Raw genomic sequence first — 72,089 nt, 5'->3', positions numbered from 1 at the left:
CACTTCCTCTACATTAGACTGGACACTCCTGGGAGGTTAATCTGGTCCATACCATTGGGCTCCCAGAGGGGGGGGGGGAACCATTGCACACAATAACACCAGACTGAGTCCTGTACTGACACATATTTACTTATGGATTTCACACGGAGGGTCAGGGCCATGGAAAAAATAAGTAATGGTGTCAGTAATTATAAATTTTCACATCTGACAAATTATCCACCAGTGAATTTAAAATAGACCCTGGGAAACAATATGCCCCGACCCTTACTCCTGTGTGAGTGCAGGAGGCCTCTGTAATGTAACACAAACTCTACTGCTGACATTGGTTTAATCCAAACAATATGTGTGGGGGAGGGGTTGAAAAAGAGGGAAACTGCATCTGCGTTACTATATCTATTTAAAGAACAGGGGGGGTCCCAACTAAGGGCAGAGACACACGGTCAGATTCAGGGAGATTAGTCGCCCGGTGACCAATCTCCTCTTCTTCAGGCGACTAATCTCCCCAAACTGCCTTCCCGCCGGCTAGAATCTAAATCACCGGTGTGATGGCAATCGGAGATCTTTGTTTTCCTAAGTCGCCCGAAGATTCCTCGTGAGACAACTTCAGACGAAAAATGAAGCGTTCTGATTGCCATCCCGCCAGCAATTTTAATTGAAGCCAGCAGGAAGGCAGTTTGGGGAGATTAGTTGCCCCGAAGAAGAGGAGATTTGCCACCGGGGCAACTAATCTCCCCAAACTGCCTTCCTGCTGACTAAAATGTAAACCACCGGCGGGATGGCACTCAGCACGATTCGTTTTCCGAAAGTGCCCATAACTTCAAAAAAGATTCGCCCTGACTTCAATGTAAGAATCGACTTTAAAAAAAGATTAGTCGTCCCGAAGAAGAGGAGATTTGTCACCAGGCGACTACTCCCCGAATCTGAACGTCTCTGCCCTTAAAGGGAAGAAAGTCACTTTATAAATTCATTTTAAGCTACGGTTGTCATAGGGGGAAATTCACTAATGGGTGAAAATTCGCCAGCGACGGCTTCTCAACACTTCGCCAGGTGCAACTTCGCACAGACAACACTAATTGACTAAGTTACGAAGTTTCGTCGCTGGCGCTGAGTGCTTGAGAAGCGTTAGATAAAGCGAGAAGTTAAAGTTGAATGGACGTATATGTTGCAGCAAATACATTACACTACACAAGTCCAGGGAACCTTAATAAAGACAATAGAGTTGTTATATTGTCCTACACATGAGCCCACTGTATAGTTTATGTGCCTTATGTTAGGAAATGTAGGGGGGGAGCCGGTTACCCCCAAAAAAATTTACAATCTTTTTTAGCCTATCACCCTGTAAAAAGGAAAAGACTTCAACTTTTTTGGACCAAGTCCTATCTACTCTATTGCACTTCCCTGGTCTGAGGTGGTGAAGGCAAGTCTGGCGAAAGAGGTAACGTTCAGTAAAAACAAAAACTTTGTGAATTTGCGTAGTAACGCTCTTTCGCCAGAGCGAAAATACGCCTGGCGTTAGAGTGTGAAGTTGCGTTAGAGTCTATCTCCTATGCTAGTGTAATTACGCCAGCGTTAGCCGCTTCTCCCTATAGTAAATTTCCCCCATAGAGTATTGAGCACAAGGAGATTATCCGTCTGTCTATTTGTGTCGGCTCATGTAAGTGGGAGCAGCCATGATTGCTCAGGGGAGGCAACTGAAGACAAGGCAGCGCCCTCCCATGAGCAGATTAACAAACAAAAACAGGGGGATGGTTGGGGTTTTTCTGAAGAACTTTTTGGATATTGATGATAACATTGGGGAAGGATGAAAGAGAAAATAATTGCATGGTTAAAGGGGTGTTAAGTTAATTTTTAGTATGTTATAGAATGGCCAATTCTAAGCAACTTTTCAATTGGTCTTTATTATTTTATTTTTTTATTTTTTAAATTATTTGCCTTCTTCTTCCGACTCTTTCCAGCTTTCAAATGGGGGTCACTGACCCCTTCTAAAAAACAAATGCTCTGTAAGGCTACAAATGTATTGTTATGGCTACTTTTTATTACTCGTCTTTCTATTTAGGTCTCTCCTATTCATGTTCCAGTCTCTTATTCCACTCAGAGCATAGTTGCTAGGGGAATTTGGACCCTAGCAACCAGACTGCTGAAATTGTAAACTGGAGAGCTGCTGAATAAAAAGCGAAATAACTCAAAAACCACAAATAATAAAAAATTGCAAATTGTCTCAGAATATCACTCTCTACATCATACTAACAGTTAACCCAAAGGTGAACAAACCCTTCAATGTTGTCGGTTTGCAGCACTGGGGTCCATGGTTCGAATCCAGCCAGGGCAGTATTTGGAAGAAGTTTGTATGGTCCCCTGTTTGGGGTCTCTCTCCCACTCTGAATACATACAGGCAGGTTCATTGGATCCTGTAAGGGTATCTAGTTGTCCATCTGTGCACTGGGGGCACCCAAAATGCTCCCTGTGGGGACAACCGCAACAGCCGCCGCTTCCTCTGGTCTGACGAAGCATCAAAACGCGCACTTGTCCTTTTATTTTTAGTGCCAGCGTGTGACTTCATTGCGTTCAGCACGAAATTCAAATATTTAAAGAGCCCTTAACAGGGCTGGACTTAGGGGTAGGCAGAAGAGGCAGCTGCCTAGGGTGCAAGATTAGGGGGTGCTGGGCAGCTACTTCTTCTGCCTAGCCCTAGACAGGACTCACCTGGAATTCAGCGTAGGCTATGCGCCCCGAACGATATTGCGCATACGCGTGTGATGGGGGAAGGGAGGGGTCGAGCTGGTAGCTGGGCTTCCTAGGGCGTCTGGCTTGCCTGGCCCACCTCTGGCCCTTGACCTACTGCTCGTTGCCAAACGTAGGTCTATTTTCATAGTTCCTGAATCTTGCCTGTCCCTGACCATTACTAGTCTGACGCCTGTTCTGACCTTTGCCCGTTTATTGACTATTCTCTTGGATTAGGATCTTGTACTTCGCTATTGTTGTGTTTGACCCGGCCTGTGACCTCGACTACTCTCTTGTCTCCTGATTTACTACTGCTCTGCCCCATTAATATTGTCTCAGCTTGTCTCACGGCCACTCTCCTTGTTCCCCGTTCCTCCTACTAAAGTTTGTTTCCCTTGTCTGCCCAGAACTCTCCCCTTGGTCCTCTCACTATAAGACCTGGTGGCATCTGAGTAGCGGAGACCTCCTCCCAAAGCGAAAGTTGGCCGTTTTAGACTGAAGTGTGAGCCGAGGCCGGGACCTTGGGGTTTGTTCTGGGTTTGGGATTCCTTGTGTAACAGCTCCTGTGGGTGTGATAGGGACTTTAGATTGTAAGCTCCACTGAATCAGGGGCGGATGGTGAATATTTCAGAGGTGTAGGAATAAATGGAGGGGGTGGGGCAGAGAATGGGTGATGTGCTAAGTGTCAGTTTCCTCTGGGACCACTTGGCTCAGTTCTGGTGGCACTAAGTTGAGACTAAGCTGAATGGAAGAAGTAAAGGAACGAGACATTTTAAGGGAAATTGTTGTTTTGTAAATGGTCAAAATTCCACTGTTTTTCAGGGATATATATATATATATACACACACACACAGGGTTCATTTGTTATGCAGCAAGGACCCCCGGATACAGCTGACTGCACTCTGGAGCAGGGCAACCTTGAAGCCAATGTGCAGGACTGATATTTTGGAAGAGGGATTTATCCAGACCCCAAGGCTCACAAGCATCCCGGGAATCTCACGTAGAGCAGATGGTGGAATGGGACTGTCAGATCATTCTTCAACTCTGGGCAGAAGACAATAAAAGGCCGACCCTCCTCCAGCTCCCAAAACCCTTCTGCACAGGCGCTGGCAGCTCTCCAGGAGCCTAAAGGGAAACTGCACCCACAGGGCAATTTGCTCCAATGTGAAAGAGGACTTTGCCGTATTCACAGATACATACATAAACGTTTCCATGCTGCGGGAGGGCTGCCAGAATCATCATTTATTTGCTGAAATGTACAGACCCCCCAAGTCCTGACCTTAAACAGCTCCATGGTACCTTAGTGTTTAAAGGAGAACTAAAGCCTAACTAAAGAATTAAGTAGAAATGTTGTACATGATGTTTTGTGCTTCTGTACCAGCCCAAGGCAACCACAGCCCTTTAGCAGTAAAGATCTGTGTCTCCAAAGATGCCCCAGTAGCTCCCCATCTTCTTTTCTGCTGATTCACTGCACATGCTCTGTGCTGCTGTCACTTACTGAGCTTAGGGACCCACTCACAATATACAGTACACATAGAATAGAAATGTCACAATATAAGGCTGATTAGTAATTAATACACATAATTACTACTTGGCAGCACAGAAACCAGTGCAATTAGCATCAGAATTGAATAATCAGCAAACCTGTAGCATCAGCTTATATTACAGCCAGGGAAGCTCATTTTCTGCTGGATAATTAGTGACGAGCCCTAAGCTTAGCTTCTCAACAGCCAATCAGAGCCCACTGAGCATGTGAGTGTCACAGACACTTTCCAAGATGGTGACCCCCTGTGACAAGTTTGAAGTCCTGGATCATTGCTGCTATTGACAAGCTCAAACTTTAGCCTCGTGCAATAAGTTCACTATATAAAATATGCCATTTTTAACCACATTCCTTTTTAGAGTTTAGTTCTCCTTTAAGGGGAGAGAACGGGTGCTGGATCCACAGCATGAGGTGGATCAGCTTGGAGGCCTGAGGTGGAGATGGGCCTCTAAAGAGGTCAGATAACCATTTCTGGGTGGTGTTCGGGTAACAAGGACCCCAACAATAAAGTGTCAGACTAGCATTCTGTGTCATTCTACCCCCCAGGGGTAAGGTAGGGGTAGTAGGAGAAAAAGTGGGGTAAGTAGGGGTTGTCTCAAGGTGACACCCACCATAAAGTTTATGGTTTAGAACCACTGGTTTCCATTTCTTTCCCCATTCTGCTTGTTACAAACGAGTGGGTCCCCCCGGGCTGAAATAACAAAGGATATTTAACTTGCTGTAGCCAAACTGTTGCCTAATGCCAGACTACTACTCCCAGAATCCCCTGCCAACCAAAGGCTGAATGATTACAATTCCAGGGATATGTGGTTTGTGTGTTGGTTATAAGTCTCAGAGGGTCTTTTTTCTCTCTCTTTTTTCCATCAGGGTTTCTGGCCCCGGCTCTGTGGAGGGATCTGTCCCGCCAGATGTGTTTAGATCAATAGGAGGGAGTTTATAACAGGATACAACTCCCTTGGGTGAGTAACAGTATTTCAAACCACAAGACTAATGAGACAGCCAGAAAGACAAATAAAGCTGAAATGGGAACATTTTGCTGTTGGTGACCTGAGAAAGCCATCTGGTGACCTCTACGGAGGCTCAGTAACCAGACTCTGCGGTGACACCGGCCTCTCCACCAATCAGAGGAGGCTCTGCGTGTGTCGCTGGGAGTTGTTTGTATAGGGTGGTTTTTATATTTAGGATGGAACAGGCAAATATATAAACTGAGATAGAGACGGGGAAGAACCCGGGGGAATAGGGGAGCCACAGGGGCCCCTTTGGTCAGCTGACCTGACTCATGGTGGAGCTTATTGGATAGTGACTGGGGTCTGTCTGGGGATGGGGCATAAATAGAGGCAGAATGTGTCTCGACCTTTATTTACCTACGTCATGACTCCCGGCATCCGCTAACCATAGACTGCTCCAGGAGGAACCATGGTATTTGCAATTTTGGAAATCAATTAGACAACTGGACGAGGTTTGTCCAACTAGGGGCCCGAATCGTTTCTTAAAGGGCCACATCTGTCCTGCCGGCCTCCAGGTCTAGTCAATAGGGATCCACCTTGTCTGGGGAGAGGGACCACACTGGTGCTCATTATTAGGGGAGTGACATTTTGTTCCTTTCCAACTAAATTGAATGAGCACAGTATGATTGGACTGAGCTCCACTTTGTCTTTATCAAAACATAGGAACCCGAAGAAAAGAGGGGTGCAGGGAGTCAGACTCCCGTTACCCTGAGCCTTGTTACTGTTTATAACATGAAGGGGAAACAGCAGCCTTCCAGCGGTGGATCCCAGGATTTATATGCACAGCCAATCACATCATTCCCCTCCTTTTCTTAAAGGAACAGTAACACCATAAAATGAAAGTATTTTAAAGGAAAGACTATAATGTTCTGTTGCCCTGCACTGTGTGTCCTCTGCTTGAATGGCTGCCCCCATGGCTACACAGCAGCTTGTTTATATAAACTATAGTAGTACTTATCTGTTATCTACTGTGTATCCTGTGCTTGAATGGCTGCCCCCATGGCTACACAGCAGCTTTTTTATATAAACTATAGTAGTATTTATCTGTTATCTACTGTGTATCCTGTGCTTGAATGGCTGCCCCATGGCTACAAAGCAGCTTGTTTATATAAACTATAGTAGTACTTATCTGTTATCTACTGTGTACCCTGTGCTTGAATGGCTGCCCCCATGGCTACACAGCAGCTTGTTTATATAAACTATAGTAGTACTTATCTGTTATCTACTGTGTATCCTGTGCTTGAATGGCTGCCCCATGGCTACAAAGCAGCTTGTTTATATAAACTATAGTAGTACTTATCTGTTATCTACTGTGTACCCTGTGCTTGAATGGCTGCCCCCATGGCTACACAGCAGCTTGTTTATATAAACTATAGTAGTACTTATCTGTTATCTACTGTGTATCCTGTGCTTGAATGGCTGCCCCCATGGCTACACAACAGCTTGTTTATATAAACTATAGTAGTACTTATCTGTTATCTACTGTGTATCCTGTGCTTGAATGGCTGCCTCCATGGCTACACAGCAGCTTGTTTATATAAACTATAGTAGTATTTATCTGTTATCTACTGTGTATCCTGTAGATACCACAGTACATTATATTTTCAGAAAGTGTTACACTTTCATTGTTATTGTTCCTTTAAGGAGCAGTCGGCAATAAATCTGCTTCCCCCCTTTATAACCCAATCCCATTTATTAGAGACAAGATACAGCTGGAGCTTCAATAAATTATGAGCCAATCAGCTTCTCAAATAGCAAAGCCCCCCTTTCAATTGGTTCACCTTGTGTAGGAGACATAAATCACATTTGGTCCTTCAATGTCACCGTCACCCGTCCCCACCCCCGACATCTATTCACTGTGGCTACTGAATTATCCTAATGGGCAATTCATCAAATTCCAGTAGACGCTAATGGGACCGTTCCCAGGGTGGAGCCTGAATTCTGCTGCGCAAACCGGGTTACGGTACTTTCCTGCGTCACTGTGGCCTCACTGCAGCCAATGAACTCAGGTCTCTTTATTCCTTTCTGTCCTCTCGGTCTGACTCTTGAAACAATGTAGCAGGAGTCAGTTCTTCTCTGGGTCTGTCAATTAGCTGCTAGGAATCAGAACCAGCAGTGCAGAAAAGGTAAAAGCCAGATAAATACTGTTTTCCTTATAAATTAATTAGTGAATCATATTTTTATCCCCCCCCATTTTGGGTAAAGTATATCAGATAATATCATATTGGTGTTTCTATTACGTCTGCCTGTGTATCAGTCCCCTACCTTTATCATCCCTGAGAGACATGGACACTCCCTTCCCAGAGACTATTATCCACTGTTACTATAGACACCATCTCTCCCTACTATACCTGCTATCCCACAGTCATACTCCCTTCCCAGAGACTATTATCCACTGTTACTATAGGCACCATCTCTCCCTACTATACCTGCTATCCCACAGTCACACTCCCTTCCCAGAGACTATTATCCACTGTTACTATAGACACCATCTCTCCCTACTATACCTGCTATCCCACAGTCATACTCCCTTCCCAGAGACTATTATCCACTGTTACTATAGGCACCATCTCTCCCTACTATACCTGCTATCCCACAGTCACACTCCCTTCCCAGAGACTATTATCCACTGTTACTATAGACACCATCTCTCCCTACTATACCTGCTATCCCACAGTCACACTCCCTTCCCAGAGACTATTATCCACTGTTACTATAGACACCATCTCTCCCTACTATACCTGCTATCCCACAGTCACACTCCCTTCCCAGAGACTATTATCCCACTGTTACTATAGGCACCATCTCTCCCTACTATACCTGCTATCCCACAGTCACACTCCCTTCCCAGAGACTATTATCCAGTTACTATAGACACCATCTCTCCCTACTATACCTGCTATCCCACAGTCACACTCCCTTCCCAGAGACTATTATCCAGTTACTATAGACACCATCTCTCCCTACTATACCTGCTATACCACAGTCACACTCCCTTCCCAGAGACTATTATCCACTGTTACTATAGACACCATCTCTCCTACTATACCTGCTATCCCACAGTCATACTCCCTTCCCAGAGACTATTATCCACTGTTACTATAGGCACCATCTCTCCCTACTATACCTGCTATCCCACAGTCACACTCCCTTCCCAGAGACTATTATCCACTGTTACTATAGACACCATCTCTCCCTACTATACCTGCTATCCCACAGTCACACTCCCTTCCCAGAGACTATTATCCACTGTTACTATAGGCACCATCTCTCCCTACTATACCTGCTATCCACAGTCACACTCCCTTCCCAGAGACTATTATCCACTGTTACTATAGACACCATCTCTCCCTACTATACCTGCTATCCCACAGTCACACTCCCTTCCCAGAGACTATTATCCCACTGTTACTATAGGCACCATCTCTCCCTACTATACCTGCTATCCCACAGTCACACTCCCTTCCCAGAGACTATTATCCAGTTACTATAGACACCATCTCTCCCTACTATACCTGCTATCCCACAGTCACACTCCCTTCCCAGAGACTATTATCCAGTTACTATAGACACCATCTCTCCCTACTATACCTGCTATCCCACAGTCACACTCCCTTCCCAGAGACTATTATCCACTGTTACTATAGACACCATCTCTCCTACTATACCTGCTATCCCACAGTCATACTCCCTTCCCAGAGACTATTATCCACTGTTACTATAGGCACCATCTCTCCCTACTATACCTGCTATACCACAGTTACAGGACCTTTTTATGGATCATCCCCTCCCTCAAAGGCAGCTTTGTTATAGTCAGCATCTGAAGACCTGTAGTTAGATGGGAGTAAAGCCCTGAGCCGGAGAGGACAGGGTATTTATAGGTACATTAGCTGGTCTGTTCTTGCACAGGCATTATTATTATTATGTATGAATCATACCTTGAGTTCATTGCAGTGAACCTCTCTGTGGATTTGGCGGGTGCAATGAGACAGACTATTGATGTTCGAGGGCGAGAGTGTTAAAGCTGCAGTACATGACATCACTGGCTATTTATAGGCTTGGAATTGGAAATGTCCCTGTACAGCAGTGCTGCATATAAAGGAACTAGGGGGGGGGGGCATCCTAACTGAAAAAAGGTGATTGGAAAAGATATAAATATATATACAAAAAGAAAATAGGCTTTGCTGCATCATTATCTTTAGAGCTGCAACCTATAGAAACCTATTTAAATTCTAGAAAAAATAGTGCATTATGGGTAAAACCAGCACGTTCGGTGAGGTTGCTTCTAACTTATTACTAATTACTAAGCCTTCTTGACTAATCCACATTTCTAATGGCCAAATAACCCTCCTCTTACACAAAGTGGAGGCTGAAATGTACTTTACTATGTACCAAGCTCTGAGGGGCTTGTGGTCTGGTGGAGCATCTGATAAACTGGCGTCTTCTACAACAAACATTAATCAGATCTGGTAACTTACCAAGTGCAACTCAGGGTTTTGTGGTTTATTTGCCTTCCAGCGAGTGAGCTGCACATCACGGGTTACACTTGCCTTGACTTTGTAATAACACAGGAATAATGTGATCAAAGGAGAAACGTTTCACCTGCTCTGCTACTGGAAAGCAATGTTAGAAAGTGGCTTATTCTAAATCTAAGGGATTCAAGCATTCGAGTCCTTTAACTTTGTGGGAAGCCTTTACTTACCTTTCATGATGGAAACAACGATTGTCCTACAATGGCCATCTAACTTTGTCTTCTTGTCCTACAGTGGCCATCTAACTTTGTCATCTTCTTGACTCACTGTGACAATCTCAAAATGTCATTATCGTGTCCTACAGTGGCCATCCAACTATGTCAACTTGTCCTACAATGGGCATCTAAATTTGTCTTCTTGTCCTACAATGGCCATCCAACTTTGTCTTCTTGTCCTACAGTGGCCATCTAACTTTGTCTTCTTGTCCTACAGTGGCCATCTAACTTTGTCATCTTCTTGACTCACTGTGACAATCTCAAGATGTCATTATCGTGTCCCACAGTGGCCATCCAACTATGTCAACTTGTCCTACAATGGGCATCTAAATTTGTCTTCTTGTCCTAGAGTGGCCATCTAACTCTGTCATCTTTTTGACTCACTGTGACAATCTGAAGATTTCATTATCTTGTCCTACAGTGGCCGTCCAACTTTGTCATCTTGTCCTACAGTGGCCATCTAACTTTGTCTTCTTGTCCTACAGTGGCCATCTAACTTTGTCTTCTTGTCCTACAGTGGCCATCTAACTTTGTCTTCTTGTCCTACAGTGGCCATCTAACTCTCTCAAGTATGGCATCTGCTGACACAACACTATTTCCTAGAGGTCGCATGGGATAAGCCCATCCGTGAAAGCCCAATCAGCATTATACTATTAGCTCTGTGCCCACGGGTGTTTCAAACTTCAGCTTCAGTGAATTGTTGTCTATTCCACTGGGCGGCAACACAACTGCTCATTGATTTTACTCTGCCCCGTGGGTCGTACTCGTAGGAGTGGACATCAACTCTGAACACAGAAAAACAACATTGTAAAGTACATTACAAACATCAGACCGACAAATAATCACACTCATAGGGGGTGGTTGATGAAATAGTTTGGAAGGATCAAAGAGCAGAGCGGGGCATGCTTTTAGGGTTCACAGAGGCCTATGGCTATGAGCAAATTTAGGGGACTGTTCCTGCTGAATTGTGCTTAGTACAGGGAATACCTATGCTGCCATAGTTTTATGGGATCTCTCTGTACAGACTATGAGCAAACTTAGGGACTGTTCCTGCTGAATTGTGCTTAGTACAGGGGAATACCTATGTTGCCATAGTTTTATGGGATATTTGTACACTGAGTTTATTTCAAGTGCAAGGGTCTTCTGTCGGTGTTATGTTTTCAATTTAAACAAATGGGAAGCAGCTTCTGGCAGAATTGGGTGTTCTTGCCCCCAGAGTTCTCCCTGGTGGTCCAAATTTACAATGTCCCAAAAGCCAAATAAGAAGAAACAATAAACAAATCATTATGAGTGATCAAGATACAAACGTCCTGCTGTATTTCCAAATGTAACATCAGACACTTGTTTAATTATTTTCATAAGCAATGGGGAGGGGCATGGCAGCCATGAGTGTGCAGCTGGCAGCCCAATACTAGTACAAATATCTCATGAACGTGCCCACCCAATGTTTGACTTCCATGGGCCTCCAAACTCTCCACCTCCAGGCTTGGCCTACACAGTTCCAGATGTTACTGGGCAGGTATCATGTCAGTAAGAGTGTGGGTGGGTTTGGAAGCGCATCCCATTAATCTTGTTCATAGCCTGTACAGATACCATAAAACTTTCCCCTGTACTAAGCACAATTCAGCAGGAACAGCCTGGATATAATATTTGCACTGGGCCCAGCATAGTTCATATAGTCTCTTGTAACACAAGAACACTTGGGAAACACTGTAGCTCAGTGTTAAGCTTCATTGTAAGGCTCGGCTTCTCCTAAAGGTGGCCATAGACGTTACAATTATGACCTTTCCTGGAAAAGATGTTTCCAGGAAAGATGGATCATGTCAATACACACGTGTAGAGCTGAATTGTCAGATATACAGAGAGAAACAAATAGAATTCTACCTGTATCCGATGATTCAGAACTAACAATGGGCGATAAAAATTTTCCAGACAGCCTAATCGACGAGCCGACCGATATCCAGGTCTTCTGTCGATATCATTTGACTCGTATCCCAATATACACGCACCGAATATCGTACGGTATAAAAAATTTGTACGATATCTGTGCGTCTATGGCCACCTTTAGCCTCATTCCCAACTGGGGTCTCTGCAAGAAGCTACGTTTTTCCTGTGACTTTAAGAAGTTTTGCCCACAATCCAAAAACAGTAAGGCTCCGGCTTTAGTGTAAATGCTGGGTGAATATGATAGGGGCTTAGAGTGCAAGCTCCACTGATACAGAGACTGCTGTATTTGCTGAACAAGTCCAGTAAAGTCCTCCACTCTGAGCTTCCACGGTCTCCGAGCCCCGTAACATAGAATCTGTAAGAAATACTATACATTCAACATATTTCCTCCCCTAATTAATGCTTAATATCTATTGGCACTATATAGTAATGAAAGAAAACAGAATGGGATCAATACGCTTCCTTGGGAATATCGGCTCCAACCTCATCCATTTACCAATCAACGGAATCACTTTGGGAAATCTCTTTTCTGAAACAAATGTCTAAGTACAGCTCTCATATTATATTGATGAAGAGCTAATGACTGCCCCACGTCTGATCAATCACATTGACTTGTGTCAAGCAAATTGCCCACCCTGAATAATTCATAACCCATTTGACTTGGGTCTCCATGTGACTAGTTATAGCGCTTTCCAATCACGTAGGTCGTAACCCAACACTGCACTTGTCTGTTAAGACTCACTTTACACCCAATCTTGACTAATATCCCATTACCAGTAATAATCTGATGATCTTCTCCGGCATGGGGCGGGTAGAGGGTAGTTTAGATTTGAGAATTTCCAAAATGAAAGCAACCACATCTCCAAAATATAATATCAGGGTATTTGATTTGCAGGGTGGACATCCCTTCCGCGTCTTGTTATTTTTTTACATTATCTTATAAACTATAAAGATGAAGGTTTGTCTGATATTCACTTCTGGCTTTGTTCGAACTTGGTATGACTAAATACAATACTCTTTACTTCTCCAACTATTGAAGCTTTCTTTCAGATGGTTACTATGAGGTGTCCTCCATTACCAGGAGATCCTTCAATCAGTATTACAGTAATTGGTTTAAACGATTGAAGGAGGTCTCTCTAAATGGCCAAACGTACTTGGCAAACATCTCAGGGTTTTAGTATGAAACTGCTCCTTTCTTTGCTGCTGCAACAACCCTTCTTCTGGAAAGTTCCCAATAAATGAATCATCAGACCTAACTTGCAATCGGCATTCCAAATCATCTCACAAGTATTTAATTGGGTTGGGGACGGGGCTCTGTGCAGACCAGCCAAGTTCTTCTACTTTCATCTCAACAACCTGACTCTGTCGAGACCTCATACAAGGGGGCATTATTATGCTGAAACAAAAAAAGGCTGTCTCCAAAATGTTGCCACAAAGTAGGAAGTGGCATATTGTCAAGAATGTCAATAATGTCAATTTGCTTTTACTAGATTCAAAGACCCTAGCCCAAACCATAATGAAGAGCCGCAGACCACTATTCCTCATCCACCAAATAGTAGAGATTCCGCATTCAGGTGTTCTTCTGGTACACAAAATACCCAGACTAGTCTGTTATACAGCCAGACACGATGGGAAGCCATTTCCACCGATCAAGAGTCCAGATGGCTTTACACCACTCCCACCAATGCACAGCATTGCATATGGCAGCTAGGCTTGTTTTCCGCTGCTCAGCAATACCAAGAAATAATAATCCAATAGCCAGCTCTTATTCTGATGTTGCTTCCAGAGTGAGTTTAGGAAGTGTTAAAACTGTAGATGTGAGTTTAGGAGGATTGTCCGGTTATTTTCAGTCATATCGTGAGTCGATTCTAGTTCTAAACTGAGCCAACTAGATTTGCGATTGAAAGGGAAGGCACAAGTGACAGTGAGAGATCGGCAGATTGATCAGTACGATGTCCTACACACAGAGCGTAGTGGTCGTAACTGCAAAGGGTCTCAGTTTATCCGTGTAATAAATGTATCAGAACATAATAATGTATTGGTAGGGTTGGCACCTTTTTTTGGTGAGAAAACGGTCAGGGGTCGGTCAATGGGAGGAGACGGGGTTATTTAACGTGACGATCACTGATGACGTGGCATTAGTGATGTGAGGCTCGGGATTTCCCCGGCAGCATCCGCACTTCCCGGTTCCTTTTATAGACCTGCCGATGACGTCACAAAAGGGGCAGGGCGAGCAGGTGCTGTGTCTATAAAAGACGAACCTGGAAGTCGGCATTTGACGGTGGCGGACGGAGAGAGCAGGAGAACAGCTCAACCTGCACCCGCCTGCCACCAGCGAAGAAGCGTGCGAGGCCGGCCCAGACCTGACCGACCCAGGGGTATCGGGCCGGCCCGGACATCACTAATGGCAATCATCAATTGGCTGATCGCCATGTCATTTACTTTAATGTCCTGTCTGGTTATCCTAATTTGGAAATCCAAAGAGTCCTGGTTGTCTGAGTGAAAAGCGGAAACAGGTTTCAACCCTGTGGTCCCCACTCCTAGATGCTACCATTGTGCCAATCATACCAGTCATCTCCATCATTAAGCAACAGACGGGAAGAAAAATCGACAGCATTTTGGGTGGACTGGCTTTTTTCAATATATTTATTTTTTATTATACATATTTGTTTTTTCTTTTTCTTGCTAGGACCACAACAAAAAAAACACTGGAAACTGGAGCAAAAAGAACCTGGGACATCCCTCTGCATGTAAACATCATTTTTGACTATACACCCCCCCCCATGAAACACCCACACAGTGACAAGAAGGAGACTTTAATCCGATTTTTTAGTGGAGTTTTATAACACTAAGATAAAAGGGTTGTTAACACGCATACAATAACAAATAGACAGGTGATGTGTATGAGCCATTATCCTGTACATGTAATCTGGTGAATATCCTCGGTGCATAGCATAACAGAGCCACTGCAGCACGGCACAATATATATATTTTTTTTAAGAAGGTTGAACCAGAATATAAGCTTTTTATTCGACCAATTAAAACATTTTTAACATTTACATTAGAGCGGGGTAAAGTGGGGGCGGGGCCATTAGCTCAGTAATAGTGCACAGTTTGACCCCCTACTGTTCTTGTGCAGGACACATATCATATTACTCAAAAAAATGTTTTTAAAAAAAGGGAGAAATAAAGGAAACGAGGCACTTTGTGGCAACCACAGGCATTATCAGACATATTGCACAAATTTCATTACAAAAGGAACCTCCTCGATGAACGGAAATGCATAAATCCGGGCACAGTGCCGCCCACAAACGGGACGTCATAGGTGAGCGAATTAAAAAAAAACAAGGAAAAGTGGAAATGTTGGATACCTGCTACAGAAATGCGTCAGGGGTGTGTGGAACAATCACTGTGGTGGCGTTACTATTGGGATGATTCTGACGGCACTAAAGCAGGACCTTATAAAAAGTCAACTTTGTTAAATTCTGGTTCTTACGCAACTGTCGGGACAATCGAGGCCCCGGAGTGCTAACAGAGCACATGGTTTCAGCGCCCGCCAGGCTGAATTAAACCCAGTCTATGAATAAGACAGATGTGGATGAGCGAATACGTTTCGAGAGCTGAATCAACTCCGTCACCATTATTCTTGCCAAAGTCTAAAAGGGATGGTAACTGAAGCAAATAAAAAGTCTATAATATGCAATACATATTCCATAAATATTTATATATATGGTATATTTTCTGCCCATTTCTAAACAGCACTAGAACATTTTTATAAGGCTTCTGAATTTCTTTGATCCGCTCAATTACATATTTTGGAGGGGGGGGAAAAAAGTGAAAAACTCACTCGGTTTTAATGTTTTGGGCATCCAACACTTTTCAGGAAATTAAAGTTTGTCCGGTGCAAATTAAAAGGTCGGGGGATTTACTCCTATTTTGCTTCAACGTGACTAGCAAAACGGACAAAGCTCCTGACACCTTTCATTGCGGTAACGGCTAAATGTACACGCTCACCACCACTTCGTTTTTCTTTGATCTACTCCTGGCATCTCCTACAAGCAGATGAAGAGCTGCACGTTCAAGTACAGAGTTGTAACTGTCAAACAAAAATGACCTGAATTCAACAATTTTACAGAAAACGTGAGAAATACCCTCCCCCCCCCCGATGGATTGATTGGTCAAAGCTCCACCAACAGCAGCCAATGATAGAATTCTGTGCCTTATGATTGGTTAACACTAAGTCATAGTGCAAGCTGTCTGTGCCGAGGCTTCACTCACTGGCTAAGGACAGTAAAGTAGTGATCTCAAGGCTACGCCCAGACTATAATCTCCCAGTATCGGCCATTTGTGGGATTTCATGTTGGGCTACTACCAGAGAGAGAACCGCAGGCCAGAGTTGACTGCAGTAAGGCAACAAATGGGCAGAAATATTTGATGATATACACCCCATTGTTTCAGAATGCTATAGCATTAATAGTGTGCAGCTAGATACAGCCCTGCCTCAACTACCAATCAGAAGTAAGGCTGCAAATGTTTGCTTTATCTCCATTACTCTCCAACGAGTGCTCAAATATCTTCCAGTCTTGAAATTGGGGAGCTGGATGGCATAAATCTCATGCCTTGCAGTATTCATGCTTGATCACTGAGACATTATCCTCCGACAGTATAGGACATTGAAATTTAAAGCCAAAAAAAAAAAGCTTGAGGTGGTCTCTCCAAATGTCTGGACAAAGTACTATCCTTGAGAAGGAAATGGCAGCTTAAATACATGATGTCCTCATTATAAAGTATTTTGTAACATTCATAAATAAAAAGTTTTTCATCACTAAAAAGCGATCAAGCAACATAGCTTTAGATCATGCAGGAGAAATGAATGAGCAGCAAAACAGCTGAGTGAAAAAGAAGAATTAGAAAGATACAAAGCCATTACAGCAGAGTTGAAAGTCCAAATTGGAGAAACATTCTTAAGACAAAAAACAATTGAAACAAATACTTAAGGACACAGCTATTAAAGATCTTACGAGAAATGGAGACGCAATAATTATAAGGACACCTAGCTTGGAAAGATGCTATTGAATCCAGGAATGCTGATGGAATAGTTGATATCGCTGTACACCTGAGAGCCCAAGTTGATCAGCTCACAGTAAGAATTAAGACAAGAATTAAAGAAATTAGGCAAACGACTCTAGAAAAAGTATATGAGAAGATTTCACACCTTGAAAATTAGATTCAAATATTGCGTCAATTGGAGGGAGTCAACATTATCTTCAAACCCATTAACCGACCAAAATGGATGTCTCCTACTAGCACAAGCCTTCTTCGTTCACTTAATGAATAGATCTTACATCTTTTGTTGGAAATAGAATCTGAAGAGAAGGGTGTTGTAAAATGTGAAGAGGAATATAAAAGAAAATTTGCAGTGATTCGTCATCAACATGGATGTGCTTTACAAGGAATAAAAGAGAAAGCAAGAATCTTGGCAAGAGGAATTAAAAACATTTAAGGAAGAGAATGCTAAACTGGAGAGCCGGAAAGCAATGTACATGGTGCAAATGAAAGAGTACTCAAGTTTGCTGAATGCTCTTGGATCCAGATGAAATGACAAAACTAGACAGAAGAACTCAAGGAAGTTGATTGTCCTCCGAGTAAATGAGAAGTCGCTCTATCTGAAACATTGTGTAATTTGGACATCTCAACTCAAAGATGAGATGTCCAAGTTACACAATGTTTCAGATAGAGCCAAAATGCAAGTTTCAGCATAGAAAGTCGTCAGCAATAAAGAGAGACGCAAGTGGAGTCTCTGAGAAAGCAAGTTTTGGATGATCAAGATCAGTCTGACGAAAAGGCATTCAATGCCAAATTACACCAACAAATTGTAGCTCTTCAGATCAGGGAGTCTACAGCAGTGGACAAGCTGGAAGCCGCTACAGCCAAACTACACAAAATGAATGAATTACAATGTATTGTATTGATGATAAAGAGCAAGCATTGTTTTATGCATGTATGGTAGGAAGAAACTGAGCCAAACTCTTCACTCTTTGAGTGGTGCCCCTCCATTGGCACAGCAGGAAAATTTCTCTAAAACAATGACGCAGCTGCAAAAGGGCAAGTTGACAGCAACTTAAGAGCTTGGAGAGGCAGATAATCTTTCAATGGAACTAGAGCTAACATAAAGGCTTAGAAGATCTAACCAGCACCTTGGAAGATGCCAGGAGTAGTGAGGAGCAACATTTTTCACCAAGTTTCTCCAATAGACTCCAATGGGTGAAAGAAATTATTGCATGTCCAAAAATATTTGACGCCCATTGACTTCAATGCATTTGGGCAAATTTTGGCGAAACTTAACGGGTCGGATTTGTCCATCGCTAGCCAGGGGTGCTCAAAAGGTTGGCACAGGAAGATGGAAGAATTGCTCTTGGATCTGAAACAGATTCGAGAACAAAGTCAAAAGAAGCAGAAGATCATTGCAAGAGAGCACAATCCTTCTACTGGAAGAACTTGTTCAGCAGGGCATGAAGAAAAGCAAATGACTCAGGATCAGAGAAAAGTTGTTCGAGCGACAGCTTGACATGTAGGAGCACCAGCAAAACAAAGTGCTAAGTGCAGCTCACAAGAGGCAAATCCTGACTCCAGTTTACCTAAACAACTTGAAATTGCCCTAAGAAACGCATCTTTGTATAAAGGATATTTGTGGCAACCCCCTCCCCAATCTAATTGTTTGCGTATGTGTGTATAGTGCCTGGGGGCCAACAGACATGCCGTCTTCCATAAGATACAACAGACTGTGACTACATCTTGGCACGTGCATGAATGGTGCTGTGATGGGTTTCCCATGGATCAGGTTCTCATGAAAGAATTGTCGTTTTCAAATTGCTCTCCACCAATCCAATCGACCATCTGAAGGTTGCTTCATGGGATTAGAGAAAGCAAAGCACATTGAACCAGGCTGTGCATCATCAGATAGGCTGTTTAGGTAAAGGACCATGAATGGTCTACAAAGGTCACTCCTAGACTTGCCAACTAGATACAAAGTAGCAAGAAACCATTCCCACACCCGCTCTAAAGAATAAGATGTCTTAAAGGGCCAATGGCAATATCCAGATGTCAGCGCTATGCTTATGCGACTGTTTATTTCTGTTCTCTGAATGGCAAAAGAATGGACAATACTGCCCAATACTCTCAGGTATCTGCCCATGGACAGATGCCATATGTGGCTATACATGTGTATGGTCACCTTTCTACTGTCCCCTTCATACAGACTGAACAAAGTGTTGAAGAGCTGCTGCAGCTCCTCTTCCTTTCTTCGAGTGCCGATGCACTGTACCCTTGATGCATGAGCAGACCGCAAAATGACTATCACATGATTAGTCAAATCAGCCTCTCCAGTCCCAGCATAATTGTCCAGATGATCAGACAAGGTTGATATCAGCCCTACCAAATGTGGGCATACCTAACCATCTTACAGATAACTCATGTGCTACAGCAGATCAAGCACAATGGATAGTATGGCCACCTTCACTCAACGTATGATTGGCCACACACATGACCGCGCAATTTTGTGTATTCATGCAAAATAAAGGGGAACAAAAAAGTAAGAATAATCATATTGTAACACTTGCAAAGGCATAAATCCCATTCCTTGGTAGAACATCTTCTCCTTTGTGGTTATATCCTATCTACAATGTTCTCTCAAATCGCTCATCTCAAGGCCGACCGCCAAGGAGAAAAACGGCCACTACTATGATCAAAGATTACGACAGTGCCTTAGCACCGATATCACTGGCACTTCATTTTTTTTTTTCGTTTAGTGTATCTTTATTAATGTTACAAAATATGCAAATAAGAGCAGTGTGTACGGCTAGAGGCAACCATCCAAATATCCTTCTATTGAAAAAAATACTTGTCTTTAGAGACCATTTCTAGAGCGTGTCCAGTCAACTTTCTATAGTATTGAATTCTGCATAGTCCGCTAGTAGGCCGTTAGTCCCAGCTATGATCCTTGGCTACGGATTAGAATTTTGACTATACGGAGCATCAGAGATGGGCAGCCTAAAAACAAGCGAAGATATACGAAGTGATGAGGCCGTCTTTTCTGCCATGAAAAAGTCACCCTTCAGTCCAACAACTGAAGAGACCTCTACAGTGTTGCCAATTCTAATGCCAAATCCAATTGGATACTATGGGGGGGAATTCACAAAAGTGTCGGTAAATAAGTAACCCAGAAGTGGCGGTCGACAAATTCATAAAATGTCGTATGAACGGCAAATTCACAAAGGCAGATGTTACCATCTTTGAATGTCTCGTAAGTCTGTCAATTTTCTAAAACGTCGTATATCTTTTCATCGTACAAACGACATTTACCAAGACTTTTTAAAAGACAATTTGACTGACATTTTCATTTTGGAGAGCCTAAAGTGTCTGAAAAATTATCGGCAAAAAAATGAGTTTACGAGTAATTCATAAAAATGTCGGGAAAAGTGGCGCAGAAAAAAACCACGCCCACTTTTAACACCACTAATTCAAAAGTGTCGTACATGTCGGAAAATTGGCGGAGAAATGCTCTGTGAATCTGTCGGCTGTTGCTACGACACTTTCTACGACATTTTTTCGTTCCCGACACTTTTGAGAATTCCGCCCTATGTCCGTTCTTACTTAATCCTAGCTATTTAAGTGAAAAAAAAAATTACAAGAAGTAGTATTCCGAATTGCGGGGGCAGGGGAAGTATTTGGCAAATTATCCAGAAGCCCCATTGCAATAAAAACATTATGTTTACCGAGTTGCCTTTAACTGGTCTGGGCGAGAAATGGAAAATCTACAGCTACTAATTGGCTTCAACTGCGAATAAACAAGAACACTGCCAGTTCAGATCTCTAATAGTTTAATAGCAAGCATACCATATAGAATATTTGGGACACTTTATATATTTGTTTGTTTTTTTTTTTTGTTTTTTTTAAATACACAACTTTTATATCTGTGCAGTGTTGGGAGGAAAAAAAAAAAAAAGTTTAAAGCAACACTGGCTCCTAAACCACGTGTATGTAAATTAAAAAAAAATATATATATGTATTTAAAAAAAAAAATTCAGACAGACATCGTAGGTACTAAACATTATTCAAGTAAAATTCCCTAACAGTTAATGACATTAAAAGTGTGCAAAACTGCAAAACGCATTTGTAATAGAATGTATACGACTAAAAATAAACCTGCTGACTTGTGACCGGAACCCAATTCATCGCGCCGGTTTGCCTTTTTTTTTTATAGATTAAATCGATAGAATCACATTGAAATATCCTGTGCATCATTTAAAAAAAAAAAATGGATGTTGAATGGAGAGAATAAGGGAAGGAAAAGGAAACTAAAAGTATTGACATATGTTGGAAATGAATGCAATAACTAGGTTAAGCGATGAGTGAATTATCACTCTCTGCACCAGATTGTACCACTGACCTTGGTTACGGGGGGAGATTGAGCAGCCATTAAGATGGAGGAATGGGGGGGGGGAAATGCAAATGTTTATTATTTTTCTTGAATACGTCTCAGGGTGCCTTGGAATCTATCCGGAAAAGTTGCGGTTTCTTGTGTTCCTGACTCTTTGCATATGGACGTTCCTGTACCTCGATGCTCAATCGCTTCCTATTAGCTGCCCTTTCTAGCACCATTTTGCTTTAATAATAAAAAATATATATATATATAAATGCACAAAAATGAAGCAGCGACAGGACAATTCCTTATTACGTTCAGGATGAATTTCTCATAGCATGCGAAAGAAAAGGCTGGAGATGCCACGCAGTGAATGCAGTTGCGTTACTACAAGCATTTCCATCTAACACATCGGTTTTTTTCCCCCCTACGCCAAAACCCTCTCGGCAAAACGTTGACCTATTGCCGCGCTACTTTCGGAGAGCCAGGTATTGCACAGGATTCATTTTTAGTTGGTGACACAACACAAAAATAAAGGCATGATTGCTAAGTATACAAATCTCCACTTTCAACAAAAAACCTGGAATAAAATGGGAAAGTGCCATCTTTATTTAGCCTAATTAAGATATACATGTCCTTAGACATGAAAAGGGTATATACATAACAATGCTACGTAACCTTTTTCGTTTAGATTTATGTCGTCTTAAATTTGTTTGTTTTTTTCTTGCTTCTCTTTTCGTTTTGGACAGTAGTGCCATTACACCTCGCTGGCAGAATATTGGTCAAGGAATAGATTGTGTCTGACACAACGTCACATGCCATTTAAAAAGGTCCTTTTTTCAGTTTATTCAAGTTTGCATTCGTCTGTGGTTTTCCCTCGATTTAAAAAAAAAAATGTAAAAAAAAAAAAAAAAAAACTGGGGAATAAAAGGAGAAAAAAAAAAAAAAAAAAAAACAACAAAAACCCTCTTCAGACTTTTGTAATTTGTGTGATCTGATCTTCATCAAAAGGTTCATTCTCTGGATCAGAGTCAGTGGTGTCAGAATATCGATAATGATCAGGTTCATTGTCACTAACATCCGGCGTTACGGAGGTCGAGCTGCTCGCTTCGGAGTTTGAAGATTCTTCTACGGTCTTGGTGAAAAATAGCTTCACCTGTGGTGGGAAAGAGAAAGAAGTGTCAGGGTTTCACGTCCGAATATTAGAACAAAGCTGGCTCGTTACATTTATCTCTGGATTCTGCAGGGGCGAGTTTTGCTCTGTGCGAGGAAGGGGCATATCCCCTATAAGTCTGTACGTGTGAGCAGTTCTGCTTAAGGGAGATCAGATGTGCGGAGTTTAGTCGCCCAGCGACAAACTCCTTTTCTTCGGGCAACTAATCTCCCCGAACTGCCTTCAAGCAGGCTAGAATGAAAATCGCCGGCGGGATGGCAATTGGAGCGCTTCGTTTTCTGAAGACGCCCGACGTTTCCATATGAGGCAACTTCGAAAAATGAAGCACTCTGATTGCCATACCGCCAGCGATTTTCATTCTAGCCGGCTTGAAGGCAGTTCGGCGAGATTAGTCGCCTGAAAAGATGAGATCTGTAGCCGGGTGACAAATCTCCCCAAATCTGACCGTGTGTCTCTGCCTTTAAGGAGAAGGAAAGGCACTTTCTAGTTGGGGGTGCCCAAACTTAGGCCACAGCCAATGATGATGTCCTTATCTGAATCCCCGGGCGGTGTCCTATCCACCAGGAAAACCTGCACCTGGCCCGGGGTGAAGTTCGTCTGTTATGTACCGAACGTATAGATGTAATCCAATCTTTCCTTATTCTGTTAAATATCCTGTTTTGTTCAGAACACTTCACAAGAAAAACGACTTCTGCTTTAATATTTTTTAATAGCCAGCACTTTCTCTCACAAAAAGTATAGCTTCTTCGTTGCTTACTCAACTTGCCGGGAAGTAATGTAAAAGTTCAACTCCTCGGTTTATTGCGTGCTCGCTTTATATTTTCATGAATATAACTCTGGGCCCCGGAGAGGCCCAGTTTCAAAGTACAAGGCATAAAAGTTTGGTAAAATACAATCAAACTAAGGGAAGTTTCCTCTTACATATTATATATTGCTGCCAAAGTAAAACTCAGATTCCTGTCTTTCCTTTAATTAAAGGACGCATATTAGACAGGCCCACTCGCTCCACCGCCTAACCCCTGTGCCTCTGCCATACACAGATCTGAAAATTTTTTTCTAAACTCCAAGATGGGCGGGGGAATCCGAGTCTGTGGCGCTGTTACCAGCCCTACTGACTAGTGTGACCACCTCATCGAAGGTGGCTCCTCATCAACGTCAGCCACACCATCTTCTCCTAAAAGAAATAACTAATTGCATACCTGTATTGAGTGATGAACGCAAATAGTGATATATAAGATAAAGTTGACTTTTGATGAAGAACATAAGAAGAAACGAATGGAAAATTTCCCAATAACATCATATTGTCTATATTGAATGTGAATACCCAGAAAATTCAGAGCGACCAGGCAATAAAATAGATATCCAAGATCTATAATTATTACCCATGCAGACCCAAAAGATCTGTGTCTATCTCGTGTGCCATCTTGGAGAGGAAATCCTTATCAACTTTTAGAGAAAAACAGGTAACAAATAAATCAGTAACAATCTGCTGAGATTGGCCCGCAAATGTATTGCAGTGGGATTATTTAGGGGGAAAAAAAAAGTGATGGTCGCGCTGTTGGGGGAACCCCCAACCCTTTTTTTTGTTGTCTGGGGATTGTATTTGAAAAAAAAAATTGATGTGGGAGGGGTTTCTGCGCCCCCACCAGGGGTATTAACCAATTTGTTAAATTTTAGTTTTTGTCATTTTAGTTGAATTGGCTTGGTTAAAAAAAGAAATTATTGTTTTTTTTTTATTTGTGTCCCCAAAGCCCAGAACTGTTGTTTAGATTATAAGATCTGGCGGGGGGGGAAAAGGGGGGGGCACCTTGCTTATAGAATTTTGTTAACCAAGATAATGTTTTTTGTTAGATTTTTCTTTCCCCCAGTTTAAACAACTGTAGCCACGAAACAAATATATTTGAACAAAGGATGATGAAGGGGTTAAAAGAACCAAGGGTTATGGTGGGGGGGTGGGGGGGGGGGGAAACCAGGTGTACAAAGGGTTTTTACTGGGTTTTTATTTAACGGTGGGACAGGAGGGAAAAAGAAGGGAAGGATTTTTTGTTTCCAAAATTTTTCCGCCAAAGGGGGGTAAGGGAAAATATTTGGATTATTCTTGGAATAAAAAATAAAAAGAAGCCTACTTTGTTTTTTTTTCTTGCGTTTCCAAACTTTATTGTGTGTTGTGACCTTAAGTGTTTTAGGGGGGTTCTGAAGCGGTAGATAGAAGTTTTTTTTTTTTCCGCAGGGGGGGGGCCCCCCTTTCTTGAAAAGCCCCAGATTCAAAAAGGTTTATAGGGGCCAAGATGGGGTGGATTTTGTTCAAACCGGATTTGGTTGGGGAACCCCCCCCCCCCACAAAACAAAAAGGGGGCTCTGTGTTAGGGTTGTTTTAGGGGGGGGGGGGGGACTGGATTTAATTACTTGTTTTTGGCTTAAAGACGCACTTTGTACAAGTTGTAGATATTGAATTAGAGTATAAGCGTTATTTTGTTCCATTTAAAATTGCGATGTCTGTATTTGTTACTTTTGTAAAGAAAGATTTAAGACCCCAAGAAAACTTGTTCATGAACCAGAGTGATTACAGTTTTTTTTCATAGTTATTTTATTTTTTATAAAAAGCAAAGCCAAAAAATTGTGGGGGGACCCACGCTGCTGGGCGGATTAATTAAATGGATAAAGTTAAAAAGAAACCACATGTTTTTTTGTTATTCTTTGTTCTCACATCTAATGTGTGATATTGTACAACATCACTTCAGCCAGTGGCTCATAGTAACACTGAGAGAGCGAAAAATGGCAGAGAGCTGAAATGAATCTGCGCAAAGGGCCATATAAAAAATATGGCACAGAAATTACTAACTCTACAGAGACAAACTCTAAATTGTTGTGTCTCCTTTATATATCATGGTGTTCCAAAAAGAGAGCTGCTAGGACAGGGCCAAGGTTGCAGTTGTATTAGACACCGCCGCATAAACGGTTTTACCGATTGATATCTGGCGATGAGTGCGGGCAGAATGGCGATCGGGCATGTTAGAAAATCCTGTCGGATTGCGGCTGCATCTTTTCGTTTATGTGGTCCTGCAATCCAACCTCCCGTTTTGCCTCGTTGGATCCTAGGGCCCACGATCGGATCAGCCCGATATTGCCCATCTCAATGTGGGCATATCGGGGAGAGATCCGCTCGTTTGGCGACATCGCCAAACTAGTGGCTCTCTCTGTCTATGGCCACCTTAAGGGTAAAATGCTCTTCGCCACAGAATATTAAAGGCATGTTTGTGAAAGGGCGATCAAATGTTTTCAAGTAGGGATGCAACGAATCCACTATTTGGGATTTGGCCGAATCCCCGGTGAAAGATTCGGCCCGAATACCGAACCGAATCCTGATTTGCATATCCAAATTAGGGGAAGGAAAGGAAAAAGTGGGGGAAAAAATCTTTTGTGACAAAGTCACATGATTTCCCTACCCGCCCCTAATTTACATATGCAAATTAGGATTCAGTTCAGTCAGGCACAAGGATTCGGCCGAATCCAATCCTGCTGAAATAGGCCAAATCCCGAACCGAATCCTAGATTCGCTGCATCCCTAGTTTCAAGCTCTAAAAATAAGCCGCCACTCATTAGGGAATACTGCGGGAAGCCGACTGAATGCCAATATGATATTTACTACCGGCCTCCAGCCAATGTAGGACACTGAGCAGGTAATCTGCCGGTGCAGCTTCTGCCAGCATGGAAGCCTCAATGTGATCAGCGGCACCACTATGTATTGCAGTTCAGTCAACTGCCAGAATGTTTGATTTCTGCAACTCCGCCATGCAACTAGTAAGGGGCCCATTTATCAAAAGACTGGAGAAAAATATATCAAAGTTAATGTTGCCAATAGCAACCAATCAGATCGTTGCTTTTGTTTCCTAAATAGTAGGCGACTGTCGAAAGCTAACCGCCGATTGGTTGCTACAGGCAACATCGCTCAGTAAATGTCAGCTGCTCCAGAGGGTTTCTCAAGTGTCAGCCCTTAGTTTCAACAATCATTTATGTCTTCCAGCTCACAAGGATATTAACACTTACTTTGAAGTTTGGGGAAAATAATCTGTTGGCTTTGTCTTTGTTAGCTTTGTCTAGGTCGTTTTTAGTTAAAGCGAGGGTGAGATATTCCTTGTCGTTATCTGAACGTTCTGTACTGTAGATGCCGTCAAGCTCCTGCTCCCCAACTAACGTTCCATTTTCTACTTTTTCTGAATACTCTTCCGGTCCTGGTATGAAGAATGTGTTTACCCAAAAATGGAACATCTTTTCCTAAAAAAGAAATGAATAAAAAGAATGAATATATAGTATGTATACACGTTATATACAAAGTCTTCCCAGTAATAGTCGTTTATTGTGCGTGTAGGACCCATGAATGGCATTTGACCTCTGTTTAAACGAAACACTAAAAGCTTTGTATTGTGAGTTCTCATCTATGCAGAGGAGGCCCTCCAGCACTGCAGGACCCTGAATGGACATTTCCAGAGATACAATGGAGCTTGTTTGTATGAAATCTATAAACATTAGAAACAAACAAGTGCAGAACAAATGGACAAAATAGATTTTTTTTTCTGGTTACTGATCCTTAAAAGAAAATACACTGGATTACTTTTAGTAAATCTGACTGACCATGGGCGGGACACAAAAGAATTTTAACATGTTGTAACTATGCAGAGGCAGGTGCACATCAGTTAATAGAGCTGCTCCAGCAGAATTCTGCCATGAAATCTGTTTCTCAAAAGAGCAAACAGATTTTTTTATATTTAATTTTGAAATCTGACATGGGGCTAGACATATTGTCAGTTTTCCAGTTGTCCCCAGTCATGTAACTTGTGCTCAGATGACCTTCAGTCTAGGGATGCACCGAATCCAGGATTTGGTTAGGGATTCGGCCTTTTTCAGCAGGATTCGGCCGAATCCTTCTGCCTGGCCGAACCAAATCCAAATTAGCATATGCAAATTAGGGGAGGGAAATCGCGGGACTTTTTTTCACAAAACAAGGAAGTAAAAAATGTTTTCCCCTTCCAACCCCTAATTTACATATGCAAATTAGGATTCGGATTTGGTTCGGTATTCGGCCGAATCTTCCGCGAAGGATTCGGTGGTTCGGCTGAATCCAAAAAAAACTGGATTCCGTGCATTCCTACTTCAGTCACTCTTTTCTGCAAGTTGGAGTGATATCACCCCCCCAGCAGCCTAACAACAGAACAATGGGAAGGTAACCAGATAGCAGCTCCCTAACACAAGATAACAGCTGCCTGGCAGATCTAAGAACAACACTCAATAGTAAAATCCAGGTCCCACTGAGACACATTCAGTTACATTGAGTAGGAGAAACAACAGCCTGCCAGAAAGCAGTTCCATCCTAAAGTGCTGGCTCTTTCTGAAATCACATGACCAGGCAAAATGACCTGAGATGCACCTACACACCAATATTACAACTAAATACACTTGTTGGTTCAGGAATGACATTTTATATTGTAGAGTGAATTATTTGCAGTGTAAACAGTGTCATTTAGAAATCAAAACTACATCATAAAAATCATGACAGAATCCTTTTAAAGGAAAAGTTAAAACTAAGTAAGCTTTAACAGAAAGGTCTATATAAATACACCAGTAACCACTCAAAGTAATGCTGCTCTGAGTCTTCTGTCAAAAGAAACACCACCTTTCTTTCCTTCTATTGTGTACTCATGGGCTTCTGTATAGACTTCCTGTTTTCAGCTTAAACCTCCAGGGCTAGGGCTTGAGCATGCTCAGTTTGCTCCTCTCCCTCCCCCCATTATCTGCTGTGATCTGAGCCCAGTGCTCAGTGAACAGGGAGAGACTCGGGCAGGAAGTGATGTCACACCAAGCTAATATGGCAGCTGCTACCCTAAACAGAAAGCTATTTTCTATATTTACTCAGGTATGGTAAAACATTCTACAGAATAAATATAGTTATAGCTTGCACTATTGTGGCTAATCTATTGGCAATAAAATGCCTCGGTAGCTTCCCTTCTCCTTTAACTTGTTTATGGGCCCTGTTTATAGATACTTAAAGGACAAGTCAACCTTACTGTTTGAGCCAGTAATAGAAAGTGGCAGACTCTTGAGATAATTTAAGGGGGTTGTTCACCTGTAAATTAACTGTTAGTATGATGTAGAGAGTGATATTCTGAGACCATTTGTAATTGCTTTTCATTTTTTATTATTTGTGGTTTTTGACTTATTTAGCTTTTTATTCAGCAGCTCTGACCTTTTTTGATAAAGGTATATTGGCAAGTTGCTTAGAATTATGTTTTCTATTACTAGGCAATTTTTAATGTTGGGCTTGACTTGCCCTTTAAGGCAGCCAATCACAGGACAACGGTCATGTATGTGCCGCCATAGCAACAATGTTTAGCCTAAAGTGCTGCCAAGAGGCCGCGATCTACACATAGTGATGAGCAAATTTTTAGACGAGAACAGGAAAGCGTCGCTCATCACGATCTACAGATAACGAAGACCATGTAACGGGCACCTTTCATGACTTCAAGTGGATTAATAAAAAATAAGCTACAATATTGCACACAAGGGAGTTGAACTTGGTATTAGTTCCCACAGTTCAGGGGTCGGCCTTAAACGAGTGCGTGTCTCCGTTTCACAGGTCGTGTGTAAATATTTAATTCATGTGCCAGAGCAGAAGTAGCGCTGATAAGGGCCGGCCATGTATAGTTAATTACAGCTTAACGTCATGCAAATCACTCGACAGATGCAAACGTTCACATCGTTATACGGACTGAACACACAATTAATAGCTGCACTGCCTCCATCCAGCTAATCAAAAATGAAAAACTGGAAAGCAGACTGTCCATAAGAAAAACGGCTTTATTTGCGGAAAAAAAAAGGGTTACAAAATCTAATCATTTGCCCTACGCGTTTCGACCGTGGAACGTCCTTCATTAGGGGCACAAAAATGAAACAAACAAATAAAAAAAAAGCTGGACGAACGTAATGCGAAGAACATTTTGATACTGGTCTTTCTCTGTGTTGCATTGTGACATCACTAGTAGGGATGGGCGACGTCAATGTTTATTGGTCACAGGCAGATCCATAGTAATCTCATTCTTTGGTTTGATGCACTATATTGCCTTTTATGTCACTTCTTCTCATATGCAATACACAGTGTGATGAAACGCTTTTGCGTTCCACAATATCCCTCGTAGTACTCGCACTAGACAGGAAGTAACAACGCTGTGGAACGCATTTGTGTTCCGAATTATCTCCCAGAATACACTGGTATGCCTGACGAGCTTACAGGAAGCGCTAATGATGTCATAATGCAACACAGAGAAAGACAGGCATAAAAACATTCACATTATGTTCGTTCTGCCATTTATTATTTGTAGGAATGCACCAAATCCAGGATTCGGTTGGGGATTCAGACTTTTTCAGCAGGATTCGGATCGGTATTTTGCCTTTTTCAGCAGGATTTTGGTTCGTGATTTGGCCTTTCAGTAGGATTTTGGTTGGGATTCTGCCTTTTTTCGGAAGGATTCTGTTCGGGATTGGGCTTTTTTCAGCAGGATTCGGATCGGGATTCTGCCTTTTTCAGCAGGATTTTGGTTCGTGATTTGGCCTTTCAGTAGGATTTTGGTTTAGGATTCGACCTTTTTCCGAAGGATTGGGCTTTTTTAAGCAGGATTCCGATCGGTATTTGGCCTTTTTCAGCAGGATTCGGCCGAATCCTTCTGCCCGGCTGAACCGAAAACGAATTTGCATATGCAAATTAGGATTGCGTTCGGTATTCGCCCGAATCTTTCGCAAAGGATTTGGGGGTTCGGCCGAATCCAAAATAGTGGACTCAGAGCATCCCTAATTATTTGTTTCATTTTCGTGCCCCTGATGAAGACCATTCCAAGTTCGAAATGCGTAGGGCAAACTATTTGATTTTTTTTTACCCCTTCTTTTTGGCAAATAAAAGTTTTTTCTTATGGAGAGTCTGCTATCCAGTTTTTCATTTTTGATTATACACATTTTTGGAGACTCCAGTTGGATTAGCACCTCACATTGTAATAGGGTGCGCAACTTCTAACCTGTTTTGTAGTTTTCTTGTATTATTCATCCAACTAATAATTATGCCTGGGTACCATACCCAAAGCTGCCATATTGCTTGGTGGCACAAAAAGTAAAAAAAAAAGGCCTGACACCATGAAAAAACACATTGTTTATCGGTATGTGAATATAATACCAGCATGTTTATAAAGACTAAAAACCCACACCGACCTTTTTCATGACTTTGTTCTGTTTGTGGAAAAATTCTACCTTGATGTCCCCGCAAACAGGCAAAGGCTGGGGGAAATCAAAATACATTAACTTCTCTGCTCGCTTGGGACCTGCCGTTGATGTGAAGATCTTGACTTTCAGCTGGTAAACCACAAACTGGGGATCTAGGAGAAAATAATAATGATATCTTAGATGGGATCAAGTACAAGTTACTGTTTTATTATTACACAGAAAAAGGAAATCATTTTAAAAAAAAATTAGAATTATTTGATTATAGTGGGAGACAAACTTTCCATAATTCAGAGCTTTCTGGATAACGAATTTTATACCTGTAGTAACAGGCAGGACACGCTGCAATACAAGCCCAGCTTATTTGGCTCCTGGTGAATAATGTGCAGCCTGTATTCTGTGTTAGGCTTTAGTTCTCCTTTACAAACAGAATGGATTTTTGTCCTAGTATAAGGTCATCACATTGACAGTAGAGATGCCCCAGTAGCTCCCCATCTTCTTTTCAGACCATTCAAAGCACAAACTATGGGCTGCTGTCACTTACTGAGCTTAGAGATCCCTAATATTTTCACAAAATTTGGCAGTTTAAAAATCGGCACACTAACAATAAGTCCCACAATACTGGATACTGACGGGGGAGGGTGATTATCTAGGGTAGTAGGTAGGGGTTTTTCTTTTTGTGGGGGTTTAGTTCTTTAAAGGAGAACTAAACCCTAAAAATTAATGTGGCTAAAAATGTCATGCTTTATATAGTGAACTTATTGCACGAGGCTAAAGTTTGAGCTTGTCAATAGCAGCAATGATCCAGGACTTCAAACTTGTCACAGGGGGTCACCATCTTGGAAAGTGTCTGTGACACTCACATGCTCAGTGGGCTCTGATTGGCTGTTGAGAAGCTAAGCTTAGGGCTCGTCACTAATTATCCAGCAGAAAATGAGCTTCCCTGGCTGTAATATAAGCTGATGCTACAGGTTTGCTGATTATTCAATTCTGATGCTAATTGCACTGGTTTCTGTGCTGCCATGTAGTAATTATGTGTATTAATTACTAATCAGCCTTATATTGTGACATTTCTATTCTATGTGTACTGTATATTGTGAGTGGCTCCCTAAGCTCAGTAAGTGACAGCAGCACAGAGCATGTGCAGTGAATCAGCAGAAAAGAAGATGGGGAGCTACTGGGGCATCTTTGGAGACACAGATCTTTACTGCTAAAGGGTTGTGGTTGCCTTGGGCTGGTACAGAAGCACAAAACATCATGTACAACAGGGATCCCCAACCTTTTGAACCTGTGAGCAACATTCAGACGTAAAAGGAGTTGGGGAGCAACACTAGCATGAAAATGTTCTTGGGGTGCCAAAGAAGTGCTGTGATTGGCCATTTAGTAGCCCCTATGAGGATTGTCAACCTACATTGAGACTCTGTTTGGCAGTACACCTGGTTTTTATACAACCAAAACTTGTCCCCAAGCCTGGAATTAAAAAATAAGCTCCTGCTTTGAGGCCACTGGGAGCAACATACAAGGGGTTGGAGAGCAACATGTTGCTCACGAGCTACTGGTTGGGGATCACTGATGTACAACATTTCTAGCTACTGCTTTAGTTAGGGTTTAGTTCTCCTTTAACGTGCTAAGCTTAGCTCAGGCCAGAACACACTGAGCATGTGACTGACAAGATCCAAAATGGGGGCTAATTTGAAGGCATTATTAGGGTTATAGGGCTGCTAAACCACTAGGCTAGTATCACTATATAAAATACAGGCTTTACAGACTGTTTTAGGCTTTGGTTCGCCTTTAACAATCTTATGAGAACAACTTAAAGGAAATGATTCAGCCGCCACTTGGTGAAGCTGCCAGTGAGAGAGAGAAGTATTTCTGGCAGTTTGGCAACAAAAATAGGTACAAATGTGCAGCTTTAGACTGGAGAGACTGGTTACAGCTTTTGTTAGGAGAAGGAGTGTTTTTTTGTTTACACAGGAACAAAGCCCCGTTTGAATTCTATTGACGTCCTGGAGTTTTATACGCGGCTTGCACCCCAGCAGAAAATAAAAACAGGTTTTACTATAAAGAGAGTCAGCAGATGCGAAGGGATCGGATGCCCAAGGAAAAGAATGGACATTTACATAATTAAAGGGCCCTGGACACCGGGTTAAATGGGTCGGGTTTTATTGCCTAGTTACCAAATCGACTGAATAATTGTCCTTGTTTACAAGCAGGAAAATCTCACCCACCTGCTTCTCTGGCCTTGATACATAATCAAATGGGACTGTCACAGCTCTAGCTGCATTCCACCAAGGAGATATATATATATATATATATATACACAGGTATGGGACCTGTTATCCAGAATGCTCGGCACCTGGGGCTTTATGGATAATGGATCTTTCTGTAATTTGGATCTTCATACCTTAACTCTACTAGAAAATCATATAAACATTAAATAAGCCCAATAGGCTGGTTTTGCCTCCAATAGGGATTAATTATTTCTTGGTTGGGATCAAGTACAAGCTACTGTTTTATTATTACAGAGAAAAAGGAAATCAATTTCTGAGCTTTATGGATATAAATATATAGAGATAAATATATATATATATACACACACACACAATATACAAAAGCCATAAATATCCTTTAACTGATATCCTTAATAAACGGCTCTTAGTGATGTCATCCATTATGATTTTTAAAAATCTGGATTATTTGGATAACATGGAGTCTATGGGAGACGGCCTTTCCATAATTCGGAGCTTTCTGGATTAGGAGTTTCCTGATAACGGATCCTATACAAATACATATATATATATATATATATATATATATATATATAATAAACAAAAGCCATGAATATCCTTTAAATGATATCCTTAAAGGTGTGGTTCACCTTTAAAGTAACTTTTAGTATGTTCTAGAGTGGCCAATTCTAAACAACTTTGCAATTGTTTTTCATTATTTTTTTTTTAGTTATTTGCCTTTTTGCCTGACTCTCTGCAGCTTTCAAATGGGCATCGCTGACCCCTTCTAAAAAGCAAATGCTCTGTAAAGCTACACATTAAGTGGCAGATTTATCAACGTTCGAGGTGAATTTTTGAAGTTAAAAACTCAGAATTCCAAGCTATTTTTTTGTGTACTTTCAATTCGAAATTCAACCCTTGATAAATAAGCACCTAATTTTTATTACTACTTTTTATTCCTCATCCTTCTATTCAGGCCTCTCCTTTTCATATTCAAGTCTCTTAATCAAATCAGTGCATGGTTGCTAGGGGAATTGGGACCCTAGCTACCAGATTGCTTAAAATGCTAATCGAAGAGCTGCTGAATAAAAAGCACAATCAAAAACCTTAAATAATAAAAAACAAAAAACAATTGCAAATTGTCTCAGAATATCCCTCTCTACATCATACTAACAGTTAACTCAAAGCCAAACAACCCCTTTAATAAACGGCTCTTAGTGATGTCATCAGTTATAAATGGAGCTGTCATTTCAGTCACGGCTCACTAAAACTTGTGTATTATAATAAAGTACCCCTTGTTAAAAAATATAAGGATAGTAGAAGTAACCTCGGAGGCTGAAGGAAATCCTCTGTGACTTATAATTAGGGATGCACCGAATCCACCATTTTGGATTCGCCCGAACCCCCAAATACTGAACCGAATTTGCATATGCAAATTAGGGGTGGGATGGGGAAACATTTTCTACTTCCTTGTTTTGTGACAAAAAGTCACGCAATTTCCCTTCCCATCCCTAATTTGCATATGCAAATTAGGATTTCGGTTCGGTCGGGCAGAAGGATTTGGCTGAATCTGAATCCTGCTGAAAAAGGCAGAATCCTGGTCGAATCCCGAACCAAATCTAATACTAATAATATCCTTATATTTTACAGTAGGGGGTACTTTATTCAATATAAATATATATATATATATATATATATATATCTATATATCTCTCTAGCTAATGGCATGTTTGGAAATCAGCACACAGATAAGAAGGTCAAAAGTCAGACATAACTGGAGATTCCAAACACTATATGAAAATAATCAGTTGTGCTTCTCTCTAGAGTAACTCAAGTCCCATCGCTACTATTCGTTGACTATGGGCCTCCACCCTTTTAATTCAAAGGTGCAAAGATTGGGCGGATAACAAGGTTGCACCCAGGAATCAGTTGACAGGTTAGCGGCTGTGTGAAGTGGCAGCTTAGGTGTCAAGCAGGTGTAGAGAAGAGCCCGAGGAGTGCGGTTACTCAGGAAGGGCGGGTGCAGCAAAGTAAGTGGAGCAAAGTCAGAATAAAACCACAGCAGCATGTGCACAATAAATACCGAGTGCAGCGGAGCCTTGTGGTGTTAGATAAAGGCAAAGTAAACAATCAGTTTACCGGAGCTCTTATTGAACACGTACAGATCTAATTGGGAATATTTGGGGACTATGGTTTAGTGAACTGCAATAAAAACTGAACAAGAAGAGAAAAGTATTATAGAGAGACAGCTGTGATGCCAAACCCACATTTTCTATCCGTTCCCCAATAAGATCATACCACAGCCTGGCCGTGTTACTCAATTTGCTTTACGAGACAGGACTATAGACAGAACTACTCACAGCTTGTGGGAAGAGGAGTAACTAGCAATCAGCAGACCCTGTGGGACCCAGTAAGGAAACCCATTCAGCTCCCTGACCGGTCTCAATAATTTCAGAAGATGGTCTCTGTAACGCTACGTCACACTACCTTCTTGGCTATAACACAACGGGAGGACTACGGGTGATAAGATTCTGTTTAGACAATCAATAACACAGAATTTTATAGTACAGGTATGGGACCGGTTATCCAAAATGCTTGAGACCTGCCATTTTCCGGATAACAGATCTTTCCGTAATTTGGATCTTCATACCTTAAGTCTACTACAAAATCATGTAAACATTAAATAAACCCAATAGGCTGGTTTTGCTTCCAATAAGGATTAATTATATCTTAGTTGGGATCAAGTACGAGCGACTGTTTTATTATTACACAGAAAAGGGAAATCATTTTAAAACATTTTGATTATTAGGATAAAATGGAGTCTATGGCCTTTCCGTAATTCTGAGATTTCTGGATAATGGGGTTCCAGATAACGGATCCCATACCTGTATCTCTTTATAGCAGTCTAAAGCAGTAGGCCAGCATACACATTACCTGTTAACTGCCAGTACCTCCTCCATTCTCATACCTCCCAACATTTTGGAAGTAAAAAGAGGGACAAAAATTTTTTTCCCGCACGTAGCGCAGCAATTTTTTTGACCACACCCTTTCTGTGGCCACACCCCCTAATTACCATGTTTGTTTTACAAAATTTGGCAGGTTATGAAAGTTTGAAAATATTTCTCCTTATCTAAACTGTGTTTTTGTGTCTCAAAATTGTTACAAAGTATCTTATTTGCACCTGTTAGCTGTTCTGGGCTCTCTGCTAAAAGCCAATTAAGTGAGAAACTTTGTTTCTTTTTCTGGCTGTTCAGTGCATAGAAAAGAGGGACTTTCCAGTACAAATGAGGGACTGTGGGTTGAGCTGTCAAAAGAGGGACTGTCCCTCTGAAAAAGGGACAGTTGGGAGGTATGCATTCTGGTTAATTATATACATTGATTTTGTACAGGTGTATTTAATGGCTCTAATTCATCTGCTAGGAAAGAAGCCCCCCTATAAGATATATTGGATCTAACTGTCAATAAATATCTGACACCCAACTGCTGCATGAAGACAGAATGAAGAGAAACAGATGCTGAGAGAGGGATAGTGGAGATAAACTTGATTATTTCAGAAACAATACAGAATATTTAATTGATTGTATTTAGAAAGTTTCTTAATTCAGGATGAGATGCTTATACTCAATTTTCATTTTCCCAATAGTTCTCCTTTAAACTGAAACCACATGGCCAATCTTGTTTTGGTTGCTGGGGTCAGTGACCCCGACGACCAGACCAGGAGGAGGCTAAAAGGATAGCCTACTACTTAAACAAACCGACAAATCTTTAACACACTAAAAGATTAGTTTAAGGTGTAACTTAAGTTTATAATTCATATAATTCATTTTTGTGCATTAGCCAGCGAGTAGGCAGAAAAGCAAGTGCCACATAGGAGAGTATTAATTTATAACATGAAACAATACTTACTGCATGTTGAGCCACTGAACATTGGAATTGTTTCAAACTCAATCTTGTGAAAGAGCAGGGGCACCGGTCTGTATTCCAGGCTATTTTTTAACAAGTAGCTATAGTAATATACATAGCGCCTTTGGCTGGGGATTGTGACTCCCTGGAAACAGAAAGAGAGGGCGTTAAATACTGAGCTCAGACATTCAAAACTTTCCTTAAAGGGAACCAGTCACCCAAAAAAATTATTCAAAATCACATTAGTCAAGCAAAATAAACTTATTACACTATATACCAGTAAATTATTTGAATCTTGTTTCCTTCAGTCTGGGAATTCATAATTATAACAAGCAGGCACTGGCAGGAGCCATTTTGGAGGACACTGTTATTAAGACAAGTCTTGTATCATCTCAGAATCTTTTTTGTGCACCAGAATGGGGGCCTGATGTCCATCCCCATGTCCTGGCTACACAATTAAATGGTAAAGAGAACTGGGGGAATGTGGGGAGAGCAGTGACATGTAGGAAGTGCTGAATGGAAAGTGAAAGTAATTGCCTAAGGCATAGAGGAGGGGGCAAACAATATTTGATTGACAGCTGAGATTTTCAAATGAGCTTACAACAGCTATGAATGCTTTAATAAAAAATAGAAATTGGATTTCATGTTTGATTTGAAAAGGACATTTATCATACAGCTGTTTGTGTCTGGGTGACAGGTCCACTTTAAACTGTTAAGCTTTTACAGCTCGAGGTCTGCTCACATGGCGAGGTCCTCAGAAGCGAGGGCAATTTAGCCATTAAAGTACTGGGCCAAATCAGGCTGGTCAGATTATTGGCCCAGAGGCCAAGGAATGTATCATTCAACAGGTTTACGGAAGGACTAGATTCCGATGCAACCTTTGCTGATGGGATTTCAAACCTGCTAAACAGGCTCATAATCAGGCGAATAAGCTGGTCAAGAGGGACTGAACTGTCAGCTTTTTAATCAGCCCATGTATGGGCACCATAAAGGGATTGTTCACCTTTAAATTAACTGTTAGTATAATGTAGAGAGGGATATTCTGAGACAATTTGCAATTGGTTTTCATTTTTTATTATTTGTGGTTTTTGACTTATTTAGCAGCTCTCCAGGTTGCAATTTCATCTGGTTGCTAGGGGCTAAATTACCATGACAACCATGCATTGATTAAAAGAAGAGACTGGAATATGAACAAGAGAGGGACAGACTAGTAGCAATTAGGGATGCACAGAATCCAGGATTCGGTTCGGCATTCAGCCTTTCTCAGCAGGATTCGGCAGAATCCTTCTGCCCAACTGAATCTTAATTTGCATGCATGGACGGGGAGGGAAATCGCGTGACTTTTTGTCACAAACAAGGAAGTAAAAAAAAAAAAAGTTTTCCCCTTCCCACCCCTAATTTGAATATGCAAATTAGGATTCTGATTTGGTTGCCATTCGGCCGAATCTTTTGCTAAAAAACTTACAAATAAATAAGACCAATTGAAAAGTTGCTAAGAATTGTCCATTTAATACTAAAAGTTAATTTGAAGGTGAACCACCCCTTTAACCCTTGCACAAGAATATTAATTTCTAATCTCCCCGTGACCCTAAAGCTTGATAATCTCCTGATCATGATCTCTGCTGGGTTTTAAAGAGGAATCATTCACAAAACCGTTATCAAGAGATTTTTATATCAGGGATTAGTATTTTCCACAAAACAGCTCTGTGTGGTCACAGCTTCAAGTTGAAACCTATAACCATTTTATTACTCCTGGATCCACATTTATCAAAGGTTGAACTTCGAATTCAAGTGAGCTTTTTTAAAACTCCATTAAATTCGAATATACTCAAAATTCGATTGGGGGGTTATTTAATAAAAAAAATCAAATATCCAAAACTGGCTTGAATTTTACCAACTCAAAAACTAGAAATCAAATTCGACTAAACTTGATTAGCGTTTTTTGAATGTCAGGAAGGCAGTAGCCTTCCTGACATTCAAAAAACTCTAATCGAGTTTAGTCGAATGACAATTGGAGTTTTCTAGTCGGTAAAATTTGTCCAAATTGGTCTCTGGACCTCTCCCACTGACTTATACATGAATTGGCAGGTTTTAGATGGTGAATAATCGAATTCGAATTTTTAAAGGGCCAGAGTATGATAAATCTTGTAATTCGAATTAAAACTCAAATCGGGTTTGGATAATTCACAATTTGAATTTGAGAGTTTTTTTTCGAAAATTCAAATTTTCAATTCGACCCTTAATAAATCTGCCCCCTGATGTAACTCCAGTATCCACTGGCCCAGAGCCAATCCTGCTGGCAACCGGTCAGTTTGTGTGAGAGATAAAAGTTCCCCTTTAGGAAATAAAACATTAACTGGACAGCGAGCAATATTTACTGGATGGACACCATACATAGAGTTCAGACATTTCATCTAGGCAGGCAATTAAAGGAATTGTTCATTGTAAAAATAAAAATTGGTAAATTAATAGACTGTGCAACATAAAAGATATTTCTAATATAGTTAGTTAGCCAAAAATGTAATGTATAAAGACTGGAGTGACTGGATGTGTAACATAATAGCCAGACCACTACTTCCTGCTTTTAAGCGCTCTTGGTTTCCACTGATTGGTTACCAGACAGGAACCAATCAGAGACTTGAGGGGGGCCACATGGGTCATAACGGTTGCTTTGAATCTGAGCTGAATGCTGAGGATCAATTGCAAACTCACTGAACAGTTATGTCCCATGTGGGCCCCCTTCAAGTCGCTGACTAACTCAGAGTTAGAGAGCTGAAAAGCAGGAAGTAGTGTTCTGGCAATTATGTTAGACATCCAGTCACTCCAGCCTTTATACATTACATTTTGGGCTAACTAACTATATTAGAAACATTTTTTATTTATCTATTTACCCAGTTTTTATTTTTACACTGAACTGTTCCTTTAAAGTGGTTGTAGATTAGCAAAACGTCAGGCAGACATACCTTTTTATCTCTGGTCCGTACTTCTCCATAAAAATCTAGGGCTTCTTGTGCTCTAGGAAATTTGCCTCTGTGTAGCAAATAGGCACAAATCATAACCCCCGTCCGGCCCTTGCCGGCTTTACAATGTATAGCTGCTACGTTCTCATTCTCACTTAACCACTGGTCAAGATCTTCACAGAAAGGTTTGATGAGCTCTAGCTGTGGTGGGTTGTGGTCTTCAAACGGATACTGTGCAACTGTGGATTAAAGACGTGGCAACTTCATTTTTTTACATTTATAAAACCCTAAAAGTGTGAAAAGCATGCATGTAAGATGACTGTAACTGAGAAAACAGGTTATGCCTATGTCCCAATTTAAAAGGCCACAATACAACTTAAAAGGGAACTATCGCGAAAATGAAAATTCAAGATAATTATCATACTGAAATAAGAAACTTTCTAATTACTATCAATTAAATATTCTGCATAGTTTGTGTAATAATCAGGTTTATTTTCACTATTCCTCTCTCAGCATCTGTTTCTCTTCATTCTGTCTTCATGCAGCAGTTGAGTTTTTTTGAAGAATGATCCAATATATCTTATAGAGGGGTTCCAGATGAATTAGAGCTCCGTGAAATAATTGATTCCAGTACAAACAAAATCTAACAAACTGCCTTTTGCACAAATCCTGCATGTAGAGAGACATGATGTCTGGTGAGTTTAATAGAGTGAGCTCTAATACATCGTCTAGGCAAAAGGAGCCCCCCTATAAGATATATTGGATCCAACATCTGACACCCAACTCCTGAATGAAGAAAGAATGAAGAGAAACAGATGCTGAGAGAGGGCTAGTGAAATGGTACAGAATATTTGATCGTATTTAGAAAGTTTCTTGTTTCATTATGATGAAGCTTATATTAAATTTTCATTTTCACGATAGTTCCTCTTTAAAAAAAAAAAGTTTCAATTGACTCCCTCCCCCCTATTTTAGGACTAGGAGTGAACATATAGACTGGCAGACCCAACGCCATTAGCGGTCTTGAAAGGGTATTATAACACAACAGGATAGTTACAGAATGCATAGTATTCTTGTGGTCAACCACTTTTACATTCACTGGCAACTTATACAGTCAGCGACCCCATCATCTGAAAGCTTAATCAATATGTATGTTATCAAAATCGCTAAAGTAAGGCTCCTGTCACTTGGTGGATACTTTTTCTCTTTTAAAGCGACACTGATTCCAGTTACAGTACACAGATACTGCAGACTGCACAGGAGCTGTGACAGACGGGAGGAATGGCCATGCTCACACAGCAATTCCTTCAGCCTCTTTAAATTCAAAAGACCCACAGAATAAAGAAGAAAAAAAAAGCTATTCTCCCCATCAAGTTGTGGAAGAGACAGCTACAAGCTAACTACCCCCCCCCCCCCGGGGAAATGCCCCATACTCCATACTTGCCCCTCGGAGCAGATTCTTCCAGCGAAGTTCCACGCATCCATCTTCCGCGTCCCCTGTAAGCTGACAATTCCGCACATGTGCATTTGTCGCAAACCGCTCCAACTGCGCATGCGCATATATATGGATCTCTCAGTCAGCTTACAGAGGAGCCGGAAGATGGACGCGTGGAACTCCGCTGGTAGAATCTGCGTCGAAGGGTAAGTATGGAGTATGGGGCATTACCCGGAGGGAAGGAGGGTCTTCCTGGGGTGGGGGGTTCGGGTATTTTCCCTACAGGTTGAATTCTCCTTTAAACATGCGAGCAGTAATATTTGAGATCTGAACTCACCTCTGCAGCTAAATTTGTTGGTATCATAATGTCTCTCCGCACACCTGCAAAGGCAAATGAATTTCAGTTAGAGTGGCGATGATTAGCTAATAAGAGGGGGGGGATATGAAAATATATAAGGCATAGTAACAACAAAAAAAACCCCCAAAACATGAACATAGAAAAGCTGTATAATAAAAGTCCTTTTAAAATCAAACATGAAATCCTAATTAGTTTTTTTTCATTAAAGTGTTCATAGCTGCTGTAAACATTTAAAAATCTGAGCTGTCAATCAAATATTGCCTGCCCCTCCTCTATGCCTTATGCAAGTTGGAGTGATCTCACCCCTGCCCATTTCCCCCCCAGCAGCCTAACAACAGAACAATGGGAAGGTAACCAGATAGCAGCTCCCTAACACAAGATAACAGCTGCCTGGTAGATCTAAGAACAACACTCAATAGTAAAATCCAGGTCCCACTGAGACACATTCAGTTACATTGAGTAGGAGAAACAACAGCCTGCCAGAAAGCAGTTCCATCCTAAAGTGCTGGCTCTTTCTGAAATCACATGACCAGGCAAAATGACCTGAGATGCACCTACACACCAATTACAACTAAATACACTTGCTGGTTCAGGAATGAAATTTTATATTGTAGAGTGAATTATTTGCAGTGTAAACAGTGTCATTTAGAAATAAAAACTACACCATAAAAATCATGACAGAATCCCTTTAATAAAATAAAGCCAAATCCAATGCGTTGCTTCTGCAACTTGCCCCATTTTGCCTCTGAGTGAGCCAGTCCTGTTTAGCCACGAGGGAGGCTTTGATCAAAACACATGTTGGATAAACAAAGTCAGTATTTTATAGTTGTGCCAACCAAAGGCAAATGTTTCACCTCAAGCATTGTGACACTTGCAACTCAAACATTCACATAAGCTGCACTAGGCACAACAACTTATGCCCCTATAACCACATGCAGGTATGGGACCCGTTATCCAGAATGCTTAGTACCTGGATAATGGGCCTTTCTGTAATTTGGATCTTCATACCTTCAATCTACTAGAAAATCATCTAAACATTAAAGGGGTGGTTCACCTTTAAGGTAACTTTTAGTATGTTATCTAATGCTGAATTCTAAGCAACTTTTCAATTGGTCTTGATTATTTATTTTTTATAGGTTTATAATTATTTGCCTTTGTCTTCTGACTCTTTGCAAAAAACAAATGTTCTGTAAGGCTACACATTTGTTATTGCTAATTTTTATTACTCATCTTTCTATTCAGGCCCTCTGCTATTCATCTTCCAGTGCCTTATTACGATTGATGCATGGTTGCTAGGCTAATTTGGACCCTAGCAACCAGAGTGCTTAAAATGCAAATTGAAGAGCTGTTGAATAAAAGCTAAATAACAATAAAAAATGAAAACCAATTTCCAAATATTGCTCTCTACATCATACAGAAAGTTATTTTAAAGGTGAACAATCCCTTTAAATAAACCTAACAGGCTGTTTTTTTCTTCCAATAAGGATTAATTATCTTAGTTGGGATCAAGTACAATCTACTGTTTAATTATTACACAGAAAAAGGAAATCATTTTTTAAAAATTTGAATTATTTGGTAGAGACGCACCGAATTCACTTTTTTGGATTCGGCCGAACTCCCGAATCCTTCGCAAAAGATTCGGACAAATACCGGAAACATTTTTTACTTCCTTGTTTTGTGACAAAAAGTCACGCAATTTCCCTCCCCATCCCTAATTTCCATATGCAAATTAGGATTTCAATTTCAATTTGGGCAGAAGGATTTGGCAGAATCCTGCTGAAAAAGGCCGAATCCCGTAACGAATCCTGGATTCGGCGCATCCCTATTATTTGGACAAAATGGAGTCATAATTCGTAACTTTCTGGATAACGGGTTTCAGGATAATGGATCCTATACCAGACAATAATGCAGTCTCTGCTTGCACCAGAACTAGATCAGGCGATTATTTCGCAGCTACTTATTTCGAGTTTTTGCGCTGTACATGGGTTTGGCAGTAAGCAAGGTAAGCGGGGGAACATATTTTTCGGAACAGACAGCATTAATTTCAGCAATTTCAATTCCCCTGTGATTTATGGGAGCTTTCTCCAAGAGTCCGCAAGTCAATTACATTATCTGTACCTTCTATTTCCATTCAGTGCACAGTCACCGGCCATAGAATGGGCTCCAGTCCAAACCATTTAAAAGTAGATCAAGTAACACGGCAGCCTTCCAAAATTCCATTTAACCTCATCACTCCTCCAGCACAACAGAGTGAAGAGAACTCTCCATTAGACTCCTCCAACTAATTGTTCCAGGCACACAAGTGTGTAAGACAATACCTTGTCCTCTTGCGCTACAGACACACACTTTCTCTTGCTAAGGCTTTATTTTTGTTTTTTTAAATAAGAATTCAACTTCTAATACTTACAAATTGTAGATCTTGTAATGATTTTTATGCTTTGAGTCCAGAAATCTGGTGGAGAGAGAGCGAGAAAGAGAATTAGAATCCTGAGAGCATTCCCAGCTTGATTGACAAGCGCACAAAGTAACAAAAAGGTAGTTGGTTCAACATCTACACAAATTCATTTAATTCCTGGCACTGGGAAGTTGGACCAGAGCGAAGCATAAGAACATGAGACTGGTTCTGGTGGAGTCTCCAAAACCTTAATGACAGGGAAAGCAACATATTAAAGGGGAACTTAATATAGGCTTCAGCATACTGAGATGAGAAACTTTCTAAATACAATCAAACATTCTGTAATAAAGTTTATCTTCACTTTTCCTCACTTAAGGTGGCCATACACAGGGAGATCCGCTCGCTTGCCGATGTCACCAAACGAACGGATCTCTCCCCGGTATGCCCACATTGAAGTGAGCGATATTGGGCTGATCCGATCATGGGCCCTAGGGCCCAACGATCAGATCAGAACGGAGGGCGGATTGTGGGACCACATCAACGATCAGATGCGGCCGCGATCCGACAGGATTTTTTTCATCCTGCCAAAATGGTATCGATAGGGGACGCCCGTTGGATGGACCCACACATGAGCCAATAAGCTGCCGACACGGTCGGTCGGCAGCTTTTATCGGTCCATGTATGGGGGCCTTCAGCATCGGTTTCTCTTCATTCTTTCTTCCTGCAGCAGTTGGGTGCCAGATATTCATTGACAGTTAGATCCAATATATCTTATAGGGGGGCTCCTTTTGCCTAGAAGATGTATTAGAGCTCACTCTATTAAATCACCAGACATCATGTCTCTCTACATGCAGAATTTGTGCAGTTATTTTGTTAGATTTTGTTTGTACTGGAATCAAGTTATTTGAGTAAGCTCTAATTCATCTCTAGGAAAGGAGCCCCCCCTATAAGATATATTGGATCTAAAGGTGGCCATACACGGGCCGATAAAAGCTGCCGACAGACCGAGTTGGCAGCTTATTGGCCCGTGTATGGGGCCCCCTGATGGAGATCTGGCCGAAAGTCGGGCAGGTCTCGATCGGATGGAACTAAAAATCCCGTCGGATCGCGGCCACATCTGTTCGTTGATGTGGTCCCGCGATCCGACCGCCCGTTAGCATTCGTTTGGATCCGATTGGATCAGCCCGATATTGCCCACCTCAAGGTGGGCATATCGGAGAGAGATCTGCTCGTTTGGCGACTTCGCCAAACGACCGTGTATGTCCACCTTAACTGTCAATGATTTATCTGACACCCAACTGCTGCATGAAGAGAGAATGAAGAGAAACAGATGCTGAGAGAGGGATAGTGACGATAAACTTGATTATTTCAGAAACAATGCAGAATATTTAATTGATTGTGTTAAGAAAGTTTCTTATTTCAGTATGAGGAAGCTTATATTAAATTTTCATTTTCAAAATCGTTCCCCTTGAACGTGGCATTGAATGCGAGTTATATATTATATACAGCCATGTGACCAAGTAACTGGCCTTTATATGGACCCAAATGTTATTGGATTGCCCTGCAGAGGTAAAATTGGCAAGGCAGAAAATAAGCATCAGATGAGGATACAAGTCCTGTGTGCCCAACTGCACATAATATAGAAAGTATTAGGCTGCTTCTTTGCTGTAAAAAGTGCAAATCAGCTCATTGGGATAAACACAAGTGAAATTAGCATGAAATTAATTTCATGGCAGGGGGGCAACACCGGTGAGGGGCAGTAGAGAAGAACATCTAACTGTACCTGTACACAGACCCCAAGTAGCAACAATTAGAATTACACAGAATACATTGAATTTAGGTGTAAAGGTGGCCATACACGGGCAGATAAAGCTGACGATATCGGTCGTTTGGACCAATTTGACAGCTTATCTGCCCGTGTATGGGGGCTTCCGACGGGTCTTCCCGATCGATATCTGGCCACGATATCGATCGGGAAGGTTGGATTTTTACCCGACCGACCTGTCGGAGCCCCTTGGCGCATCGTAATTCGATCGTTCGAATTACCCCCGATATAGCCATACCATTAGCGGCATATCGGGGAAAGATCCGCTCGTTTGGCGATGTCGCCAAATGAGCGGATCTTTGAGTCTATGGCCAGCTTTATAGTGGCTTCTAATGGACATCACTAGGTGGTGTCACCACCACAAAAGTAAAGTACCCCCACTTAAATTAAGATATCAGCCTGGTATAATTAATTATTTTAGGACACAGCACACGACTTAATGTGCAGCATCATGGATGGGTATATGTGTATTATTATTATTACAGGTATAGGATCTGTTATCTGGAAAACCATTATCCAAAAAGCTACAAAGAAAGACTGTCTCCAATAGACTCCATTTTATCCAAATAACATTTTTAAATGATTCCATTTTTCTCTGTAATAATAAAACAGCAGCTTGTACAGGTATGGGACCGCTTATCCAGAATGCTCGGGACCTGGGGGTTTTCCGGATATTTTCATTATTTGGATCTTCATACCTTAAGTCTACTAGAAAATCGTGTAAATATTAAATAATCTCCAATAGGCTGGTTTTGCTTCCAATAAGGATTAATTATATCTTATTTGGGATCAAGAACAAGCGACTGTTTTATTATTACACAGAAAAAGGAAATCATTTTTAGATTATTTGGATAAAATGGAGTCTATGAGAGGGTCTATTCAGAGCTTTCTGGATAACAAATCCCATCCTCGTACTTGATCCCAACGAAGATATAATTAATCCTTATTAGAGGCAAAACCAGCTTATTGGGTTTATTTAATGTTTACATGATTTTCTAGTAGACAAGGTATGAAGATCCAAATTAAGGAATCCAGAAACCCCCAGGTCCTGAGCATTCTGGATAACAGGTCCCATACCTGTATTAGTATCTTTGCCTATACAATAGCAGTATTTAGTGGTAAGTGAGGCCACTTGTGATGCGGCTAATAATTGTGTACAAGAACTAAAATATCCTCCGTTTCAAAAATGAGGATATTCAGAAATAATTACCACCTGTATCACACCTGACCTGCCGCTCTTTTTTGTGGTCATGAATCGGAGCATTGAAATATTCCTTCAAACCGAGTATTGTTATTAATTAAAGGGTCGAATTGAAAATTCGTATTCAAATTTTCAATTTTTTTTTAATGGTCCAAACTGTTTCATTCGACTAGGAATTATCTAAACTCGATTAAAGTTTTTTTTGTTTGTTTTTTTAAATTGAATTTGATTTTCGAGATTTATCATACTCTGGCACTTTAAGAATTCTAATATTCACCACCTAAAACCTGTGAATTACTGTAGAAGTCAATAGGAGAGGTCCAGTGACCAATTTGGAGTTGGAATGTTTGTAGCCTTCCTGACATTTGAGGGGGGTTTTTTTCGGAGTTTGATCGAATTCGATTTGAGTTTTTGGGTCATTCAAAATCGTCCAAGTTGGACATATTTTTTAATAAATTACCGCCGAATTGAATTTCTATTTAAATCTAATTCATGTGTGTTAAAAAAAAAAAAACACACACATGAATTTGAAATTTCGACCTTTGATAAATGTGCCTTCCCAAGTCAAGAGTTTTGTTAAAAGTAAAAAATATTTTTTTTAATAGTGCTGCTCCAGCAGAATTCTGCACTGAAATCCATTTTTCAAAAGAGCAAACAGATTTTTTTTTTATATATTCCAATTTTGAAATCTGACATGGGGCTAGACATATTGTCAGTTTCCCAGCTGCCCCCAGTCACCTGACTTGTGCTCTGATAAACTTCAGTCACTCTTTACTGCAAGTTGGGAGTGATATTTACCCCCCCCCCAGCAGCCTAACAAAAGAACAATGGGAAGGTAACCAGATAGCAGCTCCCTAACACAAGATAACAGCTGCCTGGTAGATCTAAGAACAACACTCAATAGTAAAATCCCATGTCCCACTGAGACACATTCAGTTACATTGAGTAGGAGAAATAACAGCCTGCCAGAAAGTAGTTCCATACTAAAGTGCACGCACAAGTCACATGACTGGGGGCAGCAGGGAAACTGACTATCTTGAGTCCCATGTCAGATTTCAAAATTGAATATAAAAAAATCTGTTTGCTCTTTTGAGAATTGGAATTAAGTGCAGAAGCCTGCTGGAACAGCACTATTAACGGATGCATTTTCCCATTACAGTAACCCTTTAAAAGCAGTGCCGCTAAAGATAAAGCGAAGAAGCAGGGAAATGATTTTCAGCAATTATCCAGTTTGATGGGCTTTATGTCGGCAGTGGAAGGAGAGGTGAGTGCAGCATTAAACGTACAAGCCTCAAGCAGAACAGGAAGGGCAGGAGTCGAGTGAAGCGGCAGTTTTACAATAAGTGCAGAGATGAAATAGGGAAGAACTGGCTTTTGCGGTTAAACATGCAGGGCTGTGACGTGCCTAACCTGTTCTCTATTCATAACCCCAAGACCCTTCTTAACACCTTCACTGCCAAGGGTGATGTATCTCAGCTAAATCAGGACACAATGGGTTAAACAGACAGTTCTACCACAACAGATAGGACTACAAGGTTAGAGAGACCGCTTAGAAATAAGGTATACCCCACGCGTTTATAGCAGCAAATCCAAGGATGGATACTAGTCATATACAGTTTGCTACAAAGAAACCTTGTGACTAAGGGGGTTATTTATCAAAATCGGAATTTAGCTAATTTTCTGAAATATACTCCGGCCAAATGCGCACGGGTAACTTCCCAAAAAAAAAAAATTTGATTTTTGCACGAAACCAAGCGCAGATCAGGATATCGTCGGGACTTCTCCCACTGACTTATATACAACCTTGGCAGGTCTAAAATGCTGGATTTTCTCAGAGAGCTCCTTCGGCCAACGAACTCAAAACAGCCATCCAGGATGTGAGGCGGATGGAATACTTGGCTGCCCTACACAGATCCCAGTTGATGCTCTTTGATAAAGTATGGTCGCACTGGGACTTGATCCATACTATTTCTACCTGACTTCCATCCCACCTGCAGCTGCCCATTCCCTCAGGGATACTATCGCTCGAGTCTATATACCCTCCTCCTTTTGTGTAAGCAGATGGTCCTCTCCCCTGATTCCCCCGGGCTCAAATGGTTTACGGTTTGGTTATATTTTTTTTTATTATTTTTTTTTTTTTATTATTATTTTCTTGTTCCTTTCTTAATTTTTGATTACTGTCCTAGTCCACGATGCTAGGCTCATATCCATTCCTAATGCTTCTGTCTCCATGCCACAAGGTGTGCGCCCACGGGCGTTATTCAATGGAATTTTCTCATGCGATTGTGTATGCCTTGTTGTTAGGCCACTGACTCTGTTGTGAGTAAATGAGTCTGCAATGTGATGATATGCAATGCTTTGTTAAAACTTCAAATAAATAAAGAGTTATAATAAAATGCTGGATTTTCGGATTCTGACTTTTTCGCAGTCAATCCTAGGAGACACTATAAAAAGGGATATAGCCTCTAGACATATATAGGTGCTCCCTCTCATGCATCCAAGGCTCTCTTGAAAATGTTTGGATCTTTCAGTGCACTGTTCTAACCCCAGCAGTAATCTGCCTGCCCAAAACTGTTCTTAAAAAGAATACTTGAAAAGCGGGCAGGCACCACTCTGGAACACCAAAATCAGTCAGTCAGAATCCTGGAGCCGAGATATTTAAATAGTACAAAAAGTCTTTATTTTACATTATGTAAAAAAACATAAAAGCCTGACGCATTTTGTGTCCCCCAAGAACACTTAATCATAGGCTTTCCTATACCTAACCTTAGCCTATGATTAAGTGTCCTTGGGGGGACACGAAATGTGTCAGGCTTTTATTTTTTTATACAAAATAAGGCTTTTTGTATTATTTAAATATCTCGGCTCCTGTATTCTATGGACTGATTGATTTTGGTGATCCGGAGTGGTGCCTGCTATTCAAGTTTTCTGTGAGTTGCTCCCCTTTGCTAAAGGTCTGGGGCATGAGCAACCGGACCCACTGTGGAAAGAGCTAAGCCTGTCCTCTTATTTATAAAATCCATGCTTCTTATCTTATCTTTTACTGTTCTTAAAAAGACACTTACCTAGGCCCTACCATGACTTCATGCCTATGACCATTTTGACGGTTCTTAGTTCATGTACTTGAGCGCTTAGTGCAGCTTAATCAAATTCCAAATAAATGACTGAATAATCCTGGCACAACCTTAAGGCCTCTGTTGCTTTGTCCCCTGGCACCGCTGCAGCTTTTCCCAACGTCACTCAAACTTTTCCCCAGGATTCACGTCATTCACAACAAACACCTTTTCCTTCACTTCCCCCAGTAGAGACCTTTATTGTCCGTGTCAAGTCACTGTGCAATCTCTATTACCAGGCTCAGTTCATTAAACCATAAGCCAGTGTAGGTCACAATCTCATCTTTCTGCTCTGGAACCTTCAGTCCAGGTCTCCGGTTTCAAAACATCTTGCTGGTCCGACCGGACAGCGAAGTAAAGTCTTCAATAACATTCTCTCCTTGTCAACACCACAAAAATTCACCCTATTCCTCAAGCTCCTCTGCTGTTTGTCTACCATAACTGATCTTTTCCTTGTCCCAAAACATATACACCAACAGCCGCAACACCTCCAACTTCCCCTCCATAACGGTTACATTTCACACTTTCCTCTCCTTTACTATGGCCAAATTAATTGGATAAAATCCTTCCATCATTTAAGATCCCTACACTTACATTACTAAACTGGCACCCCACCATGGGAAGTATATTTAGAGAATCACTTCCATACTTGAGATCAATCTTTCACCATACAATTCCCTTTACATGTACAAATCGCCAACAAGCTAAAGGAACCACCCTGCCACCATTTTTATATCCAATAAACACCTCATTCTTCTCAGAACCTTCAATTACAGAACTATAATATTTGTATACAGGAACATTATACAGAAGTAGAGTTACTGTTTGATTGCAAGCATTATTTACTAAACCAAAACAAATTTCCTGTGATGCAAGCCTCTTGCCACACATTTACATTTACAATACCAAGTAAGGACTTTTTCCCCCATGCTTTTAAAGAGCAGGGTAAAAACCTACTACTTACTATTACATACTGTAGATATATATTACATATTATTTGCAAGAACAAAAATAAACTTAGCAGCCTGACTTTTATCAGGACAAACTATTTTATAAACAATAGTAGTGTTTCTGAATAAAAAGCACCAGTTTTACCAGTGCAGGGCAACACTATTATATTTTTATTACTTTAGAATACTTTAATATTTTGATGTTACTGTTCCTTTAACCAAAGCCGGCACCTACATTTACTTTTTGTTCCTTTCTATAATGATTGATGGGGCTTTTCGAAGCACAGGAGCAGCCTTTCAATGCCATTTCATAGCTGAATGCTGCCACAAACAGCACATATTTGGCCACGGATCTTTGCTTCCTCATTACTTGCTGCACCACTTTGGCTTCCACCATATAATCAGTGCATTGTAAGCATTCTTATCTGTGTGTGTGTGTGTACACTCCTTGTGGAACCGGTATGCTCGCTATGCTACACCTTTATTTGTCATTGGGATTGGAGCCGAGCCAATTCGAGAGACTATTAAAGGGGACGTATCACTGAAGTAAAGGCTTTTTTGCATGAATACTAATGTTTAATACGGCAGATTCAGGATATGGTGGGGAAAAAGTGGTGCATTTAAAAGGACACTCATGTGTTTTCAAAACACATCAGTTAATAGTGCTGCCCCAGCAGAATTGTGCACTGAAATCCATTTCTCAAAAGAGCAAACTGATTTTTTTTAAATTTCATTTTAAAATCTGACATTGGGCTAGACATATTGTCAGTTTCCCAGCTGCCCCCAGTCATGTGACTTGTGCGCTGATAAACAGCAGTCACTCTTTACTGCTGTACTGCAAGTTGGTGTGATATCACTACCTCCCTTTCCCCCTCAGCAGCCTAACAACAGAACAATGGGAAGGTAACCAGATAGCAGCTCCCTAAAAGAAGATAACAGCTCCCTGGTAGATAAGAATAGCAGTCAATGGCAAAATTCAGGTCCCACTGAGACACATTCAGTTACATTGAGTAGGAGAAACAACAGCCTGCCAGAAAGCAGTTCCATCCTAAAGTGCTGGCTCTTTCTGAAAGCACATGACCAGGCAAAATGACCTGAGATGCACCTACACACCAATATTATAACTAAAAAAAAAAAACACTTGCTGGTTCAGGAATGAAATTTTATATTGTAGAGTGAATTATTTTCAGTGTAAGTGTAATTTAGAAAGAAAATAAATAAAAATCGTAAAAATCATGGCAGAATCCCTTTAAGGTTAATTTTAAATAATTTGTGCACCTGAAGAATTGATTTTCTATAATTCATATAGCTTTGTCCTACTTTACAGCATATAAACTGCTGTCAGGGGTCATGGATAACAAGTGATACCCACATATACAGTACATCAGCCGTACTGGCATATTGGGCATTTTTCTTACCAGTCACATCAGGGTAAACTGTGAACATCAATGTATAAAGGGGTAACTCAACAGAAAATATTTAGAGGAAAAAACCACACACACGTGCAACTGTAGATAAACCAGCCAATGGCAATGAAATTTGAACAAACCCAAAAAGTTCTTCCAGCCAAGGGTGCAAGCAGGTTTTACATGCGTTGCTGGTTTGTGAGATCTGAAGATCCTGTGGCTTTATAGAAACAAATTCAAATAATTGTAGGTCACCTTTCTAGCCTGTCACAGGGCTTATGTTGCCTTTAATAGCCCTTGTTATGTGATCAGTCAAATGTCAGGGTTCTTCTGCCAACACGGCAAGCACAGTCGCAATCCCTTATACAAATATCAACACAACACTATACAGACTGATAGCATTTATGTTGTTCTTAGTAATTGTGGTGGCTGAAAAAGCCTGTGTGCATCTATAAGAGATCTGGGCAACAGGGAGGGGATTCCTAGGAATGTAGTCTGGATAGTTTGGCCAGTCAACAATGTGGCCCATGCTTTTCTAGATTAGGATGGGGACCTTACTACCTAATACTGGGATGTCTGTGCCAGTAAATTCTATTATTGGTAAAAGAAATGGTGCATATTTATATTTAGTGGCAAAACTTCTTTTTAATTATATATTTTTATGAGCATCGCCAAACTTGAGAGTGTAACTGCTCATCAGAGCAGCAAGGTTGCTAAAAGAATAGATTTGTGTCGGAGTTGGCCACCCACACGCTGGGCCAAATGGGACTGAGCCGAAAGTGTGCCCCCACCTATAAGGCTGCGAGACATAACCACAAATGACACTCTGGAGTGACGGTTTAAAAACATGAGCAATGACACAAACGTTGCCACTCTGACACCCCCCTCACAGCCTACACTGTCTGGGAGAGAGATTAAGTGTGACATTTTACTAGACATTCTGAATTTAAACACCATGACAGCTCCCTTCATACATCTGCTTTTACATTGTGAACATATTTCACACAAGCGCTCTTAAGTTCTTTGTTAGAACGCCTCTTATTAGTATTTCTAAGCAACATACACATTGCAATTAACCAAAAAAAAAACCCAAAGTTAGAAACACAGCACCTTGTTCAAGCAGTAGCAGTGTGCCTCAGAAGGTGCCCCCAATAGCCCCCCAATTATTTCTGCCGATTCACAGCACCGGGCTGCTGTCCATTACCTGAGCCAAGAATGATTAACAGTTCAGATTCACATTTAAAACCCACACATTCAGATCTTTGTAGGGATGCACCGAATCCACTATTTTGGATTCGGCCGAACCCCCGAATCCTTTGGGAAAGATTCGGCTTAAGCAAATTAGGAGTGGGAAGGGGAAAACATTTTACTTCCTTGTTTTGTGTCAAAAGGTCACGCGGTTTCCCTCCCTGCCCCTAATTTGCATATGTAAATTAGGATTCGGTTCGGCCGGGCAGAAGGATTTGGCCGAATCTGAATCCTGCTGAAAAAGGCCAAGTCCTGGATTCTGTGCATCCCTAGATCTTTGACAGATATTAATTAATTTTCTAATGAATTACTCACAACCCCTTAATTTAGCTTTTGAATGGCAGGCAAGAGCACACTGAGCATGTGCAGTGCCACAGAAATTCAAATGATGGCCTAACAAGATCCAAAATGGGAGCTGCTGTGGACAACTTGGACCAGTATAGTTATAGGGAATTATGGTACAGGAATAACAGGGCCTATGGGCAATTTGCATTTACCGGTCGCACATTGCTCACGGAATCATCACAAAGAGGTTTTTCTCAACATCAGGGACAACAACAACAATGGGATTTTGACACCAGATAAGTAATGTTCCAATCACTAGAATCCTGGTCCTGCTCCAGTCCAAAATAAAATACACAAAGTGCCACTGATTTGGAACATCCTTCAAAGTACAAAGGAGAGCACGACAGGTGGCTGATGCATGCAAAGCAGCACATGTAGTTGAGTCCTAATGTTCTTTATTTCATTGTAGTGAAGAACAGGGACAAACAAAAGCCAGTGAGAATAAGCTTTTACAGATTTTAAAATGTTACAGGGAAACCATAAGAATGGTCTTTCCTCTGCACCAATGGGAGGCTGCAAAGCTGCAGCCCAACATAAAAATAAACAAAGCATGCAGAAAGTGCTAGCCCAGTGATAGGGTTGAACATGGATGGCATATTGGTGCCTTTGTTTTATTTCCCTTCCTGTTTGAGTATGAAGGAAGTTGTTTAAACAATGCAGTCTGGGTCACATGTAGTTCACACAGCAATCTGCTAATATAGATCTGCTAGTGGGGGGCCTGGAGTAAATAGTCATCTAAAACCATGAGAATGAAGGGGGCACATACAGCACTCTAATTGGAGGAAGGTATTACAACAACTACTACAAGTTAAAAACAAAGGCTCGTAATAGGGTCGTCTCCCTTTGATGAACCTTATTCAACTCAGCAAACTCCAAACTGGACGTCATTATTTATTTTGTATGGTTTATACGGGATTATTAAACAGATTGTTTGCAGCCTGCAACTGAAAAAGCAAATTTTCTTGTAAATTCTGTGAGGGAAGTAGTCTTATGTTTCCAATAAGAAACAATGAATTCTACTACTACGCCACTACAAATAGCAGCTTCTAATCTTCATGTGACATCAGACTTAAGCTGACCATAGATACAAAGTTTTTCTAAAAGATCTTATCGTTAGATCAAGCTTATTTTGAAATGAAATCAACTAAAAAGTCAATTTCAAGCGATGTTGTCTAGCTGAAGTCAGTGTAGCTGCCTGCTTGGCCCTGCAAACCTATAGATTTCACTGTGACCGATGAAAATTTTTTAACCTGGCCGATCAATTTTCTGACAGATGTCGGGACGAAAAATCGTTAGATGCACAAATGTTATGGTGGCCATAGACACAAAGATCCTATAGTACGAATCGAGGATTCGTACGATTTTCGGATCGTGTGTGGCATGTGCCGACATATTTCGTTTGGCGGAGATCGGTCGTTCGGTCAGGTTTGATTTTGACCCGACTGATCACGCCGGAGCCCACGGCACATCCTAATCGGATCATTCCGCCATACAGCCGAACAATTAGATTTACCCCCGATATAGCCATGTTTGTTAATGGCATATCGGGGAAAGATCCGCTCGTTTGGCGATGTGGCATCTATGGCCACCTTTAGATTCCCACTAACCTCACGATAATTTGACGGATTGGTTGAATTGCACTAAAACCGGTTGATCACCAAAGAAAAATCTTTGCATCTATGGCGACCTTTAAGGTGGCCATAGACCTTACAATTACAATCTTTCCCGGAAAAGATATTTTGTTTCAATACAGACGTGTAGAGCTGAACTGTCAGATATATAGTAGAAACAATAGAATTCTACCTGTATCTGATGATTCAGCACTAACAACGGGAGATGTTCGGGTGCCTTCAAAGACGCCCAATCAAAATTTTCCGGACAGCCAGATCAACGAGCAGACTGATAATCAAGTATTCTGCCAATATATCGGTCGGCTGGTCTCCCACCATACACGCACCGAATATCGTATGAAAATTTTTTCATACGATATTATTGTTACGTCTATGGCCACCTTAAAACAGAAATCCGTTCCAAACCCTTCTAACCTGTTAAAATTATAAAGGATTATTTGATCAATTTCCCAGGCCATCAAAAACCATCGAAGCTGTATAGTTTTTAAAAAAGCATGGCCTGGCGCTGTTTTTTTTCGGTTTAGGAAGAGCTCCAATGAAAGCACAATGACATTGTTGACTATTCTGTGCTTCCTATTTTGAAGAAACAGTTTGAATAAGGCCCATTCCTGTTTCAGGACAATAATACTCCCCATCCACAAAGCCAGGTCCATATAAAATGGGTCTGCAAACATGAGAGCGGAAGAACTTGACTGACCTGCACAGAGCCTTGACCTCAACCTAAAGGAGCCTCTGATCACCAAAAAAAACCCATACATGCAATTAGTCAGGTTAACAACTGCTTGATTATCCATTTTGGGCAATCTTGCTAATTTTGAGACAATACATGTACAGATGACCATAAAGCTTGTAAAACTCAATTTTATGAGAACATGACCATCTTAAAGAAAGGGGGATTAGGGAAAACATTCCATGAACATTTGTAAGCATAAAGCAACATAAGGATGATGGCACAGCTAAACAATGGGCAAGGAATACATGTGAATCACAAGCAGAACAGGTTATAGAAGATTGTGGTTACTTACCTCACTACATCATCTATGTTATTTCTGTATACACCTTCAAGTCTCTCCGCAGGAAAGCCCATGGCAATGATGTTTGGATAAATATCTGAAGTGTCAAGTCAAGAAAAAGCAACAGCAGAGAAAAATATCTTGTACAAATTATTTTCACTTCATGATAAATGGTAAGGATATTTTGAAATAAAATTGGTCGAGACTCAGAATTGTCTCACACCCATTGGCCCAAGTGTAGAAAGACTATTATTTTCCCACAGTTACTTATACAAGTTCGCCAGACTGCCCGTTTCAAGCTTGGGTCGGTCAGATTACAGAAAAATCAGACGCCAAAACATTCCCCCCCACCAGTTCACTAAATAGTGGCATATTTTAGCAGTCCCTCTGGCATGTGCTAAAGATATAGAAAAGATTCTTAAAGGAGAACTAACGCCTAACTAAAGAAGTAGCTAGAAATATTGTACATGATGTTTTGTGCTTCTGTACCAGCCCAAGGCAACCACAGCCCTTTTGCAGTAAAGATCTGTGTTTCCAAAGATGCCCCAGTAGCTCCCCATCTCTTTTCTGCCCATTCACTGCACCTGCTCTGTGCTGCTGTCACTTACTGAGCTTAGGGACCCACTCACAATATACAGTACACATAGAATAGAAATGTCACAATATAAGGCCGATTAGTAATTAATACAGATAATTACTACATGGCAGCACAGAAACCAGTGCAATTAGCATCAGAATTTAATAATCAGCCCAGTAGCATCAGCTTATATTACAGGCCAACCTAATTTTCTGCTTCCAAGGGGGCCCGATGTTGGGGTACCTTCGAAGACACCCGATGTTGGGGTGCCTTCGAAGAAGCCCGCCGTTGGGGTGCCTTCGAAGAAGCCCGCCGTTGGGGTGCCTTCGAAGAAGCCCGACGTTGGGGTGCCTTCGAAGAAGCCCGACGTTGGGGTGCCTTCGAAGAAGCCCGACGTTGGGGTGCCTTCGAAGAAGCCCGACGTTGGGGTGCCTTCGAAGAAGCCCGACATTGGGGTGCCTTCGAAGAAGCCCGACATTGGGGTGCCTTCGAAGACGGCCGATTTTTCGGGTGCCTTCGAAGACGGCCAATATTCGGGTACCTTCTAAGACAGCCGATGTTTGGGTGCCTTCAAAGACACCCGATGTTCAGGTTCCTTCAAAGGTGGGCGATCAAAATTTTCTGTTCAGCTCAATCGATGAGCCAACTGATAGCCACGTATTCTGCCAATATCGGTTGGCTCATCTCCCACCATACACACATCGAATATCAAATAATATTTTTCATATGATATCTGTGCGTCTATGGCCACCTAAAAAAAGTTATCATGTAAAACTAGTCAGATGGGCAACCTCTATCGCCAGTGTGACCCTAAAAAGTGCTAAACATTTCCCGGTAAGACCTGCTTTTCCTACAAACAGGACTGTTTGGAATAAATGGAAACAATTTTCAGCATTTCATTAAGAAACTGACAGTACTTGGATTTCCCAGATGCATGAGTTAAATATATCAGAAGGGAGTATAAAGCGCCGTCTGTTCCAATTGCAGTACAGACTTTATGTTTAACACCCCCCCCCCTTTTAAGACAGTGAACACTTTGTGCTTGAGCAGCCTCGGCCAGGCCAAAGGAGCGGGGGAGCGGGGGGTGGAGCCTTTGGTATTTTCAGCATAGGGGATATATTCATGCCATTTGCCAAGCAAATTTCTGAAGTGAATGTACTTGAAAACAGTACTGTTATATTCCACACTTCAAATGCTGTTGTAGGAAATAATCCTTTTTGGCTTAAGCCCATGAAGAAAAGTTCCTCGAAGAATGGCTATTTCACTATCCCTGTCATTAGCAGTGGAGCACATTTGCGGCGCTCACATGACAGAGGGAAGGGAATCTTATTAACCAGAAGCTGCTGCAGGCTGGGACTTTGTATAGATTAGAACAACATTATTTTCCATTATCAAGACTTATCCCCCATGAAGCAGCACATAAAAACCATGTTTTCTTTAAACGTACATAAGTAAACCATAAAGACTGCCACACAAACCCAAAAGTCTCCATGTCTACTCTACAGGTTTAGATTCTGGTTATTTATTGTATGGCTCCTTAAAGAAGCACTAAAGCAAAGAATTGCAAATGTTGCACCTTAAAGCTTTTCTGCCAGCCAAAATCCACCGCAGGCCTTTAGCGGAGATCTGTGCCTCGCAAGGTAGGCCCCGTTTTGTTTGTGTTGAATCACAACTCTGGGTGCTATACAGATACCCAAGCTTAGGGATCACCACAACATACAGTGTGTAAACAATGTATAATTCAATATACAAAGTACATCAGTAATTAATTCAATCACATTAAGTGGCAGCACAGAAACCAGTGCATTCTGCATCAGGATTAATAATCAGCCCTGTACATCAGATGTTTCATTAGCTTCTATGATGATGTAACATTAGCAACCCCCAAGCTTAGCTTCTCACTTGTATCACAGAACACATTGAGTAGTGCCACTGACACAGGATAGCCCAAATAAAATCCAAAACCTGTGACAAAATTGATGGCCTCGATCAGTACAGTTTAAGGGCTGGTAAAGTAAGTTTAGCATATTAAAACCAACATTTCTGGCCACTCTTTCAGGGGTAGCTCTTTAATGACTCAAGTGCCAGCAGAAAGATCCTTTATATAAATCTACATCATTTGGCAGAGATGATTTTTAACAGCTTTTCTTCCCCTGCTCATAAAACAAGTTATGCAATATGATTAAGCAACACTTTGCCTTAAGCAAGCAAATACAGTAAGTACTTTATCTGTAACTCATTTGGCTGAGGAACAATACATGGAGGAAAAAAAACTCAGTGACCTCTCAATTACACGAACCATACTCCCACATATCTACAGCACTGTAGCAAGTAACAGCTGGGCCATTAGGTCTTTAAAGGTACTGCTTGATTGCCCGTAGAACAGGGGAATTCATATATGGCGGTTTTCTTTTTGTACAAGCATAGAGTATGCCTGGAGTTTGCCAAGTGCTAGCTGAAAGCGTCAAGATATATAAAAGAGAAAAGTCGCTGCGATTAGTCGCCAGGCGACTAAATCTCCCCAAATCGCCCAGTGTGTCCCTACCCTAATGGGAAGGTAACCAGATAGCAGCTCCCTAACACAAGATAACAGCTGCCCGGTAGATCTAAGAACAACACTCAATAGTAAAAACCCATGTCTCGCTGAGACACATTCAGTTACATTGAGAAGGAAAAACAGCAGCCTGCCATAAAGCATTTCTAAAGTGCAGGCACAAGTCACATGACCAGGGGCAGCTGGGAAATTGACAAAATGTCTAGCCCCATGTCAGATTTCAAAATTGAATATAAAAAAATCTGTTTGCTCTTTTGAGAAATGGATTTCAGTGCAGAATTCTGCTGGAGTAGCACTATTAACTGATTCATTTTGAAAAAAAAAATTTTTTCCCATGACAGTATGCCTTTAAGGAACTCACATTGAGACATCACCAACAAAGTGGGATCGCTGGAAGGTAATCTGCATGGGGCTGGTCTGGCAATACCAAAAATGGATCTGCCAGCACCAGCAAACCCACTTTGCGACCAAAACCCATGGGTATCAGCACGATTGATGAAAAAAAAAAAAAAAAAAAAGAAAAAAGATAGTGATGAACATTCCCCCTATTGTCTTTATTTATAAATATCTATGGGGTTGGTTATGTCTTGCACTAAGCAGGGAAAAGTGTGAAATTGAAAGCACTTTCATTCTCCAACTTCATAGCTCCTTAAGGGTAAGGACACACGAGGAGATTCAGGGAGATTTTGTTGCTTGGCTACTAATCGCCTTGTCTCAGTGAGGCAATTTCAGGCAACTATTGAAAACGCATCGCCCTGTGTGCATTAGCGCAAGCGACTTTTCATTGTAGCCTATGGGGAAAAACGCTGAGGCAGTTCAGGGAGATAGTTGCTCAAAAGACAAGGCGATTAGTAGCCAGGCGACAAAATCTCCCTGAATCTCCTCGTGTGTCCTTACCCTAAGGGCTAGTCCACACGGGGAGATAGCGACGCTGAAAAAGCCTGGCGAGGCATTTTCAGGCGACTGTTGAAAAGCGCATCGCCTCGTGTGGTTAGCACAGGCGTTTTTACATAGGCGCCCATACAAAACTGTCGCCTGCGCCGGTCGCGGCGCTTTGTCGCCGCGACCGCAAACGCGTCGCTATCTCCCCGTGTGGACTAGCCCTAAAGCAACTGTAGTCTAAATAGATTTTCAATTTACCAGGCCGCTGATAAAAGTCTTTGTATAATCAACTCCTCCTTATCTGTAAGCTTCAGACATACGCTGCAGCTAAGAGAAGGGTGCCACCTTATTTACACAAACTCATTGTCTGTATAATCTTGATTATGTGTGGCGGGGAGGTAAATTTAAAAAACTGTTTTTGCATAAAAAATTCAGAAACCACACCATATGCCAAGTCCAGTCTGAGTACTTGGTCTCTATAATCTGTCAATCAGTGTCCATGGCGACCAATGGTCAAGGGAAACAATCCATAGTGATTCTTAAAGGGAAATAGTAAACGTTTTAAATATAATTCAAAAAATGTACTGTTTCTGAAACAATCAAGTTTATCTTCACTATCCCTCTCTGCGCTTCATCTTCTCTTCAATTCAGAAGTTGGGTGTCAGATTTTAATTTACAGATCCAATATATCTTTCAGGGGTTCCCTTTCCTAGCAGATGTATAAGAGCTCACTTAAATAGCTTCCAGTACAAACAAAATCTAACAAAATGTCTAAAAAGTGTCTTTGGCACAATTCCTGCATGTAGAGCGGCAGGATTTCTGGTGCTTTTGAAACAGTGAGATCTAATACATCGGATCGAACGGTCATTCACAATCAGATCCCAAATCCTGCATGAAGAGAGACTGATAACTTGATTGTTTCAGAAATAGTTTAGATTTTTTATTTGATTATATTTAGAAAGTTTATTTCAGTATGATGCTTATATTACGCAATTATATACTAATTTTGTGATAGTTCCCCTTTAATGTTTTAGTGCCACTCCCCCATAGGGGGCAATGTAATAAATTCTGCCATTGGCATGCCGATGAATGATCAGAGCAATTACACGGTTAGAATATACAGTCAACACTGAGCAGCAAGACAAGAGTTAACTACAACTAACGGGAAAAGACAGAACAACCTAAAGTGGTCCAATTTGTCTTCACCGTAGAATTAGACAAAATGTGAGACCCCATGATTTTAAATGCTCTGAAGTATACATATATTTATAATTCTTACACAATCAATCTCTGATTTGCTCTAAAAGGGTAAACATGTGTGATGGGCAAATCTGACCAGTTCCGCTATGTCGAAAATTCACAAAATGGCGAAAATTCACCGAAATGCATTAAAGTCTATGGCTAACAATTTTTTTCTTGCTCAACAATTTTTTTCACCCGTTTGGGGTCTATCTATCTTACTAGTCATCACTAGTAAATATCCTTCCAACACAAATGTACAATATGGCATTTGGAACCCTTTTTAATTAAAAGGAGAACAAAATCCCCCTTCCCACCCCATATATGTATATATATTTTCATATTTGGTGTTACTGACTCTTTAATCCACCCTCTTACTATTATAATTGTGTAAGAAAATATAGGATTCTATGCAGATCTCTTAATAATGCCAGTCAAGCAGCTCTCTACGGGTAAAAAAAAAGTCTGCCAGAAATCTGATGCAATCCTACATTTCAGTTTAATCTCGTCTGCACTTTGGATCTCAGACTCAAGCAAATATTAATATTTCACTATTCATACATTTAAGGAGATTTCAATGACTTTTATTGTCCTGTTTGAAATGATACTGAAAAAGTATAAATCTAAAAGCCATATATAGGCCCTCTTTTTAATTAAAAAAAAAACAACTGTCTGTGCTATATAACCTATTTTTAAACACAGGATGCGGGTTACACAGCACCCTCCAGCACTTAAGGGCTAGTCCACACGGGGAGATAGCGACGCGTTTGCGGTCGCGGCGACAAAGCGCCGCGACAGTCGCCGCGACCGGCGCAGGCGACAGTTTTGTATGGGCGCCTATGTAAAAACGCCTGTGCTAACCACACGAGGCGATGCGCTTTTCAACAGTCGCCTGAAAATGCCTCGCCAGGCTTTTTCAGGCGACTGTTGAAAAGCGCATCGCCTCGTGTGGTTAGCACAGGCGTTTTTACATAGGCGCCCATACAAAACTGTCGCCTGCGCCGGTCGCGGCGACTGTCGCGGCGCTTTGTCGCCGCGACCGCAAACGCGTCGCTATCTCCCCGTGTGGACTAGCCCTAACACACAAGGTGTATGTGTCAACGCCACCAAAACCAGTGCCCTGCACAGAAAAGGGACTGTAACTTTGCTTGGATTTACCAAGCTTGTACCGTTTTGTACTAAAGCTAGCCATATATAGGGAGATGTTTGGTGACGTAGCCAAATGAGCAGATCTCTCCCCAATATGCCCACCTTGAGGTGGACGATAATGGGCTGATACGTGGCCCTAGAGCCCAACAATCAAGAAAAAAAAAAGGGCAGGCGGATAAAGGCCCGAATCAACGAACCCATATAGTCCTCGATAAACCACCAGATCGACATGTGGCAAACTCTCGGCCAGATATCGATCGTGGGAAGCTCGGAGGTCCCCATGCACTTAATGGGTTGTTCACCTTGTAACTTTAAGTATATTATAGAATGGACAATTCCTAGCAGATTTTCAGTTGGTCATTATATTTTATACTTTGAATCATTTGCCTTTTTCTTTTGACTCTCTCCAGCTTTCAAATGGAGGGTCACTGACCCCATCGGAAAAAAAATGCTCTGTGAGGCTACAAATATATTGTTATTGCTACCCTAAGAGATTGCTAAAATTGCAAACTGCAGAGCTGATGAACAAAAAGCTAAATAACCAAATAAAAACCAATTGCAAATTGTCTCAGAATATCCTTCTCTACATCATACTAAAGTTAATTTAAAGGTGAACAACCCCTTTAATCTGTCGGCAGCTTATACATGCCCGTGTATGGGGGCCTTAAGCCTCCGAGATCGAGGTATCACTTTTCACTTTCCAATAACATCAATTCAATGCTCAGTTTAAACACTTTAACATTAATAACGAGTTTAACAAAAGGCAGACATCTGTCAAATGCAGGAAATTTGCAAAAGAGTCCAGGACAAAAGCTCCTAGCTGCATTAATAACCACACAAACAGTATTGTCAACTCCATGCACCCAAAAGAGCAACTGTGCGGTGTTATAACTGCAGCATTAGAACGGCAATTTTTTTAGATCTAAAAATCACAACAGCTGATCAACTCATATCGATATAGAGAACGATTACCTTGAAATGCAATACATGGACAGGCAGTTTACCTGCCACTGTTCAAAAATACACCGTACCCAAAAGTTTCCCCGTTGTCCTTTTTCTACCACCCTACCTGCCCCTTCTAACTTCTGGGGTCTCACTGTCCCATTTCCAGTTTATGCTCCACTTCCTGCCTTTCCTTTGCCCTCTTCTTCCAGTCTGGCATTTTCCCCAATACACTGCTATCCTCGCAATTTGCCCAGCCTGCTTCCATCCTTCTTGAACAGTAATACCTATTACAAACCCTCAGCATCTCCCAGCTGTTACAGGAGGGCGCTGGATTTTAATGCAAGAGTCACACCTCTGCAAATCCTCATCTTGCCTTTTAAGTGGCTCGAATTTGACATAATGTAAAAAAGGACAAATAGGGACCCAGTTGCAGGATAACTGCACAAAGTCCCACCAGTTGTCCTGCTTGCTACCTCGCTTCCTTCCCCATTTTTCCCCCATTCGGTTCTATAACTCTTTGCTTCTTTCGGATTTTTCCTTTTATTCTTTCACGATTTAAATTCTTCAAATTTCTATTTTCTACCACTACTCATAGCTCAAAACTGCCACCATTCTTTATAGTCGATCATCAAGCACCTATATTTTTTTTTAACCTTCCTTTCGCGGTCCTTGCATTTCCACATTATGTCCCTCCCCTGGTATATCCTTGCAGTGCCATGCCTACAGCACAGTACTGAACAGTCACATGGTTGTTAGGTACAAATACCACAGGTTAAAAGCCCCATACCATACAAATATATATTCACTTCCTTTCTTTCTGCCGCTTTCCATTTTTTCCGGTGTGCTTTTCTAGCCAAATTATTCTCATTCCTTCTCTGACAATTCCAAGAAACAAATGCTCTCCTTATGTGCTATCTTCTCCCTTTCCTTCTGTAAAGGGTATTTGATATATTTTCCTGACTTATTGTTCTTTACAATCATCCCCCTTTTTTTTTTTTTTAACCTTTTCTGTTTTGCCAGTTTTCTTTGCCAGCTGCATATTGCCTTTGACCTATAGTACAGAGCTACTGTACATGCCCATTATACACTCAGATGCCGTAATTGCTTTAAATATATACTGCAGAACCACTTTCACTTAGATTTGCTGGCAAGCAGTAAGTACTACTTGTCTACCTTGTTCTACATAATAATCACAGCGCTTTAGGCCACTACTGGATTGGATGGACTAAGAAAACTTTGAATGTCTGTCTAATCTCCATTCAGCTAAGCCAGGTTGCAACTTGTGACTAAACAGCTGAAAACAAGTAATACCTGTAGCCTAACTGAAATATAAGAGAAATGGGTGTCTGTAAGATTTAATCAAGACAAGTTTAACTTATTGCAACCAAAACCGTAACAAACCATCAAATTCCCCGACCCTTGCTACAAGATCCAGGGCATGTTCCCCAGGGGTCAATAACTAGGAATATTGCTGCAGAATATAAATGTAATGTGCACTTTGTTAAATCTCTGATTGGAAAGTCAGTAGGAATAAGTGTGGACCTACTGTTGCCTATCAAATAAAGAGCAGTTCTCCCCTACACATTGCAAGGGAAGCACATTGTCACTGAGAAAATGTCAGAAGGAAAGGTTGGGGCATCTCATTTTAACAAACCATGCACCAGTTCTACTTTAGAGCATGCTCACTCCCCTTTGCACCCCATTTAACAAACCGTTCGGGAATAAACGACAAAGGAAGACCTGTGGTTTCATGCATTCAATTTTCTCCACTGCCGGTGCAAATGCCAACACACATGCACTTTTGACTTAAAATGCATCCAGTGTGCACACTCATGGGCAGATATTCGTGTCAGTGGTTAAACACCACATGGTGGTTTGGAGCATTTTGTGGTTTATTCAAATAGTGGAAAAGGGTAAAATGTAATGAGAACACCTATTGGCCCTCCAAAATACATCTGGAAACTTCAAGATCAGATGGGGGGGGGATTTAGGGTGAACTTGCATAAATGGTCATGTATAAAAAAAAATTTTTTTTAAATAATCAGAACCTCATGACTGAAATGTATCTATTAAGATAAAATGTAACTTGTAAAAAATTAAATAAACTGAAATAGAATGCAAATAACTAATCCTCGTGCAATACTATCCCAGCTCTCTACACACTGTGGGCCAATTATCTAAAATACCAAATGTCAGAGGACCAAATTAGATTAAAATTGCATCATACTAAAATGAAGGCTTGCTTTAGAAAAAAAAAAAAAGGTCTATGAGTCTCACAACGAGCTCTCCTTCATCGTGCTGGATGGCCAAAGCCTACACTCACCGGGAGACCAATACATTTAATAAAAAGTTAAAAACTGCTCCGAATGGAAAGCAACAAATGCACAAGTACGGTGCTCTCATATTGGAACAAAGCCAATTGTATCTGCTGCAGTGGCTTTACCAATATTAAACCTTCTACCTTATCATGCACACAACTCTGGAAATTGGGATGCATTGCAGCATTTCAGTCGAATCCTTAGTGCTCAGTAGAAACAAACTTAAAATTAACGTGACATATAAACACTGGAGTAAGCCGATTTTGGGGACTTCACTCAAATTTGAATATGTAAATCAGGGTTCGTATTCATCTGAAACTTATGCCAAAGACTCTATAAGCAGCCTAATCTAAAAGCCAAGGATTTGTACATGCCAAACTAAAGTTTTACCCACAAAAATTAGTTTCAGTGACAAAGTAAACCAGAAAGAAAGAGCGTTGAAGCTTACAAAACTAGGGGTGCAGGCTGCATATCGCTAGGCATACAAGACACCACAGGCTGTACCACGGATATAGCAATCCACCGTTTTCATATAACCTGATCCAATACAATGAAGCTGGTATTGCAATATCACCTCCAGATTCTGAAATGGACCCTTGCAGGACAATTCTATTTGCGTTACCTAGCAGTCCTCTGAGTAAATGGCTAATGATGAACCACTTGTTAAATATTAGCCTTACTGCATGGCAACTCCACTTCCCAAGAGGCTCCACAAGAACTGAGAGCAGTCTGACAATCCCATAGCACAGTCAGCGCGACTAAAGTCAGTATTTTACAGTGTGGGACGTGTAACCTGCAGGGATTTCTAGGGTTATTTAGAGGCCTCAGGTTGGAAGCCCATATATTAAACTGCAGGAGAGGTTCAACAGTAACCAATGACTACACTAACATGGATTCAGACCACAGAGGCCACTAAAAAACCTCCACACCGTGCCTGCCTCTCAATGGCCTGATTTATAGTTTTCCCAAAGGGAATAAGGGCTCATATATTTCCCAAAAGGAATTTAGGATCTAAATAGCTTCACTGCAGAACATGTATAGAATCAATGGTCAGGTTAAAGGATGCACCGTATCCATGGTCTTTTTTGGGATCCGGCCGAATCGATCTGCCAAATACCAAAGTCAAACCTGGAAATCTGAAGCTGGGAATGAAAAATAAATCGGTTGCTTTTGATAACCCAGTGATATAAAGTCACATGACTTTGAATTGGTCCAAAATCGAATCTTTCAGAAGGCGACATGATTCGGCCGAACCCCAGAATGAATCCTGGATTGGGTACATCCACAGCCCGGATAACCAGACCATGTTCCATTTTCTCTACCGTACATTCCATTAGTACTGTGAATTCATTTAAAGCGGGACATCTTTCCCCTGAAATTTACAAAATTTCCACTTTCGCTGGAGCATCACACGGTTCCATTCAGGGGCGCCGTGAAGATAGAACGAAAGTCCTCAACTGTGAAAGCATTGGCAGACTCGGAACGGACTGGAGGAACCTTCTAGTAGAGAGGGGGAATGAAGGCTGGATTAATCATGTTCTTTCCTTCGCGCAGAAGGTTCCGCAGCTAGCCATTGCACCGTGGATTCTACGTACAGTCCTACTGATTAGGATACCGATGGCAAGATTCCTGAAAGGTCGTTGTATGTGAAGATATCACATAGTAGATGTTGGAGACCGATACAATTCCTCCCCAGCATCCTGCAGCTCCGTAAAGCCACGATACGGATTTGGGAGGAACATGGATGTTATTGTGGAGGGGGGGAGAAGAGGGTCTGGCACGGAGGTCGGGGCTGTTAGAATAGGGATTATAAGGTAGAGTGTCCAGCTGCAGCATACGCTTCTCTTGGTGAAGTCGCTACTTCTTTAGTTCCTGCCGACGGGAGCAGACGCGGGAACGCGCTTGATGAGTGCGGTCATGTCGGGGGATAGCCTGGGGGTTGGGAAGAAGGGGAGAGAAGGGGCGCTGCACTTGTGTGAGGGGTAATGGGCGGGTAGCAGCGGCTCGCACGCTGAGATCCGTGTACCACTGTCCTCACCCCGGCGACCGCTCGGCTCTGCCTCTCCTAGCCCACGTTCTCGCGTCCATTACACTGCTCATTAGGCGTGTGCCGCGCGCTTACTGGTTGACGCTGCTTAGGGCTCGGGAGGAGGAGGGCAGAAGTGCTCGGCCGCAGGGGTGGTGGGGTCACCAATCTACACCGGGACGGCTTGAAAGGACTGTACAATATCACTTGCAGCAGGAGAGTGTCCGACCCTGACGCGGGAAAGGATCGCCCTCATGTGCGGCGTTTGTGTTCCCCCCTGGGCTGCGTGTGAGGGTGAGAGATAGGTAAAAGACAGTGTCCGCCGCTGTTGTTGCGAGTTTTAGTGTGTTTGCTCAGGTGGTCGTATCGGCGTTACTGCGTCAAGGATTCAGCATGGGATGATATGGCTTCGATTCTGTGTGAGTTGATCTACACCTAATGTTCACTTTCAACGAGGCCTCTTACTCAGTGCCTGTGCAGGACACAGGACACGCCGCGCCTCCACCTGGGCCGCTGCTCATGTCTCCTCAGCCCACCGCCGCCGCACGCGTCAGGCTTCTCATCATGGCTTCGTTCACAGCAAGAGCCAGCGCGTATCTTTCCGCTGTTAGCCTCTCTCTAGCCAATGCGATATTGCCCGGCGCGCTGCGCAGGGCAAAAGCTCCCTGACGGAACAACAAGACGCGTCGCGGACTTTCCTGCTCGGTCGATGAGGTGCCAAGGATCGAATGTGCGCGCCCCTGGGGGAAATGTAGTTCGTAGATGCGGTTAGCAGCTTCGTAGTTCCACACAGGGATTGACGAACCACCATATCGATCCCTTCCGCCGCATCATAGTTCTCAGACACACCCTGCGGCTACATTCATCCGACGCCGGCCCAAGTACGACTATTTGTATGGCCCAGTGCTAAGAACCAGACCACCGTATAGAAACTAATGCAAGTACTTCATTTTACTAAAGCCAGCAGAAAGGATGTATGCGGGGTGCTTAGAATCAATCAAAATAAGCATTTTTCGGTGGTATAATGGAGGACGCGTTTTTAGAGGTAAACATAATCTACATTTGCCAAAGACTGAGAGGATGCTAGGAGATAAGCAAGGAACTTAATTTCTTCTTTTCCTTGAGGAGCGAGAGGGGGTGAGGTCAACTGTGGTGAAGGAGTGGAGAGGAGGGAAGGGGCCGTGAGCATCAGAGATCTGAGTAGTGGCTTGTGTTGGTGGGGCTTTGTGAACATGTCGATTGATCTTTTCAAGCCACTTTCCATTTCCGCTCTCTTCCTCTCTGCATGAATAGTCAAATTATAGAGTGAGAGGCGCATTTTAACTGTTAGGGCAGGGGATGGGATGCCGTTTTCTTCTCCTTAACATCAACATTTTACAGCCGGTTTTAGTGGCTCATCTTCGCATTTGGAGCTCCTTGGCCGGTATTTTAGTGGCCTGGCCTGTTACAAATGCTGGTTGATCCAAATGTTATTAATCAGGGAATTTAAAGTATAGAATATGTAGGGAAAGGTCAGTCGATTCGAATGTTATATGGGATGGCGGGGAATCAAAGCTATAGAATATATACGGACAGGGTCAGTAGAATTACCGCAATGTTAAATTATGGCGATTAAAGGGAATAAGAGATAATATAAGCTAGAAGGGGTTGCAGTGTATTGCTACAATTTGTTATTAATGGGAATAGATAAGAATATATGTAGTGGAAGCGTCAGTGATCCCAATAGTTTATTACAATAGGTGAATAAAGACTAAAATTATATAGCGAAGGTCGAAGGTGATCCCCAATGTTATTAATAGATATCGAATAAAGATATATATATGGAAGGTCAGTGATACCAAGTGTTAATCTAGTATAGGGAATAAAGATACATATTTAGGAAGTGATGGTAGTCCAATGTATTGGTAGGTAGGAGGAAATGAAAGATATAATAGTATAGTGAGATAGGAACGGGCGCGGTGATTCTTGTTTTGCCAGGAATAGAGTGGAAACCGTACTTTCGTATGGTAAAATGGGCTCCTGACTGACAAAGTTAAGGAAAGCAATATTTTTATTTTGCCATAGAGAAAAGGTGGTAGAACCCCGTAGATCTTTACTTGATGAGTACTGTATTTTACACAGATATCACGGCCAAGGCTGCACATGGAAACGCAGGTCAATGTTTAAACAAGTTTGTTCTCTCATAAACGAGTGTTGCAAGAGTTGGATCTGTTCATCCGGGGTTGTTAGTCCAGTTGACCGCTCACGTGATGTCATTCTCTGTCATCTTATTTTTCTTTTGTCATTCTTTTTGAGAGTTCATGCGTCGTGTTTAGAATTCGAGGGGTTAGCCCAAGTGCTACGCCGGTGTCAGCAGAGTTTGTGCTGTGCGTTCGGATGCTAACAAGGTGGCAGCACACAGTATTTAGGGGGTAGCTAGGTGGAATTATCGTCTTATAGAATGACTAGAAGTCCCATAGAACTGTGGGCATCACCGGTCGCCCAACCTGTCCGCTTTTTAGGAGGGATCGCAGTCTCTTTTGACAGGGTGAATGCCTTTATCCCGGACGCATCCGGCAGCAAAACGGCAATCAAGGCAGGCGTCTTCAGGAATACCCTTCGCCGCAAGGCTTTAGGGGACGCCCTTTATCCTTCGGAACTGTGGGATGGTTAGCCGCGCGAAGAGGTCCCGGAACAGTATTTCGTCCGCTATCGCGTCTGATGCGCAGGTTTTCGGGGGCAGAAGGAAGCTAATAGGCACGCATCTCCCCTGGAGTCAGTGTTCCACAGGCGCTATATTGCACGCCGGATGCTAAATGAAGTCGCCAAAAAAAGTGAATAAATACGTAAGATTCATAAAAAGAGTGGCTGTGTACAGCTCCAGCCTATTGGCAGGAATTAAAAAATTGCCTTTCCTCTAGCCAAAAGGCCCGGGGCATAAGAGCAATTGACAAATCATAAAGTTAGGATGCGCTCATGCCATCCACCCGTTCTACAAGGAAACACGTGCAGTAAGGCACCACTGCAGGGCCATATTTATATATAGGCCTAAAAAAAGTCACCTCTGCGATCCACATAAAAAATGCACAGGCTCATATATCAACACTGGGCAAATTTGCCTGTGTGAAGTAACCCATAGCAACCAGTCAGTGACTGGTTTTCTTCAGCCAGCTGCAGGTAAAACAGATGGAGCAACGTTCTGATTGGTTTGCGCATGGGTTACTGCCCAGGCATATGTGGAGGTCCAGTGTTGATAAATGTCCCCCCCCACCGCTACACAACATACACCAGGCCTCGCAGCGCTGCAGTTCTTTAGGGGCAATAGTAAAAGCAAGGTGCTGTGTCACCCGCATTATGTTTGTTGCTTTGCGGCAAGATTCTTGGCAGCTTTTTTCAAGTGATACACAATTTCAAGCATTCAACGCTACAGGGAATATAACGCAGTATTTTTGAGGTTTTGTGCATGCCAAGCAAAATATGTCAAGCTGGTAACAATAACCTTGTGCCTTTATATGCACAGACACCTTAGAGGCTTCTAATATCCTTATCATTTACATGATATTAATTATGGTAATACTTATATTACCCATAGG

At 41.6% G+C, this 72,089-nt stretch overlaps 1 protein-coding gene across 1 annotated transcript; it reads right to left on the bottom strand.

Annotated features, from left to right (window-relative positions):
* Positions 1-22,356: 22,356 nt before the first annotated feature.
* Positions 22,357-56,924, bottom strand: pten.L (phosphatase and tensin homolog L homeolog; the record flags this gene model as incomplete). The annotated part of the gene is given in 8 exon segments (NM_001090362.1): positions 22,357-22,542; positions 26,608-26,835; positions 30,811-30,974; positions 36,954-37,095; positions 39,914-40,149; positions 41,680-41,723; positions 44,108-44,152; positions 56,840-56,924. Coding segments are annotated over 8 exon segments (1,130 nt in total), but the record flags the coding sequence as incomplete, so codon positions are not given.
* Between the last annotated feature and the right edge of the window lie 15,165 nt (positions 56,925-72,089).

Source organism: Xenopus laevis, chromosome 7L (genome assembly GCF_017654675.1).
Source record: "Xenopus laevis strain J_2021 chromosome 7L, Xenopus_laevis_v10.1, whole genome shotgun sequence".
Taxonomy (NCBI): Eukaryota; Metazoa; Chordata; class Amphibia; order Anura; family Pipidae; genus Xenopus; species Xenopus laevis.
This window is presented reverse-complemented; position numbering and strand designations above follow the sequence as displayed.